The sequence below is a fragment of the Salvia splendens genome, chromosome 6 (assembly GCF_004379255.2).
Source record: "Salvia splendens isolate huo1 chromosome 6, SspV2, whole genome shotgun sequence".
Taxonomy (NCBI): domain Eukaryota; kingdom Viridiplantae; phylum Streptophyta; class Magnoliopsida; order Lamiales; family Lamiaceae; genus Salvia; species Salvia splendens.
Genome location: NC_056037.1, coordinates 27016246 through 27088334, shown reverse-complemented (window position 1 = coordinate 27088334; position 72089 = coordinate 27016246). Strand labels below are relative to the sequence as shown.

Below are 72089 nucleotides of genomic sequence, written 5' to 3'. Positions count from 1 at the left end.
GGGGCATCACAGAAACACAAGGATGGGTTAAACCAGAAGCAGAAGCAAGTCTTACATGATGATTCTACTCAGGATAAAGAGGAAAGCTATCATTTGGGTCCAAAGGATGATATGCATCCTCCCGGACAGTCCTTGGGAATAAATCCGTCGGTGGAAAATGGTAGTGCAGTCCACATAAAGGCTGGTGGAAGGATGTCCGATCAAATTAAGAAGCAGGAACATCTGTTGCCTGATCCACTGCCACTCGTTCGCATGAATCCAAGGTCTGATTGGGCCGATGATGAGCGTGACACGGGGCATGGGTTTGTGGAGCAAGGACGAGATATTGGATATTCAAACAGCGGAAATTATTGGGATAGAGATTTTGACTTGCCAAGGCCCAGCATTTTACCTCACAAGCCAGCTACAAATCAGAACGATAGATGGGGCCAACGAGACAATGAAACTGGGAAAGTTATTTCTAGTGAAGTCTTTAAAATGGACCCGTATAACAAAGATGTGAGGACACCTAGTCGGGAAGGTAAGGAAGTCAACAAATGGAGAACATCTCTTCCTAAAGATGGGGTTAGCGAAATTGGAAATCATAGAGTTGATATTGGTGCAAGAATGGCTGTTAATAATATGGCAAAGGAGAACAAATATGCCCCACCTTATTATGGAGGAGACACTGTTCATGATGGCAGCAAGGATTCTGCATTTGGGAGGAGGACCATGGGACTTGTAGGACAACAGATGCAACGAAATAGTTCAAGTGATTCATATAATAACAGAGGGGCAGATCGTAATTCTCGGGATCGCCATGCCTTTGACCAACCTAATAGGTTTAAAGCTGATATTTTTCAGAATAATGCATTGTCCAGACCCTTTATTGCTTCTAGTGGGAGAAGGCCTCCTATAGCTGACCCCATACAGGAAAAGAAGTTTTCAAATAGTGATAGACCCTACTCAGATGATATTTTCTCGAGAGACTACATTTCTTCAGGATTTGATGAAAGGGATCTCTTTTCAGATGGTCTTGTTGGAGTAGTTAAGAGGAAAAAAGATGCCGCCAAATCTACTCATTTTCATGATCCTATTCGAGAATCTTTTGAGGCAGAACTTGAAAGAGTCCAGAAAATGCAAGAGGTTGAGAGACAGAGGATCGTTGAAGAGCAAGAAAGAGCTTTGGAGCAAACTCGAAGGGAAGAGGAGGAGAGACTGCGAAGAATTAGGGAAGAGGAGGAAAGGCTGCGAAAGCTGGATGAAGAATCCCGTGTAGCTGCATGGAGGGCAGAACAGGAGCAACTTGAGGCTATTCAAAAAGCTGAAGAGCTGAGGATTGCCAGGGAAGAGGAGAAGAAAAGAATTCAGTTAGAAGAAGAGAGGAGGAAACAGGCTGCGAGACAGATGCTTCAAGAATTGGAAGATAAAATGGCCAAAAGGCAGGCTGAAACTGTAAAGGTTGATGCTTCTGTACCTAAAACAACCGTTGATGACAAACTAAGTGCAGCTGTAAAAGTAGATCTTGTATCTAGGAATGAAGACTTGGAAACTTGGGAAGATGGTGAGAGAATGGTGGAAAATGTTATGAATTCAGGTTCATTTAATTCATCAGCTTATGTCAAACCTGCTGAGATCAGCTATCCTCCCAGAGAAAGTTCTTCAAACTTAATTAACCGAGGAAAACCTATTAATTCATGGAAAAGGGATTCTCTGGAATATGATGGCAGCTTCCCTTCATCTCAATCAGATCAAGAAACTGGTCATTACAGTCCTTGGCAGGATGCAGTTGCTGGTGGCAGAACAGGTTCACGAAGAGAGTTCCATGGTGGACCTGGCTTCATGCCTTCTAGGTCTTACGGAGTGCAAGACTCTTACTCAGATGATTTTGGATATCAAAAAGAACAAAGATGGAATCTTTCTGGCAGTGCTGACTCTTATGGGAAACTCAGAGAGATGGATTTCGATTTTCAGGATATTGCAGATCGATATGGAGATGGTGGATGGGGACAGGGATGCACTAGAAGTGTCGCTCGTCCTCCTTACCCAGAACGTTTGTATCCTCATTCTGATGCAACTGAATTTAACTCCTACGGGAGATCTAGGTACTCTGTCAGACAGCCTCGTGTCCCTCCCCCTCCTTCAGTTTCTTCAGCTCAAAAGACTAATCTTAGAGGTGTCAGTGAACACTCTGGTCCTTCAGCGTTTCTAGATGACAGCATTCATCATAATCATGCTTCACTAACTGAATCTGGTAGGGAGTCAGATTATTATGGCACTAATCAAGGAGGTCCTTGGCCATCTGAGATTTTTGGAAGGCCGTTAGAAAGTAATTCCTCTGAATGTCAGAAATTGAACAGTGGATCGAGGTGTGATTCACAATCTTCACTCTCCGTTTCCAGCCCCCCAACTTCTCCACCTCAACTATCCCAGGATGAGTTGGATGCATCTGGAGGTTCTCTTGTAACATCTGCTGTAGCAGAAGGGAACATCAATTTAGTTACAAGGACTGAATCTGATGCTCACAATGGTGACTCTGCACATAATGCAATGATGATTGTGCAGGATTCTGTTTCAACTATTGAGGATGAAGAATGGACTCCTGAAAATGAAGATGTGTTACAGCAGCAAGAAGAATATGACGAGGATGAAGATGGTTTTAGAGAAGAGGAGGAAGTGCGTGATAGGAATGTTGAGAATCTTGAGCTGAACCAGAAGTTTGAGGTTCGGGAACCTGAGCAAAGAGACTCACCTCATGTGATGGACAATGTAGTCTTAGGTTTTGATGAGGGTGTTGAAGTTGAAATACCAAGTGATGATGTTGAGAAAAGTATAGGGCATCAAGAAAAATCATTTGGGATGAATGATGGTTCTGTCAGCATGGTTGAAGAAAGAGTCATCATTGATAGGTTTCCATCTGATGAACAAAATCTTCTGACTGCAGAGGATTGTCGCGGGACAAGTGCTGATAGCTCATCTTGGAAGGTATTGGATACACCAGCTTTGCCAGGTTCTATTGGTAAACTTGTTGGTGCAACCTGTACAGCAGCATCAGCCGATATATTAGATGGTGCTGATTCCTCATGTAGCACCTGTGTAGTTCTCCAGCCAAATGTACTTTCCTCGACAGCTGATGTTACAGCTGTGACAAGTCAGCCTATTGTGTCATCTGTATCTTCTACTGGAAGTCAAGGTGATTTACCAATCAAGCTTCAGTTTGGGCTATTTTCTGGTCCTTCTTCGATTCCTTCTCCAGTGCCTGCTATACAGATTGGTTCCATACAGATGCCCCTTCATATCCATCCTTCTGTTGGTCCATCCATTACTCATATGCATCCATCACAGCCTCCAGTGTTCCAATTTGGTCAGCTGCGATATACTTCTCCTATCTCACAGGGAATTTTGCCAGTACCCCCTCAATCAATGTCTTTTGTTCCGCCTAACATGCTTGGCCATCTTAATCTAAATCAGGATGTTTTAAGCTCTGGAAATCACAAGGATGCTCAAGATGCTTCCACGCAGAACATAAGCAAGGAAGAGACACCATTTGTTTTAGTGAATGGTCAGCCAAGATCTGTTTCTGCATCATCTGCGCAATCTAATGGTGGGCTTCTGTTGAGTGTAGATACAGTTTCAAATGAGAATTCTTCCGTCCATTCATCTACTTCTGGGGCCTCTGGGCCCTGTGATGGAAAATTGATGTCAAACTCAAGCTCACATGCTGAAGAGAAAGGGCAGCTTCGTGCTGCTTCAAGGAGCTATCCACCACCATCGAAGGCACGGGGATCTGACAGACAGTCCCATCATGCACATCCAATAACACAGTCTTTTAATGTTGACAGAAATTATGGCGTAAGAGGGGCAGGTGCATTGTCTAGTGGCAGGGGGAGAAGATTTGCTTATGCAGTTAAAAGTTCCAACACAAGATCATTGGTCCAGGATCATGATATGCTTGCAGATTCAAATGGTTTTCACAGGAGACCTCGAAGATCTGTCCAACGAACTGAATTCCGGATTCGTGAAAACAATGACAGAAGACCAGCACCTGCAGTGGCTTCTTCTAGTGCTTTAACTAGAAGTGGGGCCAAGAGGAGTAGCATGTCTAATAGAACTATGAAGCACACTGAGCCCTTGGCATCTGGAAGGACGATATCTTCGGAGGTTGATTCTGGAGATAGGGAAGCAAAAGTAGTGGGGAAAGATTCTTCGAGTAAGAGCCAGAATATCTCAAACTCTGGTGAAGCAAATCTGAGGAGAAATGCTTTTGAGGAGGATGTAGATGCTCCGTTACAAAGTGGTGTTGTGCATGTTTTTAAACAACCTGGCATTGAAGCCCCTTGTGATGACGACGATTTCATTGAAGTCAGATCCAAAAGGCAAATGCTAAATGATCGGCGTGAACAAAGGGAAAAGGAAATAAAAGCAAAATCATGGACCACCAAGGTAATAATGATTGCAGAAGAAGTTCCTAGCACATGTTTGGCAATTTTGTGTTGGTATCTGTTTCTTCTCCTGAACTTACATTTTTCTTATCTATATGCTAATTACATCTTTTTTTTAATCACATCAGCCACCACGTAAACCACGTCACTCCAGAAAAAAGGATGTAGTCTCAAGAACCAATAATAAACACCCAGTACAATTGGGCAGTGAAGGAACAGTTGATCCTCAATTGGCCTTTTCTGTACCTGAGAGCTCTCACTTTGTAACTGGAGGATCAACTGCATTTTCTTCTGCAGCTTCCCTGCCTCCAATTGGCACTCCTTTTAATTCTGAAGCACATACTATCAAGTACATCTCCTAAGCAAAAACGTCAGTTTTGGTATTTTGTATTAGCAAAATAACTAATATATTCTTCAACTTGTGCATCTATATGCAGGCCTTCACAATCAGATTCTGTATCTGTCGTCTCTAACAGTGGAAAAGAACGTGAACCTGGCCTTTTTGACAGCAAAAATATGGTATATGATCATATTAATCGCTCTAGTAATGTCTTTATTAAAAATAAAATAAAAATTATGACCTGTGCTAGTGATTATTGGCTCTTATACTCCTAACTCCTAAGAGGCAGTCGTATTTCCAGTTCATCTGACAGTCTAAGGGAAAAATCAAAACTAGTTTAACTTTAACCAGAGCCTGATTTTCATCCTTAGGTATGTGCATTTGAGATTTGTGTTGACAATGGTATGCTATAACGTTTAGTGGTTCATATCTTCCTAAAAGGTAGCTATATATCCAATCCCAGAAACAGCTTGGGTTTCAGTGATCACATTCTTTCTGTTAGTTGAATATCAAAATGAAAATTACTTAACAATTTGATTTGAATGGACCTTTCTAAATTTCAGCAAACCCTTGGAACTTTTAGTTTGCTCAGCTATATCTTGTTTTAGTTCTCTTTTATTCAATAAAATGTGTTAATCCATTAATTTTATGATAGGTTATGTCTCTAAGCCAGACACAAATTGACGAGGCTATGAAACCTGCTCGGTATGATTCACAAATTTCTGCTGTTGGAGGTCATTCCAGCCCAGTTAGTGGCCAAGTCTTGCTACCATCATCTATTTTGACAAAGGACAAAACATTTTCTTCTGCTGCAAGTCCAATCAATTCATTGCTTGCTGGAGAGAAAATTCAATTTGGTAAATTTTCTGCCACAATGAACTTGCCATATGCTGAGATATTCCTCTTGAAAAACTTATGATTTTCTTTCCCCCCCTTTTCCTGTTGTCAGGTGCTGTTACATCTTCAACAATTATTCCTCCTAGTAGCCGTGTTGTATCACATGAGATTGGTGCTCCAGGTTCCAATCGACCTGATGTGCAAGTATCCCACAACTTTGGTGTAGCAGAGAGAGAAAATATACTTTTCTTTGAAAAGGAGAAGCCACCGAGTGACTCTTGCATTCCATTACGAGATTGTGAGGCTGAAGCAGAAGCAGAAGCAGAAGCAGCTGCTTCTGCTGCTGCTGCTGCTATTAACAGTGATGAGATAGTTGGGAATGGCTTAAGCTCAGTCAATGACACAGAGACTTTTGGTCGTTCTTCTGTTGACGGCATTACGACAGGTAGCTCTAGTTACAGTAATAAAGAGGGGTGGAGAATATTATGTGGCTTTGCATCGTAGTTTAATTCGTATTCCTTACTTTTGCAGGTGTGCTTGGAGATCAGCAGATGACAAGTCAATCACTAGGTGAGGAGTTGCTAAGTTATTCTCTTCCGGCAGATCTGTCAATTGAGACAACACCAATCTCCTTATGGCCACCATTACCAAGTCCTCAAAGTTCTACTGGCCAGATGCTTTCTCATTTCCCTGTAGGTCCTTCCCACTTCCCCTTTTATGAGGTGAACCCTCTGTTGGGGGGTCCAATTTTTGCATTCAGTCCACATGATGAATCTTCTGGTACACAATCACAACCCCCAAAGACTACAACATCCAGTTCTGCTCCTCTTGGTAACTGGCAGCAATGCCATTCTGGTGTGGACTCGTTCTATGGTACTCCGGCTGGATATCCTGGTCCGTTCATTGGTCCTCCTGGAGGCATACCTGGGGTTCAGGGGCCTCCCCATATGGTTGTCTATAATCATTTTGCTCCTGTTGGACAATATGGGCATGTAGGTTTGAGTTTTATGGGTACCACCTATATCCCATCTGGGAAGCAAGCTGATTGGATAAATAATGGTTCGTCTACTGCAACGCATATTGGTGAGGGAGACATTAATAGTGTGAATATGACTGCTGTGCAGCGAAGTTCTCCCATTACGGCTCCCATTCAGCATCTTGCCCCAGGATCTCCACTCTTGCCTATGCCCCCACCATTGCCCTTGTTTGATGCATCACCATTTCTGGTAAGAGCTTCTTGATTAATTATATCCTTTTCTGAAGTTAAGTTGCTTGACAAAATGTGTTATATCGTGGACAGTTTATTCTTTTCAAAGTTCCTCACTTTTTGTCCTGGTTGGTTTGTTAATTGGTGAATTATTGGATTCGAAATTTGAATGAGATTGTTCTTTATTTCTTCAAGCATATGAAATGCATGTCAAAACTTCCATTATATCGTGAAAAATGTGGTGATTTTAATTTTCAGACTGCCCCTGATTTGCCTGTCCATGCTCGATGGGGGCACATTCCTGCTTCTCCGCTTCACCCAGTCTCTGTTTCTCGACCATTGCAGCCACAAATGGAGGGTGCATTGCCTCCTCAAGCCAGCCACAGAGACTCAATTGACCAATCTTTAACTGCCAATCAGTTCACGGAGTCTTGCACTCCCACATTATCAGATGACACTGGCCCAACTTTCTCTACTGCTGCTGATACAAATGGTGTCCCATTTCGTGCTGAATTAGGAATGGTAGATTCAGTGAGATCCAACACGGCTTCATCAGGGCAGACTGCAGTTCAGAGCATGTCCGCAAGTGCAAATGCTGAATCTGGCAAGATCGATACAATTGAGACTGGGAAACGATACAATAATGCAAGATCTGTGAAGAGTCAATTCTCAAATAAGAGTTTGCCCACCCAACAGGGTAATACCTCTGGTCGTTATTATCAGAGAGGCCACACATCACAAAGGAACAATGCAGTAAATGAATTGCCACACCGTAGGATGGGTTTCCATGGAAGGGGTGGCGCGGATAGAAATTTGCCTGCTGTAAGGATGAAACAGATCTACGTGGCTAAACAGACCACTACTGGGAATCCCTCTACATGAGTCAGGCGGATTGCGAACATTTTCTATGACTGACACCCGATTTTGGGGGTATACGAACCCTGCAGTTTTGGAGCTATATAGAAAACATTTTTTTGATCTCTTGGAGCCTATCTGTTGTGTCGCTGTTTGGCAGAGATCCATTCTAAATCGAGCACTGAAGTTCGTTTCCTCCATCGTGCTGCTGCTAGTAAAGAAATCATGTTTGTGTACCTGCCATTCGACACATTTGAAGTCTCTTTTTTAACTTCTTGAATGATGTATTGGCTTATTCACTTTAGTTAGTATGTGGTTAAAATAGAGTATGATAATTGTCAGGTATGATGATGTGGTTTTGGTATGAAATATTATCATATGTTAGTACATTTTTTTTATCATCAACCTAATTGTCTTTTTTTAGATTATTGTAATGATATTGTTGTTGAACAATGAATGATTGGATCAAAATTTTTAGAGAAGATGTAGAAATAAAAGATTATATGGATTGGCAGAAAGTAAACGTTTATTTCTTGAGAAATGAATGAATTTCTTACTACAGATTGTAGCTACATATATCCATTATACGAGAATTCGACTAACTCTATAACTAAAAAAAGTTAACTGCCACTAGTGGCTAGTTCTTCCTGACTGCTAGCTCCTGTTCCGAGCCATGCAGAACAATCCCCCATAATCCGTCAAATCTCCACCTTGGAAGATTGATCAACATCAGACATAGAACAAATGTTTATCAACCTTAAACTATAGTCAAACTTCTCCTTGCCCAAAGGCTTTATTAAGATATAGGAGGGATTATGAGTTGTATCTATTTTCTCAACCTTCACCAGTCTGTTCTCAATTTCACATTGGATAAAATGCAATCTTACATTAATATATGCTTGCACCGTTCATGGAACATCTGGTTCTTGACAAGGCAGGTTGTTGATCATTCTCAATTTCACATTGGATGAAATGCAATCTTACATTGATATGCTTGCACCATTCATGGAATATTTGGTGCTTGACGAGGCAAATTTCTCCATTGTTATCACAATACACTGCTACAACTCCTTGATCTATTCCAAATCTGTTGTTGAAACACTCAACCATTTGCTTTCCTTAACAGTTGATGTCAGGGCCACGTATTCAGCCTTCGTGGTAGACAATGCTAGTACATTCTAGAGCCTAGACTTCCAAGAAATTGCAGATCCATAAAGAGTTAAAACATAGCCAGTCTGAGATTTTCTTGTATCCACATTCTTAGCATAATCTCAGTCACAGTAGCCAACTAGACAAATCCCTTTCTGCTTGCTCCATATTTGTACAATATCCCAAGGTCTCCAGCTCCTTCAAGATACCTCGAAATCTACTTCAATGCATTCCAATGTTATTCCCATGGTTCTTCATGTATCTGTTCGTAGCAATAATGACATAGGCTAAATCCGTGGAGGAAGATACTACTCCATATTTTAGATTCCCATGGAGGAAGATACTACTCCCTCTGTTCTTCATGTATTTTGGGTGGAGGAAGATACTACTTCCAATATTGGAATGCATTGAAGTAGATTCCCGTGGTAGACAATGCTAGTACATTCTACCTGATGCAAATCATCACATACATCATGTTCCCAACTATGTTTGAGTATCGAATCAACTCATCCCATTTCTTCCTTGTCTGACTTTGGCCCTTGATCACTGGATAGCTTGAAATGTTGAGCCAAAGGAGTTCAGTTGGCTTTGTATTTTCCACACTAAACTACTTTAGAATTTTCTTTTTATAATCAATCTGAAACAACCACAGTTTTTTTTCTTTCATGTTCCTCATTATATCCATGCCAAATATCTTGCTGGCCTTACACAGATGTTTCATCTCAAAGTCAGCATTCAAAGAAATGTAAAGGAAAGTTGGTGAAAAAGATAGTGGAATGTGGGTCCTACTTTTGTATATTAGTTTTATAATAAAATGTGAGTGGAAAAAGATTAGTGGAATGTGGAGCCTATTACCATTTATGGAATATTTCAACCAGGACTCCTAAAGTGGGACACCCAAATATAGTTAACCGGGACTCCTAAAGAGGGACGGATGAAGTACTTATATTTATGGGCCTCACTATCCACTACACAATTTCAACTACTTTTTTCTCATTTTCTCTTATTTTACCAATTACGCATTAAAATCCGTGTCAATCTAAAATGACTTATTTTTCTGGGATGGAGGGAGTAGTATCTTCCTCCACCCAAAATATTGGAAGAAGTAGGTCCCTACAAATCAGAGTGTGCATAATCAAGTGGAAAGGTTGAATTATGTTTACTAGCAGGGAATCATATTTTCATGGCTTTTTCCATTATCAATCTTACAAGGATCCATCTTCTGGCCTGCATATTTTTGATTAGTTGTTTGAAACTAACCTCAGCTGAATGCACCATTCTTAAGTGCCACAAATTTATTTCAGACTTCATTGTTGAATGAATCTCCCCAATTTCTACAGTGGCCTCAAGATAGTACAAGTTTCTTCTCCTCTCAGCCACCAATTTCACCTCAGAACCTTTATGAACCACCATTCTTTCAACCTTATAACTGAATGAATATCCTCTAAGCGATTAGTATACCTAAAGAGATCAAGTTCCTTTTAACTTTAGATATATATCTGACACCAGTAAACAACTCAAGTGATCCATCATGAATCTTCAATTTAATGTTGTCTATCCCCCTTATCATGCAGACTTGATTGTTGCCTAAAAGTACAGATCCCTCAGCCTGCTCTAAATCTTGAAACCAATCTACGTTGGGACACATGTGACATGAGCAACCTAAGTCCATTATCCAAGAGTTGTTTTGATTTAACTCCATCACATTCAAGATCTTAGGGGACCCTTCATCTTCTTAAAAAAAAAGCTTTAGCATGAGATGCCTTCTCAGAAGCCAACTTCTTTTTCAAGACAAAGCAATCTCTTTTGAGGTGACCAGGCTTTTTGCACCAATGACAAGGTCTAGTTTCTTTTACTTGAGCTTTCAGCCTTACACTTCTCAACCTTTTTCTTGAACTTCACGCCTTTAAATACTCTAAAGTTCACACACCCCACCCTGTTGTAACTCCTTCTGAGAGGGTAATAGACTTTTCATAACCATACAACATTGCATCCCTCAACTAATCATATGAATTTGGCAATGCATGCAAAATCAATACGACCATATCTTCATCCTTGATGGTAAAATCAGTGTGTGCGCATACAACATCAGACAAGAGAGCACAAAAAGGAAAACACTAAAAAAAATAAAAATAATAAAACATTTATTATCTAGACTAGTAATCTCAATTTTTATCATAATATTAAGTTAAAATAACAAAAATTGTCCCATGCGACTTATTTTAACATAAACTTGCAAGTGTACGGGACTAGTGTAGCAATTAATTAGCAAACAAGAGTATCGTATCCCACAGTGATAATTTGTACCACCTTAAGTACCACAAACCAACTTTGACTACATCTAGACAATCAAAAGAGATTTTTGTTCTAATTCAACTACTATAGCAATAATGAAAATATAAATTAATAAACTGAACAAATTAACAATGATGAAAAGTGATAATGTGGTGAATTGTATAACTCGAGGATCCGATACACAATTCCAAGCCTTTATCTAATTAATTCTTATTACCTTTAGGTGTCTCTGGGAATATTAGGTCAATCGCTTAGCTACATTAACCCCCTCCCGAGGTCAGATATCAATAGATTAGGTGTTATGGATTAAGTCCCCTTCTTAATAGTAACACCTAACTCTCAAAAGAATTAACAAGATCAAAGACCTCACACAAAACCTCAACTCTCATGAGTTCTATTTAATTAAGGTGTGAATTATTTTTAATTCTAGGTTAATTATTGAATCTTCAGATTAATCTAATTGACCCTAACACATTCAATAGTTAGGTACACAATTAAATGGAAAAGCACAAGTAATAATCAAACAACCACTAGAGATGTTAGAGTTTGTATACTGTAAAGCAATTTTCGAGTGCTTGTATATTGTAGAAACTCTTCGTATATTTACTAAGAAATAAAAAATATAATTTTTGTTACAATGTATTATTACTCTCTCTGTCTCATAAAAATATGGGCATATGACATAGCACGGGAATTAGGACAAAATTGGTAAAGTAAGAGAGATGAAGAAAATGGTAGTTAAAGTAGTGTTAGTGGATAGTGAGACCCACATTATTATTAGTGTTTTGATGGTGGTATACGTTGTAAATAACTTGATATATATGTGTAATAAATTGGGATAACTTTTCATAAATGGAAATGCCCATATTTTAATAGGACGGATGAAAATGGAAAGTGCACATTTTTATGGGATGGGGGAACATGTTTTTACATTTATTGGTTGTTTTACATATTTAAATGTATAAGAAACAAAACAAGTCTAAGCCTTTTGAAGTGTCGCTAGAAAGGAGTGTGTACTGCACTATTGATATATCACAAACCCCTAGGTCCAGAGGATTCGCTAGATCACAGGGTCTAGGAGATCGTGGAACCTTCAGAATTCGGTCGTTGGACACACACTTTTTCACTTCAAAACCTCAACCCACTACACTATTGGCTAGCATAGAGAAGCAAATGATCGATCCCACGAGGACAGATAAGTTAGCATGCATTTGGAGGGTTTTAGGAGGGGTTGGCTGCTGCCACGCAACAAGTGGGTCGAGAATTTTAAACTACTGGGCTGAGGAAATGAAAGCTAACTACTCTATCTGCTGGGTCTACTGGGTCCAGGAAACGGGTACGTATGACACATACATGACTCAAAATGTAAAATCAACTTGAGAGACAAAATCAACGAATTTGAGACTATACTGGCTTTCCTAAAATGACCGAACAGACTAGCACAGAAAGTAGGGACCAAATTTCCCTAATTGATCAGGTTCTGTAAAAGCTGCAGAAAGCACAAAAGACAAGCAGAAAGCACAAACACGAGCAGATCTGATCCTAACTACCAACAAACTTCATCTTCTTCATGAATCAAACGGGAATAACAGAGTAAAACAAAGCATAAATCACCATGAAAACAGAGCAAGTTCCAGATCTAAACTTAAACAAGAATTTAAGACTAAAAGCAACAGATCTAAACTACTGGGCCTAGTAGATACGAGAACAACAGTAAACAGCCATAATCATGCAGAATTCAAACAGCAAACTCCAGTGTTAGGGTTTGTATACTAGAAATCACCTTTCGAGTGATTGAATACTGTAAAACTCTAATAATTATTTTCCAATGAATGCAACAGATTATTTTTGTCATAATGTGGTTATGTTTTACATTTAATGGATGTTTATTGCACATTTAAATGAATAAGCGAACATAACATAAGTCTAAGTCTTTGTTCTAGTAGACCGGTTGTGGGCTGCGCTCAATTTAAGGTACGCGGTCAGTTTTGAACAAAGAAAAATAAGAATTTCACAACCCAGATAGACCTAGACTACCTATCGTGAAAGGTTGCAATGTCAGTCCGATTATTTCTAAGCCTTATTGAAATATGATGACGTTGGTGTGGTATAGCACTGAATGGATCTAACAGCAAGACGAGTCTTTATGCTATCTACTGAAAGACGAGGTCTTGATAATTAATTTCTTAATCAATGTACGTTAGCATTGAACATACGATATTGAGTATCTAATACTTTGACTTACCAAAGGTGCGGGTTTTTCATCACCCAACGATCCAGGTATATTGGGTAGTGGTGATCATTATCTAGCGGTGCTAGGATTGCTATTATGTTGAATCGTGCGCGAAGAGAGTCTCGTTTGATAACATCCACAAGAGGAGCTCGAAACAAGGTTTTATTATTCGGAACCTAGCTATTTGGAGTTTAATTACTCTATGAATAATAAATAAGAGTTTCTTGCTAAGTCCACTCTTGGAGAATAAAATATGTTAATTAATTAAGTCCATAGCAGACATTAATTAATTAATGGATGTTTCTATCTTAAGCGCGGGAAATGAATTAAACAAATAAAAGGAAACTCGGAATACTTGTAATTTCAGATTTGGAAAGGCATTGCAATATTACTTCTGTAGTGGCTGCTTGTAATATTCCAATATAAGCTTATATTAAATTGTGGGTTCAATTTAATTAGTAAAAAGCTAATTGGGCGAGGCTATGTCCAAATTCTTCCTTAGATCCCTAACTGGGCCCAATATGTGACTTTATATAAATAAGAGAATAAAGGAGACAGAAAACACAATTATTAGTGCTAGAATTTTCGTCCCCCTCTAGAAAGAGAGAGAATTCGAAAATTGCTCCCCCCGTGAGTTGAGTTCTGTCTTCATTATTCGAGTCCTAGTATTCTGGTGAGATTTGCTCACACAAATATCAGTATACAGTCAGGGACACCAGTCAGAAGATCAGAGGTCGAGTACTGAAGATCTTCACGTGGAGACGGAGCAAGCTATCATCGATTTTTTATTGAATCAACGAGGTAAATTGGGTAATTTCGTAGTGAGCATGTTTTAGGGATTTTATATTCTAAAACATGATTTAATTCAAGTTATGAGCATGATACATGTGATAATTACGCGAATAGAATTTGTCTAAATAATCTGCTAAATAGATCAAATTTATGTGATCGGATGTTATGCAGGCTTCCGCTGCCAACCCCTTCAATTGGTATCAGAGCCAGTCTTTGGCTCTGATTATTTGGATTTAAATTTCGCGAAATTCATGTATACATGTATTATTTGATTTCGAAACATGTTCTTGGTGTTTTGTTTAATTTATTATGCATGATGAACTCAAAGAACCATCGAATCAAAGAACTTGAATTACTCGATCGTACGAGATGTGCGATCCGTCGGCGCTCGCGCCGAGACCGCAAACCCCAGGCGGCCCCCGCACCAAGGCGGATGTGAAGGCTGGCACGGAGTGGTGGTTCATCCGAGAACCACCGAGACACCAGGTGCCGAGAGCTGGAACCCTAGGAGGAAGGAAGGGTGGTCGGAGCTGGCCGAGAGCGGGCGAGCCGCTGGCGGAGAGCTCGCGCCACCCCGACGGCTCGGATGGCCGAGACGAACGTCGAGACGCTGGCCGAGAGGCACGCGCCGCCACGTGCGCGCTTAGCCGAGAAGCATCGACACCCGACGGATCGACGGGCCGAGACGGGCGGGGCGCACCTGGCCGAGAGGAGCGGCACCGACGTGCGCGCTCATGGCCGAGAGGATGCGACACCCGACGAGCTAGGCGGCCGAGACACTGGCGCACCACCTGCGCGCCACGGCCGAGACGCTTCATGCGTCGTGATCCGACGACGAACTCGTCGAATTTTCATCGTTCATCGTTCGTGCGAATCTCGTGCGATGAGATAACGATGAAGGATTATGTTAATGATTATTTAATTATTTTATTAAAAGATATCATTAAAATATTATTATTTAATGGAAATAAAATCTTTTTGGAAGATTTACCTAGATTTTAGGAATATTTTTATTATTATCTATATCTATGGAAATAAATAATTTTATTTTATTCCTAGATGATATGGATGAGAATAATTTAATAGTTTCCTAATATTTATCTAGATTTTAGGAATATTTTTATTATTATCTATATCTATGGAAATAAATAATATTATTTTATTCCTAGATGATATGGATGAGAATAATTTAATAATTTCCTAATATTTATATATCTAGAATCCTAATTAGGATAGATATGTATGAATGCATTAAATAATAAATCTTCTCTTCCTAATCTTAAACACGAAAATAATTTTAATTTAATTTTTCATATCTTATTAAGAATTAAATAATTTAATTATTTTAGATATATCTTATAGTAGACATGGATAATAATTAAATACTGGAATGAAAGAGTATTTTTATTTCTTGAATAAAAGTATAAATACAATAAAGAACTTCAAGCTAATAAAGTGTAAGTGCTTGAAATGAATATACATCAACTATTTATGAATTCTCATACAAGTTTGAGATGAAAGAAAAGAAAAGGGGGCGTCATGTAGCGATCTTAGCACTATTAGTTCCGGGCCTTTCCACGCGGGTTTCGGCCAGATCTTGTGAGGACCGTTGGGTCGAATAAGGGAGGCTGCAGCCAAAGGAAGCTAGCCTCAGATCCTGCCAGAAATGCATGAGAAAGGGAGTTTAATTGCATGAATACAAGACAACAAAAAAAACCATGCATTAGAAAAGGGAAGATGAATACTTACCTTTCGGAAAGGTGAGACAGAGCTGGGCCGAGAATGGCAAGATCAGCTAGCAAACTCCTCTTCAACAGCTGTCACTACAAGGCTACAGTTAGCAGCTCGTACCACTTTCAATAGGGCCTGCTATGGTCAAAGAAATCAGCCACAAAAGCCATCTCCTAGTGGACCTGCAATAAAAGACGACAGCTTATAAATGCACCAAGTACTAGACCCACACATGAAGCCAAAAACAGTTCAAATACTGCAGAGTGCAGCAGCCACAGCAAATCCATGGGTAAACCCAAAGACCACCAGAATCGGTGGGGAAGGGAGCCAACAATTCAGAGTTTACACTCTGCAAAGCTGCGGGAAGACCAGCTAGCTTGCACAACCTAAGGACCCCTTTTTCCAGCCAGATAACAAACTCTTGTAGCTTTCAGTTACACCCCATCTATAAATGTAGATCATCCTCGGCCTCTTCTCCTTTACTACAACATATCCAACCATCAAGTGTTGAATAAGAGAGTGACGAAGAGACTGAAACGCAAGGAAAATGGGCAAGGCAGTGCAAGGGAGTTCGAACTACCGGGAGCCTAACAACCAACAAGCAAGTGAGGTAATTTCCTCAACACCACACACCATTGCATCACAGTAGCGAAACGATAACATAGTCAATAACATAACATCATGAGAATTTCCGTAAGCTTATCATAGTTTCTGCCTAGACCAAGACCAAGATAAGTCGAACCTAGAATTATAATAGAGCTCTACAATCAAATTCAAACTACAACACAATCGCTTGAACATAGCAAATCGACTGTAAGAACTTAGAGAGAATAGAGACTTAGCTGCGGCGACGAGTGATGGAGCTCTCGACCGGAACCGGAACTCGGGGATGCGATGTTCTGTTTCGTTGAGCGCAGAGATGGCAACCCAAAGAAGGTGGCACTTGAGCATCACTGCAGAGCCGTTTAGGCAGGAGCCTAACGGTAGAAAATGACGGGTGGTGCATCCAGGCAGCCACCATGACGGCAAGGCCCGTAGCAGCACCGCCGCCAGACAGATCCGACACGACGGGCCAGGGGCAGGGGTAACAACCTGCAGCGCCACTCTAATAGCCGACATAGCGACAGCTTCATCGAGTCGAAACGTCTCCGAAGCCGCAGCCATGCAGTGCCGACTAAACGGCGACGAGTCTTCCACCTACCTAGGGTTTTCCAAATTTAGATCCCTAATTGTTGAAAAAGAGACGAGGGGAGATAGGAAATTCGAAGGGGGTAGAGAGGAGACAACGACGGCGATAGGCGGATTGTTACGACTTTTCCTCACAACCTCCCTATCTTAGCTCACAACTTAGCAATTCACCGAGATTCAGCGATAATACGCATTCACGACACACGAATGATCAATAAGAACGATTGAATTAACAATGATAATGATCGAATGTTTTACAATTGGAATGATCAAACAAAGAGGAACTCTAGATCCACGATCTAAGCTCACCAACACTCAACTAACAATATCAATGACAAAAAAGAAAAGAAATAGCAACTCAACTATTTATACTCTTCATCCTAGCTCGCTTCTCTTCTCGCTTGTTAACTAACATCCACGTGCTTCACTCTCATTGGCCAACCACACGTCATAGCCTCGTTCCCATTGGTCACTGCATCTTAACTAACGCCACGTCACAACTGCCACAACTAACTCCATGTATTGCATGCCTTTATAGTACCCATACGTTGCATGCATGTGATGATTCTGTTGTTCTAGTCATGCATGCAACAAGTCCACGAGGAACCAAGGAAATCTTGCCATAATCACATCAGCAAACTCCCAAGAAGCGTCGGCTGGCGATTTCCCTTCTCAATGAATAAGCCATTTTGTTGCCGCATGATTCTGTCTTTTCACCATCTTCCTATCCAAAATAGCTTGAGGGATGGAATCATTGATATGGGATATATCTGGTACATTCATGATAGGACCGGTTGGTGGAGAAGCCGGCTTCAATAAAGACACATGAAACACATTATGAATTGTAGCCGAAGAGGGCAAATTTAACTTGTAGGCAACCGCACCAATCTTGTCCAATATCTGGTAGGGTCCAAAATATTTAGGCTCAAACTTGTGATGCTTTCCTCTTATAGATCCTTGTCTATATTCTCTCAACTTCAGCCAAACCCACTCTCCAATTTCAAATTCCTTATCACTGCGATGTTGATCTGCCTACTTTTTCATTCTATCAGCTGCTTTCTGCACATTTCTCTTGAGTATAGAAAGCATTTCTTCTCTATCTCGCAAAGCAAGATCCACTGCCTTAACATTTGAATCACCAGGCAGGTAGGGAACATGTATAGGAGGTTCAAAACCATACAATGCTTCAAAGGGGGTCATTTGAACGCTCGAGTGATAGGTAGTGTTATACCAATATTCAGCCAATCCTAACCACTGAGACCAAGTATGTGGCTTTTCACCCATAGCACATCGTAGGTAGCATTGCAGACTTCTATTCACAATCTCAGTTTGGCCATCGGTTTCAGGATGATAGGCTGTGGAATATAGCAGTTCAACTCCCAACAAACTCATAAACTCTTTCCAGAAATTTCCCACAAAGATAGCCCCTCTGTCACTCACGATCTTTACTGGCATTCCATGAAGTTTAAAGACTGAATCCAAGAATACCTCAACAACCTTTTTTGCTGTAAAAGGATGGGATAAAGCCATGAAATGTTCATACTTGCTCAGCCTATCCATGGAGAGATCTGTAAAAATTGCAGCAGGAACTGGAAGTGGCTGTAATAATCCAGCTGGAGGAGTATTGCTCGGCTTATATCTTTGACATGATCCTTCCTTAATTTGGGCCAGTATAACAGAGCAGCTATCCTCTTAAAAGTTCCCAATACTCCAGAGTGACCAGCCAAGGCAGATCCATGGAAGATAGATAAAATCTGAGCTTTTAAGATCAAGTCATTTCCCACTACTAATCTCCCTTTCCTCCTTAACTCCCCATTGTTCCAGGTGAACTTTGGATGAAGATCTGCATCATGTTGTTTTTCTGCTATCACTTTTGATACTCCTTAACTCCCAATTGTTCCAGGTAAACTTTGGATGAAGATCTGCATCTTGTTGTTTTTCTGCTATCACTTTTTGTATCAGAGGGTCTTGCTTACATGAATCCTTGATTTTTGTAATTAACTCCAGAGGAATGACAAAAGAAGTCAGTGCATAAGTCATCACCTCAGGAACTCTGGATAAGGCATCAGCTACTGAATTTTCACTGCCCTTCCTATATCTGATTTCATAATCAAATTGCATAAGCTTAGTCATCCAAGCTTGTTGAGTAGGGGTAGTCAATTTTTGCTCTATCAAGTACTTAAGACTCTGATGATCAGTCAAGATAACGAACTTCTTGCTTTGTAGGAAATGATACCATTTCTTTATTGCCATCAAAATAGCCAACAATTCCTTCTCATATACTGATAATTTCTGGTATTTAGGAGATATGAATTTACTGATAAAAGCCAAGGGATGTTTATCTTGCATCAGCACAGCCCCAATACCCACTCCAGAGGCATCAGTCTCTACAACAAACTCCTTTGAAAAATCAGGCAAGACTAAAACTGGAGCTGTAATCATAGCATTTTTAAGCCTCTCAAAAGCTTCTTGTGCCTCCACTGTCCATTTGAAAACATTTCCTTTGATCACCTCTATCAAGGGTCTTGACATCACTCCATAATTATGCACAAACCTCCTATAATATCCAGTCAAACCCAAGAAACTCCTCACATGTTTAACAGTTTTAGGTTGAGGCCAATTTTTAACTGCTTCCACTTTCCCTTCATCCGTTGAAACTCCCTTCTCAGATATAACATGACCAAGGTACTCCACCTTTTTACACCCAAAATTACACTTGCTTCTTTTAGCTAGCAAGTTGTGTTCTTTCATCAACTCCATGACTATCCTAAAATGTTGCTCATGAGCCTCTTGATTAATGCTATATATAAGAATATCATCAAAGAAGACCAATATAAACTTCCTTAAGTAATCTCTGAAAATGGTATTCATCAAATTCTGGAACGTAGCTGGTGCATTGGTCAAGCCGAATGGCATGACTAGAAACTCATAATGTCCTGAGTGAGTTTTGAATGCAGTCTTGTGGAAATCTTCAGGTTTCATCCTTACTTGCCAGTAGCCTGATCTTAAATCAATTTTAGAAAACAAGCTGCTTTACCCAGCTCATCCAACAATTCTTCAATCACAGGAATATGATATTTATCTTTGACAGTTATGGCATTCAAGGCTCTGTAATCCACACACATTCTCCAAGTAGAATCTTTCTTTTTGACTAACACAATAGAGCTTGCAAAAGAGCTCTCACTGTGCCTTATGACTCCAGCTTTGAGCATTTCATCAATCATAGCTTCAATGACATCTTTTTGATGTGCAGCATACTTGTAAGGTCTCATGTTAACTGCATCTGCACCCTCTTTCAAAATGATTTTGTGATCTTGCTTTCTCTGTGGAGGCAGTGTTCTTGGCTCTTCAAACACTGCAGCAAATTCTTTGAGAATCAAGCTAAGGTTTGGCCAAATCTCTTCCACACTAATTTCATAACAACAGCCTGTATCAATCTCAACTGAGGGTATCCACTGATTCAATTTCCTTTCATTCACATCTTCTTCCTCTGGATTCAGTATATGTAGAAAGTTTAATTGTTCAGCCTTTGGTGACCACCTCTCCCCTTGTAGCTTCACTTCTTCACCATTGATATTAAAAACCATGCTGAGATTATTAAAATTCCACTTAATCTCACCCAAAGTGGACAACCATTCCCCACCTAGTATGAGATCATAAGTTTCCAGAGTAATGAGATAAACTTCTCCTTGAAATTTAGATCCCTGCATCTCCCACTCCAATCTGCTACACTTCTGATTACACTGCAGGATCTGTCCATTTGCCACTTCCACAGCCTTTGAGTTAACATGAAGCAGCTTGCAATTAAGTTTCTTTGCCACCTTAGCACTTAAAAAATTATGAGTGCTTCCAGTGTCTATCAAGATCCTTAAGATCTTTTTCTGGCATCTTCCTTTAATTCTCATCACTTGAGGACCATCTTTTCCCCAAACCGCATGTAAGGAAAGCTGCAATTCAGACTTCTCCTCCTCATCCTCTTCATCAGTCTCCCTCTGTTCTTCACTACTTCCTACTTCTCCTACATCCAGTAGCTGCACAACGTATGATTTCCTTTTACTACACTGATGATTTGGAGTAAACTTCTCAGTGCACCAAAAACATTCTTTCCTTGCTCTTTTTTCATCCATTTCTTTAGGAGTCAAGTTTGTGTTGGCTCTAACTCCTTCAATTCTGTTATTCTCTTTGTTTCCTCCACTCCAGTTACTCAGATTTCCCACCTTATTAGTAGCAGTCACTGACATAGGTTTGCTACTCGAGTAATAGCTACTATTAGCTTGCACATTATTCTGGCTTCCCTTAGCTTTAACTCCTAAAGCTCTAACAGTAAGTTCTTGTAGCTTAGCTAAGGAATAAGCTTCAGCTAAAGCCTTAGGTCGAAACATACGCACAGGCATTTGTAATTCATCAATCAATCCAGATAAAAAGAAACTCGAAGCTTGATCTTCTCTAATTCAAGCTCTAGGATATAGTTTATCAAAAGTATCCATATAATCTTGTAGCGTACCTTTTTGTTTGAGGTTTCTGAGATCAGCTAACGGATCTTTGTAAGCATGAGCACCAAAACGCGCGGCTAATGATGAGCTATAACACGGCCAGTCCGCATAAGCCATATCTCCATGTAAGCTCTCAAAACCTCGATGCCACTGCAATGCTCTTCCTTCCAGATGAATTGCAGCTACTCTGACTTTCTCTTCCTTTGGTACTTTAGCTACTTTCTCTTCCTTAGGAAATTCATAACGCGTCGATCTTCCCCATTCTCCATCGCCTTGATTTCCTCTGCTACTACCTTCACCATTCTCCATTGATTTATTTTTTTGATTCTGCAAATTAATCGCAGCAATTGATTGTGTCAATTCCATAATTTTGATCTCATGCTCTTCTCTCATCTCATGCATTCATCTCCATCATTTTCTTCTCCATTTCCGCACCTCGAGTCACCGTTCCTGCGTCCGGAGATCGATTGCTCTGAATACCAATTGTTACGATTTTTCCTCGCAACCTCCCTATCTTAGCTCACAACTTAGCAATTCACCGAGATTCAGCGATAATACGCATTCAAGACACACGAATGATCAATAAGAACGATTGAATTAACAATGATAACGATCAAATGTTTTACAATTGGAATGACCAAACAAAGAGGAACTCTAGATCCACGATCTAAGCTCACCAACACTCAACTAACAATATCAACGACAAAAAAGAAAAGAAAGAGCAACTCAACTATTTATACTCTTCATCCTAGCTCGCTTATCTTCTCGCTTGTTAACTAACATCCACGTGCTTCACTCTCATTGGCCAACCACACGTCATAGCCTCGTTCCCATTGGTCACTGCATCTTAACTAACGCCACGTCACAACTGCCACAACTAACTCCATGTATTGCATGCCTTTATAGTGCCCATACGTTGCATGCGTGTTATGATTCTGTTGTTCTAGTCATGCATGCAACACGGAGGTAGATTTCCGATGAGGAAAAGGGGGAATCGGAGGGGCTTAGGGTTCCCGTTTCTGGTCCTTCTTCAAATTTGGGGGAGGGTTCGAAAATGCGAAAGAGGGGACCGACAGATAGGGGTAAGGAATTGGGTTACTGCCCATTTTCTTTTGATTTGGGTCTCTCCCCATTTTAATTAGTTTAGGGCCATCACACAAAAAAAAGAGAGAAAAAGGAAGAGGGCCGATTTAATTGCAGAATGGCCCAGAGGAATAAAATAGATCAAGCCTTAAAAAAGAAGGCTGGGTCGATTTTTAACTAAGGGATAAGGATTCTGGGCCCGAGGATATTTTTCTTAGGACTATTAGCTTGGTTGAAGCCATTATCCTAGATTAAATTCAAAAGTATAATGGGATTTATTTCCTAAGCCACAGAAGAAAAGAATATTAAGCCGTGTGAGATAGCATTCGAAAAATAATTAAAGCGGACTTTAATTGTCGCAGAAAGTATTTTTAAATACTTAAGATAATGCGGGAAATTTTAATATCCGAACAGTTCGGCCAATTCTGAATAAATTAAATCGCCGATTTAATTAAAGACAATTGTCCCACAACTACTCTGATTCAGTATGATTTGTACCATCAACACATTTCAGACAACGTTTCCCTTGATTTAAGCATCTTATGATGAGTTGAGACAGTTTCAGTAAGTTTTAGTCGCGATATAACTACACTTTCTCCGATTAGGGAGTAGGGTTGTGACAACCACGGTAGCCAAAAATCCCCCCATCTCCAAGTGCGCAGCAACTGAAATGTGTTTCTGAAGTGTGGAGCTAAGTGAGTGAGCTAGGAGCCTCCTAAAAAGTGATCTCCAAAAAGTCTATCCTCTCCTTCTTCTATGTTGAGCTCTTTATATAGGTAAGGCTCTGATCCCTAAGGCATCTTCTTAGTGAATTGACGCTTGTGCCCCTGAATAAGATCTTTTTTTTAAAGTCTGCTCTTGCTCCATTCTGCTCGTGTCGCCAACTTCCTGATTCACCTAGGTCCGAGCGATGACTCCTGATATTTCACTTCAAAATTCATCTCTTTTGTATATGCCAGGTCAATTAGCACAAAGGTCCGACAGATTTATTACGCACCTGAACTTAGAAACATGCATTAGTGCACCGAAAACACAGAGTTTAGATCTAAAACCAATGCATGAAACGAGTCTTATCACCTTTGTTTAAGTAGATTGGTTGTGAGTGTCGTTCACTTTAATGTAACAAGTCAGCTAATAACAAAAGAAAAGGCATATTTCACGACCTAGATGGGCCTTGACTACCTATCGTGAAAGGTTGAAGTGTCAGTATGTATATTTTCCAAGCCTTAACAAAATAAGATGACACTAGTGTGGTATAGCACTGAACAGATCTAACAGAGAGACATGTCTTAATTGATATCTACTGAAAGACCAGGTCTCGATTATGATTATAAACATTTCTTATCAATATATTTAGCCTTGAGCATACGACATTGGTTATGCATTGCTTTGATCTATCCAAATGTGCGGATTTTTCACAATCCAAGAATCCTGATATTTTGGGTAATGGTAATCAGTACCTAGAGGTACTAGAATGATGTGCTCGAGAGGAACTTAAAATTGTTAAGATTGGTATACTGAAAAGCATATTTTGAGCATGTTGTACAGATAGAATTGTTTGTTTACAATACACTATACAATCCACTTTTAACCCAAGGCAAGAAGAAATAATTTAATCGCATTGGTGTTTTCTTATGCATTTATAAGACGTTTCTCAAACATTTAAATGTATAAGAAGCAAACAAGTTTAATTCTTCTACATAGTAGACTGGTCGTGAACGTTGTTCATAGAAGGTGATACAGTCTGTCCTTTGTTGAAGAGAAATAGAATTTCACAACCTAGATAGGCTTTGGCTACCTATCGTGAAAGGTTGCAGTGTCAGTCCGCATGTTTCCTTGCCTTAGGAAATAAACGACACTGGTGTGGTATAGCAATGAAGGATCTAACATTTGAGATAAGCCTTTCTTGCTAATTACTAAAAGACGAGGTCTCGGTGATTGTTATTTCTTAATCAATGTTGACATAACATTGAGCATACGATATTGACTATGCACTAATTTGATTTATCAAATGGTGCGGATTTTTCGCAATCCAAGAATCCCGATATCTTGGGTAGTGGTGATAATGTCTAGAGGTGCTAGTATTGTTATTGCAATGAATCGTGTGATGGGTGAGTCTAGTTTGATAATATCCTCAAGAGGTGTTCGAAAAAAGTTTTATTATTCAAAAACTCAGACGGTTGGAATTTATTCCAGAATAATAAATAAAGATTTCAAACTAGGCAACTCTTGGAAAAAGATATTAATTAATTAAAGTCAAATAGCAGACTTAAATTAATTAATGGATATTTATATCTTAAACACCGAAAATAATAAATTAAAGAGGGATTGGACGGGCAGACAATATTATTTTACTGTAGACTGATAATAATATTCTGTCGGACTTGTATTAAATTGGGGCTCGATTTAATTAGTAATAGTCCAACAGGTTTTGCCTAAGTCCCTCTTAATTTTCGTGACCTATTTTCCCGGTAGTAGGAATTTTCAGTTCTTCACAAATCTGAAGTTATCTTCTTTCTAATCAAGCCCTTTCCGATTCTGACAAGCTTTGCCCACCCAAAGGTCATTGTCTGAGTTCAGGATACGGATTAGAAGATTCGTGGTTGAGTACGAAGATCTTCATGTGGAGAAGGCCCAAACAATCGTCGATTCTTTGGAGAATCAAATCGGTATTTCTAAACCATAGGAAATTTATGAATTAGGGTTTTAATTCCTTTTACATGAATTATTGCGTTCTTGTATGCAGTTTTTTGTTTAACATGTGGTTAATTAATATCATAATCGGTCAAATAGATGTGTAGATCCAATTTATTTGTTTATGCATGACTCCCGCTGTGCAAGGGGCACCAAACCCCAGCAAAAATAACGTTTATTATTCAAAACTTAGCTAGTTGGAATTTTATTCCACGAATAATAAGTAAGAATTTCTTGCTAAGTTCACTCTTAGAGGACAAAAGATATTAATTAATTAAGTCAATAACAGACTTTAATTAATTAATGAACATTTATATCTTTTGCACGATAAATAATTAAGTCAATAAGGAAGCTCGGATTACTTATTATTTCATATTTGGATTGACAGCCATTATTATTATACTGTAGTAGTGGGAAATAATATTCTATTTAGGCCTGGATGAAATTGAGACTCAATTTAGTTGTTTAAAGCCAGATAGGCGTGGCCCGAGTCCGAACCTCCATAGATCTCTGAATGGACCAATACATGACATAGCACTGCTCTGTTCAAAATTTATGCCCCTCTTATATAGTAGGGATCAAAAATTACTTCTCCCACACCTAGTGGAATTCTGTCTCTTCTCTATTCTTGTCCTATATGTTTTTTTTCTGGTTAGTCCTATATATTTTGATAAGCTTAGCCGACTCTAAGATCAAATATAAGTTTGGGATATAGTCAGAAGATTTTTGGTTCAGTATCGAAGATCTTCACGTGGAGAAGTAGCAAGTCATCTTCGATTCTTTGGAGAATCATAAGGTATTAATTCTCTTAGTAATATGCATGATAAGGGTTTCAATTAATCTACAAGCATGTTTATTCACGTTATATGCATATTTCATATGTTAATAGATCATAAACTCTAATTTAGTTGTTTTTGTGCAGCAAACACCATCAAGAGCAAGGTGAATAAGAAATCAATCGGTAAAAGCTATGAAACTAGTGCATCTTCACCAAGAATTCTACAATGGAGGTTTAGCCACTCGTTTTCTTCATAAAAACCAAGTTCAAAAATAGATAATTCAATCAAAAGCATGAATAAATGATACTAAGTAGAAGCTATAATCTTCAAAATAATGTTCAAGAGTGCTCAAAAGGAGCAGAAGCGAGTTTTGGGTAGAGGTGCCCACGATTCGGAACCGCCAGTTGCGATTCCAAAACCGTCGGTTTCAGTTTCGATTCCGAACCGACGGTTTTTCTAGCGGTTTTTTTACAGTTTGTCACGATTCCAAGCCGTCGGTTATCAGTGGTTTTTTGCGGTTCTGACTCAGTTTCACGATTTTTCAGCGTATTTCACGGTTCCAGCCCGGAACCGATGGTTAGGCACGTTTCGGTTCGGAAAATTTTGAACCTGAACCACTGTTCTAATATCGACGATTTCGGTTCAGATATGTTCTCATGGTTCTGGTTTGGAACCATATCCGCCTGTTACGGTTTCGCAGTTATGTAACACCCGATTTTTTTTCCAAAAATGTAACACCCTTGCTCGACTAGCTAAAATCTGAATAACCGATTTCACTTTGTGTTGTGATTATCAAAATTTCAAAATACAAATATTATTAAAGAAAGGATGGCAGAAAACCATAAAACCCTTTTTTTATTTTAAAAAGAACTGATAACTTGCCAACAAGACTTAAACATTATTTTTACATTCAACCTGCCTATAAACGAACAAAAATACACATCAATAACAGGTAAAACCAAAGATTGTAATACCGGTGACTCGATGGGGATGCAGTTGCTTAGAGTAAGAGAGTTTTTACCTACAAAACAAACAATCCGAAAAGTGGTGAGCTTTAAAAGCTCAGTAGTTTAATCACATATTATAAAGTAGACTTCTCAAATAAAAGATATATAAATGACCTGCAATGACGATTAAGATTAATCCGATTCAACAAAAAGAAAACTTAACACGTCATTTAATTTCATGTGTATGTGTATCCACACCTGTGTAACAAGTAGAACTTTACATGATCACATATCGAGCTTCAATTAACTCACTTAGTATTCAAATAGCTCTCATTTAGCATTTCTTCATTAATATAAGATGGAAACCCATAATTGCAAAAGGAAAACTCCAAGATTCTTATAAGATCATAAAGTCACCACACAAAAGTAATATTTTCACATAATATCACTACTTTCTTACACATTCTCATAAACATGTAACATTGGCCAGTAGCTATTAGGCTTCAAACACAATAAATATTTCCAGAAATATATAGTCAAACATTTAATGAGCCTTAAACTCCCACTTTGAGAGTTTTTGAAATTCATAACAAATTATTCAAAGATGGAAGCTAGGACATCCGTATGAGTCGAGATGGAGGCTAGATCAACCATTGAAATATATTTATTTTCCAAATAGATGCAAGACCCTCCATAAGATATTTCGGAATGGAGGCTGGATATTTTCCATGAATATGTACAAAATGGAAGTTAGACCGTCCATATAATAATAACAGAATGGAGGCTAGATAATCCATGTAAGACATGTACAGAATGGAAGCTAGACCCTCCATAAGATAATAACAGAATGGAGGCTAGATCGTCCATAGAAGAAGCTTAATATCTCACGTCCAAGCATCCCTTTTTATTAACATGTTCTATGTTCGGTAATTTCTAAAACTAAAGGGATAAGATCACACTAATCCAAGGATTACACAAAATGTTAGGCTTACTTGAATTATTAAACGCACATGATTTGGTACTCACCATAGCACCATAACATTCAAAACCACAAGATTTACATAGATCACCAAAATGCAAATCACCAGCAACTTTAACACTTGATGAATTATCAAACACCGACCTTGTGAATATCATTATATTGCTCATATCGCCACTTTGTCACAAGTCGAAACCACTCCATCAACCAACAACGATGTAACAACTTAAATAATCGAAATCATCGAACTAGTACCTCACACAAGTAGTAAAGATGAAAATATCAACACACAGTTCTTCTATATGCAGAGTACAAGTCGATTTACTTTATTTTATTATATAACTGTACGAGCAACAATAATCATCTTGATTAAGAGCATTATATTAAACGATGTGGTGAGAAAGACACTACCTTATACGCGACACATTATTATTCTCTTAGGCGGGCTGCACTTAAGTTGGTTACCATAAAGATTGCATCCCGTAACGGCTGAAAAATTGTCAACAAGAGATCATATATCTAAAGCAAAGTGAATCAAGTAAATCAAAATTGTAGTAACCCATTAGCTCAACTTTCGGTCACTTTACATAATTCAAGAAAGGGTTGATTTCAATTTAACTCCCAACTCAAAACATGTTCAATTATTCCAAGAAGCATAGAGCTTTATCCAGATTAAGTAATAATTCACAAAAATTCAAGAATTGAGGACATAGGGTTCACCCCTTTTCAGAAATTCAACCTAAGTTTGGATTTCTTCTATTTAACTCAAAAATTCAACTCCAAAGTGTGATAGAGGCGAGATAAATTAGAATTGGTACCATAATTTCACTAGGTTTAAGCTTAAGCGTGGACTTTGAAGCTCTAAGCTCTAGGACTCTTCTTCAACGGAGGATGAAGGAGGAGAGAAGGCCGAAGCAAAGCAAGTAGGAGAGTACGGAGGCGAGGCAGAGCAGACGCCGTGGAGATGAGCGGCAGCTGAGTTTCGCACTGTTGGTTGGTGACTTGTCGATTTCTAGAGAGATGAAAAGTAGAGGGAGGGAGGGAGGGAGAGAGAGTATTGAGTGTGTGTTAGCCGAGAAAATTAGAAAAAGGGAAGTAACGTGATTGTTTTTTAACGCCCCGACTTTTTCTACCATTTTATTGAGTTCTTGAAAGGACCATCGTTTGTGCACTTGAAAATTTTTTCAACCTTGTTTCTTTTGTCGAGAGAAGAATTTTACTTTTTGAGCCAAACAATTATTCTTTTCTAGCCCAGTTTAAAACTCAATTGTTATGAGCCCAAAACCTTTTAAATTCTTCCTCCTTTGAGCCCAAAATTAGTGTCTTAATTTTAAATCCAAGGATATCTATCACTCTTCAATATCAAATCCACGATAGTTATAAAAAATCTCTCCAACCACCAATTCCATGAATATCTATCAGTTTTGCCTATATACATCCAATCAACTCCACAATTTAAACCATTCTCTCCAAATTCCAAGAAACAAAACGTGAGGGGGAGAGAGAGAGGACAGAAGTTCCAGCAGCAAGGGACAACAAGAAAACGAGGATCATTCCCCGCCACATTCAGCGCAGAGGATTCTAGAATTGGCTGGCAACGCAGTGAGGACGACTGTGTGGTTCAGAACGGGGCGATAGAGATGTGCCGAACAACAACGGACCGTAGCAGCGGCTGTTGCGGCTGCTCATGACGGACAACAGCTATGATGACGGAGAATTAGACGAGGCAGCGGTGACGAGCGCGGTGAGTGTTGAGCATGAAAGTGAAGAAGATAGTAAATAAAACTTTCCGAATATATTATGTCTTCATACATAATAGTATTCTACTCTCGAATGCTTCCGCTGAATATTGTTTCTTTCGCCGAGTATTGTTGAGATAATATTTGTTTCGAGTTGTTGATTGTTAAAATGATACTCTGATTTTATTCGGGCTATTCCTATTTGTTTCGAGCTATGGTCGATTTGTGTTGTTTTCCCATTTCTTCCCCGCTTCTTTAATCCTCTCCTAGTCGCGATCAACCGTATTTTCTATCCTTAGAAAATGCGGGCGTGACAGAGTGGTATTAGAGCAATTTTTCTTTCCACTCTGGACCCGAGAGTCTTTTTCAATCTTAGTCTACACTTGTTCCGCTAGACTAAAATAATAAATAATATAAAATAAAAGAAGATAAAATAATAATTGTGTATTGAAGGCTCAACATCCCGCTTCACCACGCTCAATCAAGAAAGAGGTATTATTTTTATGAATTTTTTTTATGAGAAAGTTTTCAGGAAAGGAGATGAGAAGCTATGGTTATGAAAACAAAGTATGTTTTATAATGGGATAGAAGAGCTATGGTTATGAAAACAAAGTATGTTTTACAATGAGATAGAGAAGCTATGGTTATAAAAATATATGTATATATATATATGTATGTGTGTTTTGCGATATGTTATGCAATGAGGTGACTTATCTTTTATGAAAAGATTTGATCAATGGAAAATGTTGTGTTTATGAATTGTTCAAAACTTTTTGAGTTTAGAGAAAAACAGTTTTAACTTTTTCGTTTGGAAAATTGAGCTATGGAAGTGTGATGATATTTATGTTATGAGGTGCAAAGTATGATGCGTTATTCTATGGACTGTTTTATATGAAGGATGAAAGTTGATGCGAAAGTACGTTTTAGTTTTGAGTCAAAACTTTTACTTTAAAAGTGAGATGTGGAAACTTTTTAGGAAAAGGGCGAGAGTTTGAAGAAAGTTTTTGTGTCAAAATTTTATGAATGTAAATGTGAAGTACGAAAGTGTTTTGCTATGGGATGTGAAAATGTTGTGTGTTTATCTTGAGGTATGAACGACGTTAATTGTGGTAGATGTTGATCTAGGAGATGACGAAATGAGTTGTGAACTTAGAGTACCTAAAATATAAGCCTAGTTGACCGCGTGAATCGTAGTTTTAAGTTAAAATAATCTATCACTTTCCCGAGTGATGAAAACGAACGAGAATCTGAAAGTTTGGGGTGAACCTCTAATTTGTCAAGGCACGACGAGGCAAAGAGATTGAGAGTGCGAATGGAGGCCGGTGGACCATGAAACTTTTTCTTAGAATTACGTGAAACTTTGGAGCAAACTAGGTGCTAACCATTCGAAGGACGTAAGCAAATTTCGGGACGAAATATTTGTTAATATGGGTAGATTGTAACACCCCGACTTTTTCTATCCTTTTATTGTGTTCTTGAAAGGGCCGTCGTTTGTGCACTTGAAAATTTTTTCGACCTTGTTTCTTTTGTCGAGAGAAGAATTTTACTTTTTTAGCCAAACAATTATTCTTTTCTAGCTCAATTTGAAACCCAATTGTTATGAGCCCAAAACCTTTTAAATTCTTCCTCCTTTGAGCCCAAAATTAGTCTCTTAATTTTAAATCTAATGATATCTATCACTCTTCAATATCAAATCCACGATAGTTATCTAAAATCTCTCCAACCACCAAATCCATCAATATCTATCAGTTTTGCCTATATAAATTCAATCAATTCCACAATTTAAACCATTCTCTCAAAATTCCAAGAAACAAAACGTGAGGGGGAGAGAGAGACGACAGAAGTTCCAGCAGCGAGGGACAATGAAGTGAGGTCTCACTCGACTCTAATGTCGAATGACTAGACTCAGGAGTAAGCGAGTGTGCACATATGAGAATTAATGCAAAGCTCGGTCCAGACACAACGCTCCTTAAATCCACTGGATCACTGGGTCCAGGAACTCTAGAGAACTACAGTGTTTTTGTCGTTGGACACACTCGACTCCCCTTCAAAAATAAATTCCTCAACCCGAATACTATGAATTAGTATAGGGAAGTGGGGTCGATCCCACAGAGATGGATTCGCAAAGTAGTGCTAAGAGACTATGGAAACAAACGGCTGCTGCCACACAAAGGGGTTGAGATTTAAACTACCACTAGATCTAGGCAAGAAATGTAAACGCTAGACCTAGGACACAGAAAACTTACTGGATTCAGACATCAATACCGAAAGACACAATTACTCCCTAGACTAAGCAAACGACTACCTAATCTAGCTAAACAGTAAGCAAATAACAGTGGGGACCATATTTCCAGAAATAGCAAGTACGGTAAAAAGCTGCAGATAACCAACCCATGCTCCAACTAACTACGACATGTACCTTCGCAACTAAACTAAACTCGCAGATGGAGAAAACAGAGCACACTCCTAGATTCAAACAGAATATAAATATTTGGATGCCGGAAACTTGCTATGAATCGGAAATACATCAGATCTACATAAACTAGGCGAAATGAAATGAAAACACGTAAGCTAGGCATAAAATTAAAACACTCCTGCTCAGAATCACTTCAGACGCTTAATCCACTCCGGATCCAAGCCATCCGAACTCAACAACCAACAAAATCAATCCATATCTCCGATTCTCACAGATCTGCTCCGATCAACTCCAAATTCCAACAATCACAAACAACTCCACAACATCAGCAAAACAAAACCCCGATTCATCCACAAACAAACTCCATTCTTCCAGATCTCACCATTAACCTGCAATAATCCAGAAAATAACCACGAAAACAACCAACTCCAACAATCCAACTCCAGAATTCAAGTAAACACAATCAATCGACAGAAATCATCACGATCGACGTAAGTGAAAACGAAACTTGCATAAAAGTAGAGAAATATCCAGAAACAAAAGAGGACCGAGCTTCGAACAGCGAAGCTCGGCGAATTCAGTAGAAACAAAAAACAGAAATAAATTGTTTCTTTGCCCCAAAGAAGGACGGTGTTACAACCCACAAAAACTATCGGAAAGCTAAATGTGAACCCCAGCGCGAACCCGAGATCCTCCGCGAATTAGAACCATGTATGTGAAAAGTGAACTGAGCAGCAGGCTGTTCGTGAGGCCTCCACCGAGAAGGTCCCTCCAGCTTGCATGCTTCTTCCTTTTATAGATGCAGACATAGCCTTCTAGAGTCTTCGTAGAAATCCCTATTCTACCCTTCAACTCCGAGGCTTCCTCCGTCAAGCAATTTCTTTCATAATGTCCGCTCTTTCGCCAGTTTCCTAGGACTATGCAAGCGTCCTCTTCTTTTCCTGGATCTAGCGAAAACCTTCACACATCTGGCTTAAAACATGCGTTAGACCCAGTAATTTCACGAAATAAAAACCCCTAGACCGATGCATGAAATTAGCCTTATCAAACTGCTCACACTTAAACCATGCTTGTCCTCAAGTATGAAAGACAAGAGAAAGAAATAAGGCGAATTTCAATGCACGGTCCCCAATAACGACTCTACAAACAAAAACAAAAACAGACTCCTGGACCTAGACAATCTGGCAAAATAAAAAAAATAGACTTATAAAAGAAAACAACACAAAGAATCAAAACACAAACAAGCATGAACTAGGTTCGACTTTTAGGCAACCGTCCCCACAAACTTAAGTTCAATCTGATCGTCTACAGTCTTCAAATCTTCCCCCTTCCATCTTCTACCTAAACGGTCCGTCAGTTCGTCAAGATAGCCTATTGACACCCCAGCTGTTAGGTTAGCTCGATCACTCATTCCTCACCAGGTATGTTAGGATCAAAACGCTCCCCAGTTAAAGTTATGCCACTGATGCGTTGGGTTATGAAAGTTTTACCCTTCTTACTTCTCTTTTTTTTCCCATTGATTTTCCTGGGTCAGGTTGAAATTGCTTCCTGCCCTTGAGGATACTAATATTATATTTATTTATTTTTTTATTTTTTCCTGTATTATATCCCCTTTTCCCCTGGACTTCGTCCAGCTTATTCCACCTTTTCCTGGACTTCGTCCAGCTTATACATCCGAAACCCATTTTTTTCTCCTTCATACTCTACTCCCTAAGCATCAAGTGGCAGCCCAATTTACATGTTAGCACAAAAAAGTGTTTAGGCTTATAACTCGCTCTTATAGTAGGGCTGCACAGCTGGGTTATCTAAGGCTTTTTCCATCGTCCCAACTTCATTCAGACCGCCTTTGGTTTATTAAGGAAGAAGGTGTCAAAGTTGACATGCATTCTCTCTTCAATCGCTCTCACTAAGGGAAACCTGCCTTATTATCTCACTAGCTCATGCGAAACACACATCCTAAAGACTCTTAAAACAGAAAGAACACAAACACCATACTTACTCCCCCCCATCCCACTTCACTCAAGCTTGTCCCCAAGCTATCCTAGTGCAGGGGGGAAAAGGAAGTAAGAACAGCAGACAACAGACACAAACGCAAACAAAGCACAAAAACAAAACAAACTTCTCACACTTAGACCGAACATCGGGCTAAGTGGGAGAAAGCGCAACATACAAAACTAAAACAAAACAACCCCTTCTCACACTTAGACCAAAAATTGGGCTAAGTGTAGGAAGGTATAACACATATATACAGAACGATGCATGCTGGCACATAAAAACACAAGCGAAAGAAAAACGAAAAGTAAAAGACAGAAAAGTAAAAGTTACTTGGTTCTGGGGGAAATTCAATTCGGGTTCTGGCCCCCGCGGGAGCCAGACTTGGGTGGCACTGTCTGTTGGGTCACTTTAACTTTCTTTCTTGTCGGTGACTCCGGCGTCTCCTTCTGATCTTCTGTGGGTCAGGGTACGGTTTTCTTCAAAAGCAAGGGCCTGGAGGAAGACGGGGTGGTCTGAGGCCTTTGGGCTTGTGGCGGCTTCTGCACAGCTAGACTCCCTTGACCCGGCGTCTTGGAACCGCCGCTAGGTTCAGGAAGTCCCTTCGGTGTCTCGGGGAACTTCGCTTGAAGCCACTTCGTCATCTTCATCATCAGTGCGACGGCCTCCGCCATCTTGTCGGAACGCCTTGACGATTCTGCCACTAGGTCGGTGATACGCCCCTTCAGGGCTACGACCTCCTCTCTACTTCTCCCCATTTCCCTCCGTATCTCCGTCACTTCTTTTCGTACACCGATTACCTCCTTCCTCACATTCTCTACTTCGTTTCTCACTTCCTCAACTAACTTTCTGACTTCTGCATCCTCAGCACTGTCCCTTCCTTTACCCCGTAGGGCCACAATCCCCTCCAAAACCATTTTCATCTCTGACCTCATCTATCCAACCTCTTTCCTTACTTCTTTTACTTCTATCCTGGCTCCGGCTTCCATGTCAGCAGTATCCTTCGCCTCCACCATCTCAGGCTCCTGCTTCGTCTGCGCCTCCGACTGACCGACCTCATAAAAGCACACGTCCCTTCCCTGTGTAATGAGCAGCCCCTTATTGAAAAAGTAGTCCACGCTGAACACCTCCGGGGGTAGACACATCTTCACTTCTCTGCAGGACTTGTGGATTTTCATAATAACGTTGCGTTGCAGGTAAGCCCCTAGAAGGTGGCATGTGTAAAGATGTCGGAAAGGGTTGGCTGTCACTTGATGGCAGGCTTGGGCTAACCAATAGCCCAAGTGAACACGTACTCCCTTGGCCATGCACCAAGTGAAGTACAAGTCGGGGGTCGTCAGAGCGTTGTTGGCTGTGCCCATCAGGTTGTAGCTAATGAAGGTCTGGGCGAATCGCATGACCCTGTTCTCAATATGGTGGGCCTTCGACCAGCTGGTTTTGAACTGACCTACCCTAGGGTGAGCCACAAACTCCCATGCGTTCTGCGTCTTGAATCCCGACGTCAGCTTCGGCGGACCAATCATTCTCTCGCTCCACAAACCCTCATCATCCTCTGTGCGCGTAAGCAGTCCCATCCGTAGAGTCCATTCACGGATGCTCATCACATGCTCTTCATTGAAGAGCCGGAATTTGATGGAGTCAGCATTCAGATCGGTGGTGGACTTAAATCGGAAGGTGGAGAAGAATTCCCTTGCCAGGTCGATTGGAACTTCGGCGGTGCTGTGCTTGAGCAACCAATCAAAGCCGATTGCGTCGATATAAGTTCGGAATTCATCATTGCAAGCGATCTGCTTGAGCTCCGATGAGCTGTACATTTTTCCAGACTTAGCGTACTTGCCCTGGGCACTCTTCTCCTTGTGGATGGTTGAGCATTTCGGGTCGTCAAACTTTCTCATCTCGTCCAGGAGCTCTCTTGTAATCCAGATCTCAGTTGGCTCAAAGTTGAGCTCCTCTTCTTGTTCTTCTTCAGAGTCACTAGACCCAGCAGAATCCTCGGGCTCTGCAGCGTATGGTACCTTGGCAGGTCGAGGAAGTGGGGATTCAGTGGATTTCCCTTTCGCCTTCTTGGTCTTGGAAGGAGCAATTTGTTTCCCCTTCCTTTTCTTCTCGGCCGCGTGGCGGCCTTCCTCTGCATCACTCTCCCCTCTGCTCGGTCTGGGAGATTCTGTCTGCTCAGGTGCTGTGGCTTCTGGACCCAGCATTTCTTCCTCCGTCTGCTGGACGGTTTCATCTATCTCATCAAGCAGGCTCCGACGAGCCTGTCTCCGTGCTTCCCTTGCGTTAACCGGTGAATCGGTCCCTTCGGGGACATCAGTCAGATCCACTATCAAATCCAACCCGACATCGACGGGTTCTTGGACATTCTCAGCACCGAGGGCTTCTCCTTCCTCGTTCAACAATGGGGTTGCCCCTGAAAAATAAACAGGGGTCTCTATCCCCTCCAAACCTTCTCCAACATGGGTTGCTGTACCCGCAGACTTCTCAGGGGTTTCCCCCTCTCTGACATCTTCCTCAGTAATTAGGGCTTCGTCGCCCCCAACCACTTCTGGGGTTTCCCCCTCCACATTTCTTTCAGCATCTAGGGCTTCGTTGCCTTCTGGAATTTCAACTCCATCAACAGGGGTTTCCCCCTCAACAAACTCCTCCAAAACAGGGGTTTCCCCCTCAACACGGCTATCAGTAACAGGGGTTTCCCCCTCAGAAACACCAACCACTCTATCCTCTAAAACAGGGGTTTCCCCCTCAGTGGCAGATCCTAACCTGGGTGCACTTACGGCCAACAACTCCAACCCCGCGGCCAGATCTGCTTCGTCTTCGCGAGTTTCTGCAGCGGTTGGTTCTGAAACGGCGGCAGTGGGTTCTGCGACGGCCTCCGGCTCAGCGGTGGTTTCTTGAACGGTCTCTGGTGGTGGTGCGGAGGATGTTGAGGCGGTTGGTACGGATTTCCCCATTACAGCCGCGAACATGGCAAACGCCTCCATCGCCTTTTCTGGTCCCCCAAATTTTTGTAGCACGTCTGCCATAAACGCCGCCGCACTTGAATCGGCGGATCCTGAGGTGTTCCCGGCACTTTGCTTGTTATCCATGGAGAATTCTGCAGAAATTTTTTTTTTTTTGACAAAGACTTGGACGGAAACTTCTTTGATTAGGGTTAGAAAAGAAAACCTAGAGAGAATTTGGGATGTAGAGAGAGAGAGTAAGTAAGTAAAAATAAAAGAACACGGTTATTATCCGATAAGTATGGGCGAGGACGGCTTTTGCAGGCGGGTTGCAGGCATGACGCCAGCGACTGTATGCCTCCCATAAAGGTGTCTTTTGAAATCCGAGCCGGTGCCAACTCCCTCCAAAATTTTACTTCTCAATTCCCTGCCCAAGTAACTTCCTTCTGCAAAATCACACTTAGAGAAAAACATTAAACTAAAAAAATGAAACGCCAGACTCCCCGGGTCTAGGGTATGACAGTATCAAAAACATTCCTTAAGGAGTCTAGTATTTCGAAAATATTTTTGGAAGATTATTTTTTTTCTGATTTGTTTGGGTTTTTCTTGATTTTAAAGAAAGCGATTAAATATTTACATTTTATGTTCAAGTGTTCTCAAGATTCCCTAGGTCAGGACATGTTAAAACTTCTTGGATGCTGGACCTAGGAAATTCTCTAAGAACATTCACTTCCCAGACCGATTAGGCGATATCAGGGAGTGCGCGTAGTGGCATTTCGTCCACTACACACATCTCCGAATTATCCCTAAATACCTTCACCCTATGGCCATTGACAAGAAATGGAGTAGAGTTTGGAGCACTTCCCTGGATCTCTACTGCTCCATTTGCACGAAGACTCACAACAGTGTATGGTCCGACCCATTTGGACTTCAGCTTACCAGGCATCAACTTGAGCCGGGATTGATATAGGAGAACTTTCTACCCAACTTGCAATTCCTTGACTCGAAGGTTCTTGTCATGCCAAAGTCTTGTTTTCTCTTTGTACCACATTGCCGAATCATATGACTCCAGCCTTAGCTCCTCCAACTCCTGCAGCTGCAATTTCCTCTCTTCCTCGCAAGATTCGGGTCTCATGTTTATCTCCTTGACCGCCCAATATGCTCGGTGTTCTACTCCCACGGGCAAGTGACACATTTTGCCGAACACAAGCCTATATGGTGACATCCCAATAGGCGTCTTGTATGCCGTCCGGTAAGCCCATAGTGCGTCTCCAAGCCTCTTACTCCAGTCTTTTCTAGACGGATTAACCGTCTTTTCCAGTATCGCCTTTATCTCTCTGTTGGATATTTCCGCCTGGCCGTTAGATTGAGGATGATAAGGTGTAGACAGTCTGTGGTGGACGCCATACTTTCTCATCAAAGCTTCAATAGTCCGGTTGCGGAAATGCGTCCCATTGTCAGATATTATAGCTCTGGGCACTCCGTACCGATTGAAGATATTAGCTCTAAGAAACTTCGATACCTCCTTAGCTTCACAAGATGTGGTCGCCTTGGCTTCTATTCATTACCAAACATCAAAAATTTCACAAACGATCACCGGGACTTGCGGCATTTCATCTCTTCTGGAGATTCCCCCAGTCTGTTGACACCTCTCACAATTCTGACAAAACTCGAACGCATCCTTATGCAATGTAGGCCAGTAAAAACCACTATCTAACACCTTCCTTGCGGTCTTCCTAGGTCCAAAGTGACCTCCACAAGCTAGGGCATGGCAATGATTCAGCACATCCCTCTGTTCCCACTCCGGAATACACCTCCGGATTACTTGGTCGGCTCCCATTCGCCACAAATACGGGTCATCCCAGAAATAGTTCTTGGCCTCGCTTTTCAATTTCATCTTCTGGGCCCGGGAAATTACTTACGAACTGGGCACCTCTCCAGTGACTAAGTAATTTGCCAGGTCTGCGAACCATGGCTCAGCGTTTTGATGACATTTCCCTTTTTCGGCATCCCCTGGACCTGTTAACACCATAATCTCTTCCCAGCTGATAGGTCGAGGAATTTTTTTTACGTAGTACAAATGTTCCTCTGGGAATGCATCCGGTATTGCTTCCTCGGTCTCCCCTTGAAATATCCTGCTCAGATGATCGGCTACTTTATTTTCTGTTCTCTTTTTGTCTCTGACTTCCCAATCGAATTCCTGCAAAAGCAACACCCATCGGATTAATCTCGGCTTGGATTCTTTCTTTGCCAACAGGTACTTTATAGCCGCGTGGTCGGTGAAGACTATCACCCTCGACCCAAGCAAGTACGGGCGAAATTTTTCAAATGAGTATACTACCGCCAGCATTTCTTTTTCAGTAGTGTCATAATTTCTCTGAGCTTGATTCAGCGTTTTTGAAGCATAAAAGATCACATAGCTTTTCCCATCAACTCTTTGACCTAGCACCGCTCCCACGGCATAATCGCTTGCGTCACACATAATCTCAAAGGGTAGATTCCAGTCGGGCGCTCTAATAATAGGCGCAGATACTAGCCTGTCTCTTAACAACTGAAAAGCCTTTTTGCATTCCTCACCAAAGACAAAATCAACATCATTATGCAACAAGTGGGTGAGTGGCTGATCAATTTTTGCAAAATCTTTTATGAACCTCCTATAGAATCCTGCATGCCCTAGGAATCCTCTCACCTCCTTCTGATTCGTCGGGTAAGGCAGTTTTGAGATCACTTCAATCTTTGCCTGGTCTACCTGTATACCTCTTTCCGAGACTACGTGCCCTAGGACAATTCCCTCAGGGACCATAAAGTGGCATTTCTCGAAGTTCAAAACCAAATGTTTTTCCTGGCACCTTCTCAATACTATATCCAAACTAGCCAAACATGAGTCAAATGAATTCCCGTACACAGTGAAGTCGTCCATAAAAATCTCGACGCAGTCCTCCAAAAGATCCGAGAAGATACTCATCATACACCGCTGAAAAGTGCCTGGCGCATTGCACAGGCCAAACGGCATCCTCCTGTAAGCGTACGTGCCGAAAGGGCACGTGAAAGTTGTCTTCTCCTGGTCCTCGGGATCCACATAGATTTGAAAATACCCACTATACCCGTCTAGGAAACAGAAGTATTGCTTGCCTGCTAGCCTCTCCAGCATCTGGTCAATGAAAGGTAGAGGGAAATGGTCTTTCTTGATCGCTTCATTTAACTTCCTATAATCGATGCACATCCTCCACCCAGTAACTAGTCTGGTGGGCACCAATTCATTCTTGTCGTTCTTGACCACCTGTATTCCTGACTTCTTGGGTAGCATATGGACTGGACTCACCCATTCACTGTCTGGTATGGAATAAATGATTCCTAGGGAGAGTAGTTTCAATACTTCTTTCAGCACTTCCTCCCTCATGTTAGGATTCAATTTGCGTTGAGGATCTCTGCAGGCTTTTGCTCCTTCCTCCAAGCGGATGTGATGCATGCACAAATCTAGACTAATTCCTACCAAGTCAGAGAGTGTCCACCCAATAGCCTTCTTGTTTCTTCGGATTACCTTCAGCAGTCCCTCTTCTTGTTCATCGGTCAAGCTGCTGTTGATAATCACAGGGAAAGTTTCGTTCTCCTCTAGATACGCATACTTTAGGCCTGGTGGAAGTGTTTTCAACTCTCTCTTGGGAACATCTTTTTCCTGGGGCGAGGGATTTTCCTCTGTTACTTCCGTTGTCATTCCCTTCCTCGACCCAGCAGAACCTTCCACACTCGCCACATAAGGTGTATTCCTTGACCTAGCTAGCTCCGGATTTGCACAGAATTTTAGAATTGCTTCAGCTAGCTCCTCATCTGATAACTCGCTTGTGTTCATTGCTTGACACCAACTGGCCACTTCTCTATCAATGGCATGACTCATCTCGGAGTTCTCAATCTGTTCCTGCATTAATTCCGTCTCAAGGTATTCTTGGACCAAAGGGTTAATAACATCTATAGCATGCAAATTTTCAACGTCAAGAGGTTTCTTCATTGCCTCATCAATGCTGAATGTGTATTTCTCCCCATTATAATCAAGGCAAATTGTTCCATCAAAAATATCAATGATAGTCTTAGCGGTACGTAGGAAGGGTCTCCCTAAAAGTACTCCGCCCGACTCTGCAGACTCATTATCACTCATCATAATCACATGGAAATCAGCAGGGTACAAGAAGTCATGTACCTTGACTATCACATTCTCAAGCACCCCTTCAGGACAGATGCATGACCTGTCCGCCAGTTGAATCACAACCCTCGTGTCTACCATGCCTACCCCCACTAATTTCTTGTATATGGAAAGTGGTAACACATTTATCGACGCACCCAAATCACACATAGCGTGCTCGATTCTCACATCACCAATAGAGATGGGCAAGGTGAACATACCTGGGTCATTGCATTTTGAAGGCATCTACCCCCACTAACGAGGTCGTGCACCATATCATCGATACTTTTTGGTGGTTTTGGTGGCTGACTGGGTCCTGGGCTGATACTTAGGGTCGGTCCACTTGCTTGATTCTGACGAGCGTTTCCTTGACCGCCTGAAGAGTTATTGTATTGATTTCCTTGGCCCTGGTAATTGTTCTGAAAATTCCTTTGGTGTGGGGGTACATAAGAGTTCCCTTGACTGCTCTGATTCCTGTTTCCCCAGCTCGAGTAGTCTCCTTGGTTCCGATTAATCCAGTTGCCCTGCCCATCTTGATTCCTTCCTGACCAATTACCTTGTCTTTCGGGCTGAGGTGCAAACTGCTGACTTTGTTACGGCGCCGGCTGATTCTGTTCATTGTCAGTCCATCTGAAATTTGGATGGTTTCTCCAGGGCGCATCTCTCTGTCTCCCTGGATTCCAGCTCCCATCGGGATTCCAACTTCCCATTGCATTGACCTGGGCCTGATAATCTCCTTCATGGGTCCCGTAATATTGTTGAATTTGATTATCTCCTGGACCAGGAGATTTCTCCTTCCCTTGTGAAGCCAGTGGAATCGCCTTTTCAATCGCGTTCAAAAGAGCCTTCTCGAGCCTATCAATCCTTGCTTCGACTTTGTCATCTTCTTGTTCTCTCACAGCATGCACCGATCCTCTTCTCACTGCAATCCTAGGGTTATCGTACGCCTTCTTAGCGTCAATCAACTTCCCTAGGATCTCTCTTGCCTCACTTCCCCTTTTTCTTGTGAAATTTCCCCCACTCGAGGAGTTCATTAAGTCCTTTGACTCGGGAGTGGCTCCTTCGTAAAACAGAGAGTAGGTCTCTGCCTCTATCATTAGGTGATTCGGGCATGCATCCAACAACCCCTTAAATCTCGACCAATACTGACTCAACGATTCATCGTAATCTTGCTTAAGTGCATTCATCTTGTTGGATGGGAAGAAATAATCTAAGAATTCTAACTTGAAGTCCCTCCACGTGCGGATAGAATCCGGAGGCAACCTCTATAGCCACGTATTAGCTTCCCCCTTCAAGGTAAACGGAATCGCTCGTAGGCGATAATCCTCCTCTGTTGCATCATTCGGCCTCTTCTGAATACCACATAACTTACTGAATTCATTTAAGAACTCATACGGACACTCATTTCTACTCCCAGAGAACGTCGGCAAGATGCCGAGTACGTTTGTCTTGATCTCGATAGTCCTTAGCTTGAGCTGGTTCTCCATCTAAATGGGCAGTGAGAGAGCCGATTTCTGGATCCGGGTCTACCACCTGCGCCATGACTACTTCCTCTGCTTCCCCTGTTTCTGACTCTGTTTCTGATTCGGGTGGTGATTCTGGATCTTCGGGTCCTGATGACGTCCAAGATTCGTCGCTAGTAAATTCACTCGGAAACGGACCTCCCGTGGTGAACCCTGATCTGGTGGTCACTGTAGAGACTGTACCCTTAACCCGCCAATCAAACTGGCCGTGTTTCCACCCAGATGAGTTGCTCCAGTAGGTAGATCTTGAGCCTCTGCTCATAAACTGCCAACAAAAAGAGAAAGAAAACAAATCAAAACTATTTACATACAGACTCTGAACACTAACACTAAGCACGCCATCCATCCCCGGCAATGGCGCCATTTGAAGTGAGGTCTCACTCGACTCTAATGTCGAATGACTAGACTCAGGAGTAAGCGAGTGTGCACATATGAGAATTAATGCAAAGCTCGGTCCAGACACAACGCTCCTTAAATCCACTGGATCACTGGGTCCAGGAACTCTAGAGAACTACAGTGTTTTTGTCGTTGGACACACTCGACTCCTCTTCAAAAATAAATCCCTCAACCCGAATACTATGAATTAGTATAGGGAAGTGGGGTCGATCCCACAGAGATGGATTCGCAAAGTAGTGCTAAGAGACTATGGAAACAAACGGCTGCTGCCACACAAAGGGGTTGAGATTTAAACTACCACTAGATCTAGGCAAGAAATGTAAACGCTAGACCTAGGACACAGAAAACTTACTGGATTCAGACATCAATACCGAAAGACACAATTACTCCCTAGACTAAGCAAACGACTACCTAATCTAGCTAAACAGTAAGCAAATAACAGTGGGGACCATATTTCCAGAAATAGCAAGTACGGTAAAAAGCTGCAGATAACCAACCCATGCTCCAACTAACTACGACATGTACCTTCGCAACTAAACTAAACTCGCAGATGGAGAAAACAGAGCACACTCCTAGATTCAAACAGAATATAAAGATTTGGACGCCGGAAACTTGCTATGAATCGGAAATACATCAGATCTACATAAACTAGGCGAAATGAAATGAAAACACGTAAGCTAGGCATAAAATTAAAACACTCCTGCTCAGAATCACTTCAGACGCTTAATCCACTCCGGATCCAAGCCATCCGAACTCAACAACCAACAAAATCAACTCCATAACTCCGATTCTCACAGATCTGCTCCGATCAACTCCAAATTCCAACAATCACAAACAACTCCACAACATCAGCAAAACAAAACCCCGATTCATCCACAAACAAACTCCATTCTTCCAGATCTCACCATTAACCTGCAATAATCCAGAAAATAACCACGAAAACAACCAACTCCAACAATCCAACTCCAGAATTCAAGTAAACACAATCAATCGACAGAAATCATCACGATCGACGTAAACGAAAACGAAACTTGCATAAAAGTAGAGAAATATCCAGAAACAAAAGAGGACCGAGCTTCGAACAGCGAAGCTCGGCGAATTCAGCAGAAACAAAAAACAGAAATAAATTGTTTCTTTGCCCCAAAGAAGGACGGTGTTACAACCCACAAACACTATCGGAAAGCTAAATGTGAACCTCAGCGCGAACCCGAGATCCTCCGCGAATTAGAACCAAGTATTTGAAAAGTGAACTGAGCAACAGGCTGTTCGTGAGGCCTCCACCGAGAAGGTCCCTCCAGCTTGCATGCTTCTTCCTTTTATAGATGCGGACATAGCCTTCTAGAGTCTTCGTAGAAATCCCTATTCTACCCTTCAACTCCGAGGCTTCCTCCGTCAAGCAATTTCTTTCATAATGTCCGCTCTTTCGCCAGTTTCCTAGGACTATGCAAGCGTCCTCTTCTTTTCCTGGATCTAGCGAAAACCTTCACACACCTGGCTTAAAACATGCGTTAGACCCAGTAATTTCACGAAATAAAAACCCCTAGACCGATGCATGAAATTAGCCTTATCAGACAACAAGAGAACGAGGATCATTCCCCGCCACATTCAGCGCAGAGGATTCTGGAGTTGGCTGGCAATGCAACGAGGACGACGGTGTGGTTCAGAACGGGGCGATAGAGATGTGCCGAACAGCGGCGGACCGTAGCAGCGGCTGTTGCGGCTGCTCATGACGGACAGCAGCTATGATGACGGAGAATTATACGAGGCAGCGGTGACGAGCGCGGTGGGTGTTGAGCATGAAAGTGAAGAAGATAATAAATAAAACTTTCTGAATATATTATGTCTTCATACATAATAGTATTCTACTCTCGAATGCTTCCGCTGAATATTGTTTCTTTCGCCGAGTATTGTTGAGATAATATTTGTTTCGAGTTGTTGATTGTTGAAATGATACTCTGATTTTATTCGGGCTATTCCTATTTGTTTCGAGCTATGGTCTATTTGTGTTGTTTTTCCCTTTCTTCCCAGCTTCTTTAATCATCCCCTAGTCGCGATCAACCGTGTTTTCTATCCTTTGAAAATGCGGGCGTGACAGTTTTCATTCATCATTGGGCTATATAAGCTTAAGGTGGACTTCTATATAATTCTTTATTGAATCTAAAGCCCAACATAAGAATACATTGATAGCCAAATAAAAAACAAATAATTATGGATATCTCAAAACTTTACCTCAAGGTTTTTAACTATTCACTGATTAACAATTAACACACATTGACAAATAAATTACTCCATAATACATAACCATAAATTAAATTCATGAACTTTAAAACTTTAACTTTAGCTATTCTAAATCAACAATTACCAATCGGTATTACTTACAATCTCAAAAAGTCATCAGATGACCAGGAACTAGTGGTATTCTTTTCAGAATATTACTTTTCGTTCAAGTCCACTTTTGGGGCATTACAGGTTAATCGCCAGAACCGTAAACCTTTGGCACCTCTAGTTCTGGGCGGTTGAGAGTTGAAGAAAATCGTGCCCTAGGTAGTATATATACTAGGGCCAGATTTGGAAAGAAATCTGTAACGGCAACGTCGACTCGGGTCAAGTGGAATTTGGTCCAACAGTGACTTGACCGAGTGAGGGTATTCTGAGCTAAATGTACATAGCTACTCGAACCGAATTTTACCTATGAGGATGTTAGAGTTTTGTATACTAGAAATCACCTTTCGAGTGATTGAATACTGTAAAAACTCTTATTTTATTTTCCAAGGAATAAAACAGATTATTTTTATCATAATGATGTTATGTTTTACATTTAATGGTTGTTTACATATTTAAATGTTATAAGAAACGTAACAAGTCAAAGTCTTTATTTTAGTAAACTGGTTGTGAGCGACGTCCACTTTAAGGTAACACGGTCAGTTATGAACAAAGAAAAACAGAATTTCACAACCTAGATAGGCCTTGACTACCTATCGTGAAAGGTTGTAATGTCAGTCCACATATTTCTAAGTCTTACTGATATAAGATGACATTGGTGTGGTATATCACAGAACGGATCTAACAGCTTGACATGTCCTTATGCTATCTACTAAAAGACGAGGTCTTGATAAATAATTATTTTTAATCAATATATTTTAGCATTGAGCATACGATATTGATTTTGCATTACTTTGATTTATCAAATGGTGTGGGTTTTTCGTAACCCAATAATCCTGATATCTTGGGTAGTGTCGATTGATATCTAGCGGTGCTAGGATTGCTATTATATTGTAACGCGCGCCTGGTGAGTCTCGTTTGATAATATCCTCAGGAGGAGCTCGAAACAAAGTGTTATTATTCGGAAGCTGACTAGTTGGAATTTAATTATTCTATGAATAATAAATAAGTGTTTCTTGCTAAGTCCACTCTTTAAATTAATAAGATGTTAATTAATTACGTCTATAGCAGATAATAATTAATTAATAAAATGGGCAGTGCAATATTATTACTGTAGTGACTTATAATAATATTCCAATATAAGCTTGTATTAAATTGTGGGTTCAACTTAATTAGAAGAGCTAATTGGGGGAGGTCACATCCAAGCCTCCATAGATCTCTGACTGGGCCCAATATGTAACTTAATATAAATAGGAGAATAAAGGAGACACAGAAACACACTTAGTTTTTGTGAAATTTTCGTCCACTCCCAAATAGAGTAGGGGAAGAAATTTTCTTTGTTTCCTACTCGGTGAGGAACTTCTGTCTTCTTTATTTAAGTCCTAGTGTTCTGATAAGATCAGCCCACACTGATAGTGGAATACAGTTCGGGAACCAGTCAGAAGATTCGTGGTCGAGTATTGAAGATCGTCACGTGGAGAAGTAGCCAGCCATCTGCGATTCTTTGGAGAATGAAGAAGCCATAACTTATATTCCATAGAAAAGCATGTTTTATGTTTCAATTAATCAAAAGCATGTTTTAATTCAAGTTATGATCATGATACATGTGATAATTGCTCGAATAGAATTTATCTAAATAATATGCTAAATAAATCTAATTCTCTGATTTATTTGTACTTCCGCTGCAAACACCATAGAGGAACCAACTCGGTCGAGTGAAAGTCTCTGTCTCCGACGAAATCAAATCCACTCGAGACGAGTGTGTTCGGTGGTGGAAGCGACTCGGCTCGTGTGGAAGTTTCTGTAATGGATTCTAGTTGGCCACTCGGACCGAGTGGATATTTTAAGAAGAACTCCACTCGGCCGAGTGGAACTCTCTGGAATGGAACCATCTTCATGCAATTTACTCGAACCGAGTAGATAATTAACCCCCACACACTCAGTTCGAGTGAGATTTCCTGAATCTCACCCAATGTTCGTTTTCTTATCTTTCTATGCCCGTTTTACCTGTTTTTTAACACATTCTAAAAAACTCATTAAACTCCCGAAAGTCATATAATTGATCAAAAACTATAGAATGAGATGAGTATTCTCCACATTATACACACTTTATGACCAATTGAACCTATGAAAATATGAGTTTATCAAGAGACGGTTGACAATCCACTCTCTCACCGTCACTTCATATCTCTCTTCTCCCTGAATTACCCTCCCTTCCAGAACCCTAACCGCTACTAAAATCATCTTGAAAACATAATTCGCAGCCGATTGACGCTGCAAAGACGATGAGAGTTCTACATTATTCCAACGTCAGAGTACTTCTCATCATTAGACGAACAATTTCTGTGACGGGGAGAATCGGTCGACAGTAGTGTGACAGTGGCATAAATCAGGTATTTTTTTCGAACTAAATTGTTTGGTGTTGTTGAATACTGCACAGCTCAGGGACTAAATTTGTAATTCTCTATATTTTTAAATAAACAATATAGTTTGTAAATTAAAGTTGTAGTCACTATATGATACATTGCAAATAATTAATACTATTAAAAACACCCTAATTAATGCTTGTGAGAAGTAAATTTTGTGAATAATAATTTTGAGTAGTTGGTTGCTTCATGATAGAATATGCGTTTCTTACTTTCGTTAGTTTTCTTTTTTCCTCGGCCATAGTCCGCTTATGTTACCAAAGAGAGTGGAATGGAAATGGAAATGGAAAAGCTGTATAAAAATAAGGCATTATTAGTTACTTAATAGGAAAGAGCTAGTCTAAAAGAAGTGAGAAAGAAAAGATCTAGAAGCAAAAATAAGACACATTTTGGCTACGCCACGCAGCGAATTCAAACTGGATATACGTATATGATGAGTATCTACTTAAATTACAAACTGCCACTAGGTCTCAGCCGACTTCATCAATGTTTAGACTCTCTCTAGTGATACTCCAAAACCCAAAATAGAGTAAGAAAATAGGCTCTAAGGGTATTTTGAAACCAATCTTATTTTGGGATTTTAACAAATAAACATCTATTTATGAATTTACACTATAGTATATAGGGGAGTGATCAATTGCTAACTCACTATCTAGTTGCTAACTGCAACTAATTTAAGACCATAGGATTTTAGAAATCTAGTAGTCTAAAATTAGCCATGTGTAATTTTCATTTTTAATAATTAAATTAAAAAGATAAAAAAAAAACTATCAAATTAGGATTTTGGATGAAAATGTCAATATAGTGCTTTGAAAATATCAACATGATTCCTTGAATATGTCAACACAATTTTGACATTGTATATATATTATATTGACATTTTTTTATACTTACATCTACATTTCAATGTTACGTAAAAATTACGAAAATTTAAATTTTGACATCGGAACATAGGCAAGTGAGATCTCGTTAGAATCCTTATAAAATTATCTTTAATTTGATATATTTTATGTAAACAATTATATAAATTGAGATAGTTATAATCAATTAAAGTTTTGGATATTTGTTATAAGTTGGTTATAACTAACTTTTTGTTAATTGACATTAAAACCCTTAATTGACATTTTTTATGCATCGTATTGATATTCGATGATGAATGATCTTGGACATTTATTTAATGATCTAATACCTATAATTTAGTTGTAGTTAGCAATTTAAGAGGGAGTTAGCAATATAACACACCCCATAATATATATAAATCTTGTTTTAGTTTTTTGAATATAAATAGTAAGTGGATGTAGAATATCCTTCTAAGTTTGAGTATAGTATAAATAGTTCGAAAAAAAACTATTTGATGTGACAGTAAATGTGTTCGCATTTAGTATAAATTGTTAGATATGTTCTTGTTAGATATGCTCTTTAATAGGAGGAATCAATTCATACAACATGGGACTTTGAGCCAAATATACTCGAGAAACTTTAAAAAGGTTGTTTCGCAAGCTCAACTAACATTGGCCTCTTTGTTGGGAAATTTGTCTATGCATTGGCAACACATTTTTGAGTGAGAAAAATCATTGATGATCACATCTCGTAAAATCTAGATTCTATATGGTTAGTAGTCTGTTTTATAGTGGTTATGCTAGTTGGTTTCTCCTAGCAACAAAATTTGAACAGTAATTTACTTTTTTCTTTAACAGTAAATAGTGTAAAAAACAATCTACCTATCAAGTTTGCATGGTAAAATGCTGAAGATAAAAAATGTACTAATATATGATAATATCTCTTACTAAAACCACAGCTTCATACCTGACAATTATCATAGTACTTTAACCATATACTAACTAAAGAGAATAAGCCAATACATCATTCAAGAAGTTAAAAAAGAGACTTAAAATGTGTCGAATGGCAGGTCCACAAACATGATTTCTTTACTAGCAGCAGCACGATGGAGGAAACGAACTTCAGTGCTCGATTTAGAATGGATCTCTGCCAAACAGCGACACAACAGATAGGCTCCAAGAGATCAAAAAAATGTTTTCTATATAGCTCCAAAACTGCAGGGTTCGTATACCCCCAAAATCGGGTGTCAGTCATAGAAAATGTTCGCAATCCGCCTGACTCATGTAGAGGGATTCCCAGTAGTGGTCTGTTTAGCCACGTAGATCTGTTTCATCCTTACAGCAGGCAAATTTCTATCCGCGCCACCCCTTCCATGGAAACCCATCCTACGGTGTGGCAATTCATTTACTGCATTGTTCCTTTGTGATGTGTGGCCTCTCTGATAATAACGACCAGAGGTATTACCCTGTTGGGTGGGCAAACTCTTATTTGAGAATTGACTCTTCACAGATCTTGCATTATTGTATCGTTTCCCAGTCTCAATTGTATCGATCTTGCCAGATTCAGCATTTGCACTTGCGGACATGCTCTGAACTGCAGTCTGCCCTGATGAAGCCGTGTTGGATCTCACTGAATCTACCATTCCTAATTCAGCACGAAATGGGACACCATTTGTATCAGCAGCAGTAGAGAAAGTTGGGCCAGTGTCATCTGATAATGTGGGAGTGCAAGACTCCGTGAACTGATTGGCAGTTAAAGATTGGTCAATTGAGTCTCTGTGGCTGGCTTGAGGAGGCAATGCACCCTCCATTTGTGGCTGCAATGGTCGAGAAACAGAGACTGGGTGAAGCGGAGAAGCAGGAATGTGCCCCCATCGAGCATGGACAGGCAAATCAGGGGCAGTCTGAAAATTAAAATCACCACATTTTTCACGATATAATGGAAGTTTTGACATGCATTTCATATGCTTGAAGAAATAAAGAACAATCTCATTCAAATTTCGAATCCAATAATTCACCAATTAACAAACCAACCAGGACAAAAAGTGAGGAACTTTGAAAAGAATAAACTGTCCACGATATAACACATTTTGTCAAGCAACTTAACTTCAGAAAAGGATATAATTAATCAAGAAGCTCTTACCAGAAATGGTGATGCATCAAACAAGGGCAATGGTGGGGGCATAGGCAAGAGTGGAGATCCTGGGGCAAGATGCTGAATGGGAGTCGTAATGGGAGAACTTCGCTGCACAGCAGTCATATTCACACTATTAATGTCTCCCTCACCAATATGCGTTGCAGTAGACGAACCATTATTTATCCAATCAGCTTGCTTCCCAGATGGGATATAGGTGGTACCCATAAAACTCAAACCTGCATGCCCATATTGTCCAACAGGAGCAAAATGATTATAGACAACCATATGGGGAGGCCCCTGAACCCCAGGTATGCCTCCAGGAGGACCAATGAACGGACCAGGATATCCAGCCGGAGTACCATAGAACGAGTCCACACCAGAATGGCATTGCTGCCAGTTACCAAGAGGAGCAGAACTGGATGTTGTAGTCTTTGGGGGTTGTGATTGTGTACCAGAAGATTCATCATGTGGACTGAATGCAAAAATTGGACCCCCCAACAGAGGGTTCACCTCATAAAAGGGGAAGTGGGAAGGACCTACAGGGAAATGAGAAAGCATCTGGCCAGTAGAACTTTGAGGACTTGGTAATGGTGGCCATAAGGAGATTGGTGTTGTCTCAATTGACAGATCTGCCGGAAGAGAATAACTTACCAACTCCTCACCTAGTGATTGACTTGTCATCTGCTGATCTCCAAGCACACCTGCAAAAGGAAGGAATACGAATTAAACTACGATGCAAAGCCACATAATATTCTCCACCCCTCTTTATTACTGTAACTAGAGCTACCTGTCGTAATGCCGTCAACAGAAGCACGACCAAAAGTCTTTGTGTCATTGACTGAGCTTAAGCCATTCCCAACTATCTCATCACTGTTAATAGCAGCAGCAGCAGCAGCAGAAGCAGCTGCTTCTGCTTCAGCCTCACAATCTCGTAATGGAATGCAAGAGTCACTCGGGTGCTTCTCCTTTTCAAAGAAAAGTACATTTTCTTTCTCTGCTACATGAAAGTTGTGGGATACTTGCACATCAGGTCGATTGGAACCTGGAGCACCAATCTCATGTGATACAACACGGCTACTAGGAGGAATAATTGTTGGAGATGTAACAGCACCTGACAACAGGAAAAGGGGGGGAAAGAAAATCATAAGTTTTTCAAGAGGAATATCTCAGCATATGGCAAGTTCATTGTGGCAGAAAATTTACCAAATTGAATTTTCTCTCCAGCAAGCAATGAATTGATTGGACTTGCAGCAGAAGAAAATGTTTTGTCCTTTGTCAAAATAGATGATGGTAGCAAGACTTGGCCACTAACTGGGCTGGAATGACCTCCAACAGCAGAAATTTGTGAATCATACCGAGCAGGTTTCATAGCCTCGTCAATTTGTGTCTGGCTTAGAGACATAACCTATCATAAAATTAATGGATTAACACATTTAATTGAATAAAAGAGAGAACTAAAACAAGATATAGCTGAACAAACTAAAAGTTCCAAGGGTTTGCTGAAATTTAGAAAGGTCCAACAAGATATAGCTGAACAAACTAAAAGTTCCAAGGGTTTGCTGAAATTTAGAAAGGTCCATTCAAATCAAATTGTTAAGTAATTTTCATTTTGATTTTCAACTAACAGAAAGAATGCGATCACTGAAACCCAAGCTGTTTCTGGGATTGGATATATAGCTACCTTTTAGGAAGATATGAACCACTAAACGTTATAGCATACCATTGTCAACACAAATCTCAAATGCACATAACTAAGGATGAAAATCAGTCTCTGGTTAAAGTTAAACTAGTTTTGATTTTTCCCTTAGACTGTCAGATGAACTGGAAATACGACTGCCTCTTAGGAGTTAGGAGTATAAGAGCCAATAATCACTAGCACAGGTCATAATTTTTATTTTATTTTTAATAAAGACATTACTAGAGCGATTCAATATGATCATATACCATATTTTTGCTGTCAAAAAGGCCAGGTTCACGTTCTTTTCCACTGTTAGAGACGACAGATACAGAATCTGATTGTGAAGGCCTGCATATAGACGCACAAGTTCAAGAATATATTAGTTATTTTACTAATACAAAATACCAAAACTGACGTTTTTGCTTAGGAGATGTACTTGATAGTATGTGCTTCAGAATTAAAAGGATGAGTGCCAATTGGAGGCAGGGAAGCTGCAGAAGAAAATGCGGTTGATCCTCCAGTTCCAAAGTGAGAGCTCTCAGGTACAGAAAAGGCCAATTGAGGATCAACTGTTCCTTCACTGCCCAATGGTACTGGGTGTTTATTATTGCTTCTTGAGACTACATCCTTTTGTCTGGAGTGACGTGGTTTACGTGGTGGCTGATGTGATTAAAAAAAGATGTAATTAGCATATAGAAGAGAAAAATGTAAGTTCAGGAGAAGAAACAGATACCAACACAAAATTGCCAAACATGTGCTAGGAGCTTCTTCTGCAATCATTATTACCTTGGTGGTCCATGATTTTGCTTTTATTTCCTTTTCCCTATGTTCACGCCGATCATTTAGCATTTGCCTTTTGGATCTGACTTCAATGAAATCGTCCTCATCACTAGGGGCTTCAATGCCAGGTTGTTTAAAAACATGCACAACACCACTTTGTAACGGAGCATCTACATCCTCCTCAAAAGCATTTCTCCTCAGATTTGCTTCACCAGAGTTTGAGATATTCTGGCTCTTACTCGAAGAATCTTTACCCACTACTTTTGCTTCCCTATCTCCAGAATCAACCTCCGAAGATAGCGTCCTTCCAGATGCCAATGGCTCAGTGTGCTTCATAGTTCTATTAGACATGCTACTCCTCTTGGCCCCACTTCCAGTTAAAGCACTAGAAGAAGCCACTGCAGGTGTTGGTCTTCTTCCATTGTTTTCACGAATCCGGAATTCAGTTCGTTGGACAGATCTTCGAGGTCTCCTGTGAAAACCATTTGAATCTGCAAGCATATCATGATCCTGGACCAATGATCTTGTGTTAGAACTTTTAACTGCATAAGCAAATCTTCTCCCCCTGCCACTAGACAATGCACCTGCCCCTCTTCCGCCATAATTTCTGTCAACATTAACAGACTGTGTCATTGGATGTGCATGATGGGACTGTCTGTCAGATCCCCTTGCCTTCGATTGTGGTGGATAGTTCCTTGAAGCAGCACGAAGCTTCCCTTTCTCTTCAGCATGTGAGCTCGAGTTTGACATCAATTTTCCATCACAGGACCCAGAGGCCACAGAAATAGATGAATGGACGGCAGAATTCTCATTTGAAACTGTATCTACACTCAACAGAAGCCCACCATTAGATTGCACAGATGATGTAGAAACAGATCTTGGCTGACCATTCACTAAAACAGATGGTGTCTCGTCCTTGCTTATGTTCTGCGTGGAAGCATCTTGAGCATCCTTGTGATTTCCAGAGCTTAAAACATCCTGATTTTGATTAAGATGGCCCAGCATGTTATGCGGAACAAAAGACATTGATTGAGGGGGTATTGGTAAAATTCCCTGCGAGATAGGAGAAGTATATCGCAGCTGACCAAATTGGAACACCGGAGGCTGTGATGGATGCATATGAGTAATGGATGGACCAACAGAAGGATGGATATGAAGGGGCATCTGTATGGAACCAATCTGTATAGCAGGCACTGGAGAAGGAATCAAAGAAGGGCCAGAAAATAGCCCAAAGTGAAGCTTGATTGGTAAATCACCCTGACTTCCAGTAGAAGATACAGATGACACGATAGGCTGACTTGTCACAGCTGTAACATCAACTGTTGAGGAAAGTACAGTTGGCTGGGGAGCTAGACAGGTGCTACCTGAGGAATCAGCACCATCTAAGATATCGGCTGCTGCTGCTGTACAGGTTGCAACAACATTTTGACCAATAGAACCTGGCAAAGCTGGTGTGCCCAGTACCTTCCAAGACGAGCTATCAGCACTTGTCCCAGGACAATCCTCTGCAGTCAGAAGATTTTGTTCATCAGATGGAAACCTATCAATGATGACTCTTTCTTCAGCCATGCTGACAGAACCATCTTTCATCCCAAATGATTTTTCTTGATGCCCTATACTTTTCTCAACATCATCACTTGGTATTTCAACTTCAACACCTTCATCAAAACCTAAGACTACATTGTCCATCACATGAGGTACGTCTCTTTGCTCAAGTTCCCGTACCTCAAACTTCTGGTTCAGCTCAAGATTCTCAACATTCCTATCACGAACTTCCACCTCTTCTCTAAAACCAACTTCATCCTCGTCATATTCCTCTTGCTGTTGCATTACATCTTCATTTTCAGAAGCCCATTCTTCATCCTCAATAGTTGAAACAGAATCTTGCACAATCATCATTGCATTATGTCCAGAGTCACCATTGTGGGCATCAGATTCAGTCCTTGTAACTAAATTGATGTCCCCTTCTGCTACAGCAGATGTTACAAGAGAATCTCCAGATGCATCCAACTCATCCTGGGATAGTTGAGGTGGAGAAGTTGGGGGGCTGGAAACGGAGAGTGAAAATTGCGAATCACACCTCGATCCACAGTTCAATTTCTGACATTCAGAGGAATTACTTTCTAACGGCCTTCCAAAAATCTCAGATGGCCGAGGACCTCCTTGATTAGTGCCATAATAATCTGACTCCCTACCAGATTCAGTTAGTGAAGCATGATTATGATGAATGCTGTCATCTAGAAACGCTGAAGGACAAGAGTGTTCACTGACTCCCCTAAGATTAGTCTTTTGAACTGAAGAAACTGAAGGAGGGGGAGGGACACGAGGCAGTCTGACAGAGTACCTAGATCTCCCGTAGGAATTAAATTCAGTTGCATCAGAATGAGGATACAAACGTTCTGGGTAAGGAGGACGAGCACCACTTCTAGTGCGTCCCTGTCCCCATCCACCATCTCCATATCGATCTGCAATATCCTGAAAATCGAAATCCATCTCTCTGAGTTTCCCATAAGAGTCAGAACTGCCAGAAAGATTCCATCTTTGTTCTTTTTGATATCCAAAATCATCTGAGTAAGAGTCTTGCACTCCGTAAGACCTACAAGGCATGAAGCCAGGTCCACCATGGAACTCTCTTCGTGAACCTGTTCTGCCACCAGCAACTGCATCCTGCCAAGGACTGTAATGACCAGTTTCTTGATCTGATTGAGATGAAGGGAAGCTGCCATCATATTCCAGAGAATCCCTTTTCCATGAATTAATAGGTTTTCCTTGGTTAATCAAGTTTGAAGAACTTTCTCTGGGAGGATAGCTGATCTCAGCAGGTTTGACATAAGCTGATGAATTAAATGAACCTGAATTCGTAACATTTTCCACCATTCTCTCACCATCTTCCCAGGTTTCCAAGTCTTCATTCCTAGATACAAGATCTTCTTTTACAGCTGCATTTAGTTTCTCGTTAACGGTGGTTTTAGGTAAAGAAGCATCAACCTTTACAGTTTCAGCCTGCCTTTTGGCCATCTTATCTTCCAATTCTTGAAGCATCTGTCTCGCAGCCTGTTTCCTCCTCTCTTCTTCTAACTGAATTCTTTTCCTCTCTTCTTCCCTGGCAATCCTCAGCTCTTCAGCTTTTTGAACAGCTTCAAGTTGCTCCTGTTCTGCCCTCCATGCAGCTACACGGGATTCTTCATCCAGCTTTCGCAGCCTTTCCTCCTCTTCCCTAATTCTTCGCAGTCTCTCCTCCTCTTCCCTTCGAGTTTGCTCCAAAGCTCTTTCTTGCTCTTCAACGATCCTCTGTCTCTCAACCTCTTGCATTTTCTGGACTCTTTCAAGTTCTGCCTCAAAAGATTCTCGAATAGGATCATGAAAATGAGTAGATTTGGCGGCATCTTTTTTCCTCTTAACTACTCCAACAAGACCATCTGAAAAGAGATCCCTTTCATCAAATCCTGAAGAAATGTAGTCTCTCGAGAAAATATCATCTGAGTAGGGTCTATCACTATTTGAAAACTTCTTTTCCTGTATGGGGTCAGCTATAGGAGGCCTTCTCCCACTAGAAGCAATAAAGGGTCTGGACAATGCATTATTCTGAAAAATATCAGCTTTAAACCTATTAGGTTGGTCAAAGGCATGGCGATCCCGAGAATTACGATCTGCCCCTCTGTTATTATATGAATCACTTGAACTATTTCGTTGCATCTGTTGTCCTACAAGTCCCATGGTCCTCCTCCCAAATGCAGAATCCTTGCTGCCATCATGAACAGTGTCTCCTCCATAATAAGGTGGGGCATATTTGTTCTCCTTTGCCATATTATTAACAGCCATTCTTGCACCAATATCAACTCTATGATTTCCAATTTCGCTAACCCCATCTTTAGGAAGAGATGTTCTCCATTTGTTGACTTCCTTACCTTCCCGACTAGGTGTCCTCACATCTTTGTTATACGGGTCCATTTTAAAGACTTCACTAGAAATAACTTTCCCAGTTTCATTGTCTCGTTGGCCCCATCTATCGTTCTGATTTGTAGCTGGCTTGTGAGGTAAAATGCTGGGCCTTGGCAAGTCAAAATCTCTATCCCAATAATTTCCGCTGTTTGAATATCCAATATCTCGTCCTTGCTCCACAAACCCATGCCCCGTGTCACGCTCATCATCGGCCCAATCAGACCTTGGATTCATGCGAACGAGTGGCAGTGGATCAGGCAACAGATGTTCCTGCTTCTTAATTTGATCGGACATCCTTCCACCAGCCTTTATGTGGACTGCACTACCATTTTCCACCGACGGATTTATTCCCAAGGACTGTCCGGGAGGATGCATATCATCCTTTGGACCCAAATGATAGCTTTCCTCTTTATCCTGAGTAGAATCATCATGTAAGACTTGCTTCTGCTTCTGGTTTAACCCATCCTTGTGTTTCTGTGATGCCCCGGATGAGACAGGCCTTGCAGCCTGCAGAGATGGGAAATCCTCACCTTTCAAAAGAATAGCTCTCTCTGCAGACGGTAAGAATTCTCGAGATACAGAAGCAGCAGGCCCCGTAGAACGAACAGACGGTGGCATATAAGAACCAACTCTACTTGCCCCAGCTGCATCACCCACTCCGTTAACCCTGTTTTCAATCTTCTCGGCCAATGCAGTGGCAGATGCGACAGGTTTGTTCCAGCCAACCCCGGACGAAGGTCTGGATCCAGTCCCAGTACCAGCAGTAGCCCCCGCCCCACCGGGTCCGGAGGTATCAAATTTCTCATGTTCTTTCCTCAATGATGGCAAATTCAAAGGGGGCGGAACAGATAATTTAGGAACAACCTTGGGGGCAGCTCCTCGGTTCCTAGATAGAACCAACATCCCTCCACCCCCGGCCCGCCCCCGACCAGCAGTCGCGGGGCCGCTACCCCCATTAAAATGATGGTGCCCGTAGGACTTATTCAGATTGACGGATACAAACTTGGAGCCATGATTGGCCATATCCGAGCACAGGATCTCCCAAACCACACCAACGCATCAAAACCCTAACTCTGAGAAACTCTCACTCAAACTCACTCTGTGTCTCCCCTGATTAGATCTCGCTGCAGCAACAAGTGAATGAAAATAAAAACCCTAGGGACTGAATGAAAGCGATAACAGTAATCTATTGATTATAGTTCACATAAAATTGTTACTAATATTTCAAACAGAAGAATTAAACAATACGAATTGATTACCGAGTGTTGTCGATGGATAATCGATTAATTGGGGATCATACACGAAATGGCGTAGGATAAAAAAGGGCGCAGGTTAGTTATAAACGTGCGCCTTACTGAGAGAGGAGGGCGAGAGAGAGAAGAAGCCCTACTGCAATTCGTACTTTTAGTCTGAGGGGGAGACTCTGCACATTTACATAGATTTTGTATTTGCTTTTGTTTTCGTTTTCTTCTTTCTTTTATTTTTTATATTTTCTAATGCTTTTTCTATTTCCATCAATAATTAACTCCAGCGGGAGTAAGATCCTACTGTTTCAATAAACTCAGCAAATCATATACATGTCTCATAATTTGGATTTTTTTAGGAATTAACTAAAAATTCCAAAAATTATATAATTTCAATCTTTTAAAAATGGTTAATTTCAAAGTTTAAATAAAAAATATTATTGATAAAGTTTAGTTTCATGGAGTATAAAATCAATACTAATAAAGAGATTTATTAGGAATAAAAGTTTAGGAATTTTTTTTATTGTGTTTCAAAGTACATGAAAAATATATTAAGGGGGCGGGTGGTAGTTCCTACAACAATTATGCGCATTTCTTGAGTTGTTGGATAGAGTTATGGGTTGTTTGGTTCAGCCCAACAAACTACTATAACCCAATTTGTGTGAGTTTGGTTGAATTCGAGTATGGCCGAAGATAATTTGACCATGACTAAACTGTCCCTCTTCGGCTTCTAATCTATAAACCGTTCCTCATCCCCAAATCGCTTAATATTATTGCGGTAAATGCAGATTAACTTCCCGCTCAACAATTCTATCCACACCTATGAATCAGATACTTAAAACAAACCCGAGACTCAGATTTCGGATAATGGAACGACCATGCTCTGAAGTTAGGGTCGAAAAGGGAAGACCCGCCCGTCGGCCGTCGAAGTATCAGTCACAAAAATTGAGCCAGATAGAGGGCGAAATATGCTTCGATTGGTGAAATCGGGGGGTAAAATTGGACACACAGACATCCGTTTCAGCCGAATCGCGAAAACCCCTCTCATTATACCTGCTCAACACCGTGATTGTGTTGACATGAAAACGCCAATAGTAGCAAGTGTAGTGTGGAAACCCGAAGCCTCTGTGCCGGGTCGCTAGATTTATGTGTCGCCTACCAAACGCTGTGAAAGGGGGTTGCACAGTGCTGTTTCGGGCGTTTTTCCGGAGTACCACCCGAACGAAATGGTATAGTTGTGATATCAAAGCACCACAACAATGTGTATTGTATTATGGTGGAAGGATTCCACTTATACTTATAATCATACGGTAGATGATAAGAGGATTCCACCTAGAGTTATTATTATACGGATAGCAAAAGTCATTATGAAATGATTGTTTTGATATTTATATATGTTAACCTTATTTCAGTTCATTCCTGTGTTATGCCATGATTAACAATATATGGTGGTTAAATCATAGGCTTGATAATTATTTCATTCATCAGCGGGTTCTACCATGATTAACGGCTCATAGTGATTAGGGATGTCAATCGGGCCAACCCGTTCGGGTTGTCGGGCCATTCGGGTACGGGCTATTCGGGTTACGATTTTTTCGGGTTATAAAAGTTCGACCCTAACCCTTCGGGTTTCGGGCTAACCCACCGGGTTATTCGGGCCAATGCGTATTTTTAATTCTTTTAATATTTTCAAAAAATAATACGTATTTTAAATTTTCTTTATATATATACATATTTTTAATTAATCATTCAACAATGAAATACATATTTTTAATTTTCTTTAATATTTTTAAAAAAGATTAAGTTATTTAAATTTAAATAACTTATTCATTACATAATTATTTACAAAATATCTATCAATAGTATGTTTATGTTTATGTATTTAAAACATAAATCAACACTTTGTTTCAAAATTCAAACATAAATCAATTCGTAGAAAATTAAACAAAATTTTCATAATGTGAGAGGTGCATCGTAGATGTAACAAAAATATTTTGAATTGTTAAAGAGTGAATTATCAAGATGCTAGCTAACTGGAGTAACTCTAAGTTTTCTTGAATTATGATTGGTCAAATTTAATTTATTGCAGCTGTAAATAAGTCAAATAATAATTTATCTTTGTTTTAAGAATCATCAAAGTACGCATAATTCAATGACGAAGCGGCGTCAAAACACTTTGCACTATTATATTGGAAATATACTAAAAGAAAGCTTTTATATACGAGTATTTATGAATCCATGAACCACATGGTGATTTTTTTCGTGATCTTATATAGTGGGTTGGCGTATTTGGATTTTGCATGGTTTTAGAGGGTTGTCTTGGATGATTTTGATTATATTTCTATATTTTGGTATGTTTACATGTTTGTTGAGAAATGATAGAAAATTGATTAGAAAATGTACACAAAATATGTGGATGTGCAGCAGCCTTGTTTGAGTCAATGTTTCTCGCGATTTTGAAGTCTGATAAACCTCTAATACATATCATTCTCTTCGTCTTCGAAAGAGCTTCGCGTGGATATATTGCACGCCTCAATCGGAGCTTTGTAGAGAAAGTTATGACCGTTACAAAAACTGCTAGCTGTGCAGAAGCCTTCAACCCGACGGGCCGACCCGTAACCCGAACGGGTCAGCCCGCCTAACCCGACAACCCGAACGGGTCAGTCCGAATGGCCCGATTTTAAATTCGGGCTGCGAAATTACAACCCTAACCCTGTATTTTTATCGGGTTATTCGGGCCGGCCCGCGGGTTCGGGTTACATTGACATCCCTAATAGTGATTAATCATATGGCAATTGTAATGTTGTTTGTAAACATTTTACTTGTAATTAAGCTACAATATAAAGTGATTTTCCGTTGGAACTCAATAAAAATGACTTAAACATATCAAAAACAGACACTTCACCCATATATAAAAAAATGTTTTACGTTCATATAAAAACAATAAAGTGATCATAAATATGACATAAAATGGTTATTCGTCAAATCTCAACCAGTTGCATGCTAGTACTTTTATACTCCCTTTGTCCCTGAAAATTTGTCACCTATTTCCTTTTTCATCCGTCCCTAAAAATTTGTCACCTTTCACTTTTACCATTTTTTGGTAGTGGACCCTACATTCCACTAACTCATTCACACTCACATTTCACTATAAAATTAATATATAAAAGTAGGACACACCTTCCACCAACTTTTTCAACCCACTTTATATTACATTTCTTAAAACTCGTGTCGGGTCAAATGGTGATGAATTATTAGGGACGGAGGGAGTAATTAACTTCACCGTTTTAAGAAATAAACCGAATATACTGCCCCCATCCATTTTATATAGAAGTTAAGTCTATTATTAGGTTGATTCTTAATCTTCCTCTGAATCCATGACTTAGCATAAAAAATATAATCCCTATAACTTAATATAGGTGAATGATGAATATTACGCCCTCCGCTCCCTAAATTTTGTCACAGTTTGATTGGGCACGAGTTTTAAGAAATGTAATAGAAAATGAGTTGAAAAAGTTGGTAGGATGTAGGTCCTACTTTTAAAGTATTAGTTTTATAATAAAATGTGAGTGAGAATAATTTAGTTGAATGTGGGGGGGGGTCTATTATCAAAAATGGTAAAAGGTGAAATGTGACAAACTTTGTGGGACGGACGGAAATGGAAAAATGTGACAAAATTTCAAGGACGGATGGAGTATAAGGTTTAAATGAGTGAAAATTTTTATCTTTATTATGGTGCGTGTTCTTTTGATTTTTGCTCTCCACCATAACTATCAATGGATGGTTAGATACTACCTACACGAAAAGGTGCATGAAGGAAAAAATATGACGTTGAGCCAGATAGAGGGCGAAATATGCTTCGATTGGTGAAATCGGGGGGTAAAATTGGACACACAGACATCCGTTTCAGCCGAATCGCGAAAACCCCTCTCCTTATACCTGCTCAACACCGTGATTGTGTTGACATGAAAACGCCAATAGTAGCAAGTGTAGTGTGGAAACCCGAAGCCTCTGTACCGGGTCGCTGGATTTATGTGTCACCTACCAAACGCTGTGAAAGGGGGTTGCACAGTGCTATTTCGGGCATGATGTATGTGATGAGCTAATTCGATACTCAAACATAGTTGGGAGCATGATGTATGTGATGATTTGCATCAGGTGTGACTTAGCCTATGTCATTATTGATGAGGGACATCAAATATGAACACTAAAGTCTTAAACCAATTATATTACTCAAGAAAAGAAAGAAAAAGCCAAAATCAATTTTGCTACTACAAAGAAGAGAAAGTCAAATTGAACTTTGCTACTAGGTGTCACTTAGTTGTCAAGTTTATCCTTTATACACTTCTAGAAGCCTTAGTTATTAAGGATGTGTGTTGATTATGAGTTGTCAAGTATAGGTTGTTTATTAGTTGTCAACTAGTTGCTATGTAATAGTTGTCATTGAGTTGTCAATGCTTTTGTATCCTATAAATATAGGCATTGCCTCAACATATGGAACTCACTTTTGAATATCAAATATAATTAGGACTTTGTTCTCTTCTAAGATCTTGGATTAGATCTTGTCTTTTGAGGGCTTTGGATTAAGCTCTTGTTATCCGTAGATTCGGATTATTTTATCTCACGACACGTTGAAGTTGTTCCTTCAACAAATTGTGTTGTTTCATTTTCGTTAGCACATCAGAGAGGTTCCTCTAATACTTGTGCTACATCAGTTTGGTATCACGAGCCAGATCTATCGACTCTAGTCGTTATATCTCGGAGGAATTATGCAACAAGCTATGGATGATCTTACAACACGGGTGAACAACTTAGAAGAAAGATTGGATCAACGAATCGATGCCCTTCATCAAGATCTCACTAGAAGGTTTGAAGAACTTATTATATTAGTGAGATCTAATCAAGGTGTTGGTGCTGGGTACTAGAGAGACAACATCAACCAAGGGGGAAATCCGAGGCGACAACGAGTCCAACAACATATGGAAGAGGAAGATGATGCAGAGGAGGATAATCATTACCGGCAACCAAGAAGACGAGAATATGCAAATGGTGGAGATATGTACAAAATTAAAGCAGAAATTCCTACTTTCAACGGCAATGCAAATATTGAAGGATTTCTTGATTGGATCTATGAGGTGGAGACATTCTTTGAAATAATGAACATCCCGCCTGATCGACGAGTACCATTGGTGGCATATAAATTGAAGGGAGGTGCTGGAGCTTGGTGGAATCGTCATCAAGAGGAGCTACGTTTAAAGGGTGAGAATCGTGTGAGGGATTGGACACAGATGAAAGCACTTTTAAAGGTAAGATTCATGCCGGCAGATTATGAACAACTGTTATACCTCCAATTTCATAATTGTGTTCAAGGTGGCCAATCTGTTTCTGAATATACTGAGGAGTTCTTATGGTTACAAGTAAGGTGCAATCTATTTGAAAATGAAGACCAACAAGTTGCAAGGTATGTCAACGGTCTCAATGATTCTATTCAAGAACGCTTAGGCATACAACAAATTTGGTCTATATATCAAGCTCAAACTCTTGCCTTGAAAGCAGAGAGATACATAAAGACCAAGAAATCTTATAAAGCCATGTCTTATTCTGCCCGAAAAATATATCTAGAAATTCTCCACGTCGCGAGGAGGTAAGGCATATTCCATTTAAGGGAAAGAAAGTTGATAAAGGACCATCTTCTAGCAACATTTATGAAAAGCAACAATCTAACCCTATCAAGTGTTATAAATGCCGTGAAGAAGGACACATATCAAGTAACTGTCCACGAAGGAAGTTTGTCAACACCACTCGCCGTGATGAAAGTGATGAAGACGTAGATGAACCTGAAAACGGAAAAGAAGCTGAATTATGTGAAGAAGATGGGGAAGAAATAGTATGTGTGGTCAAACGTCTTCTATGCTCAACTATACAACCTGAAGAAACGCGAAGAAAGAAGATATTTGAAAGCAAGTGTACGGTGAATGGAATGGTATGCAAATTGGTCATTGATAGTTGTAGTAGTGAGAATTTAGTTTCTGAAAGAATGGTCAAACACTTGAATCTTGAGACTCGAGATCACCCGAATCCACATACTATTAGTTGGCTCAAGAAAGGAGTGAAAATCAAGATCACTGATAAGTCGTATTCTAGGCCTTGGTTACTGTTTGTTTTCTGTTTGATTGCGTTGAAGATAGTTAGCGAGTTTGTTTTATGTTTGATTGCGTTGAAGATAGTTAGCGAGTTTGTTTTCTGTTTGATTGCGTTGAAGATAGTTTCATGCAAGGTTCAGTTGATTGTTTCATATCATCGTTCATGTTGACCAGTAGGCAGAGTTTCGATTTCGGTGTTTGATTTTTGAGTTGGAATCTTTGATTGTGGATCTGAGTTCATGAGTTATTGATCTGTGTTTTAATGGTGCTGAATCTGGTTTGTTTTCTGATTTTAGTTTGTGTTCGTTGAAGAAGATGATGTCCATATCAAATGTTGGGACCACTTGCTTTTTAAATGCTTTTTGCTTTTCGTCCTTCACTTTTAATTATACCCTACAGACCTGTCAGCCTAGTCACCACAACTACCACTACCTTCTGATATTCTGTTTAGCCCAAAATAGAAACCCAGTACTTTTCGAATATTTCCGTTTCACCATGTCCACGTACACCGTTGCATATCAGAATCTTTTCACACCCCTAGCCAGTAGGATACCACTTTCAATTTCTTGTCTAGGTAGAGACTCAACCCAAGCGTGGTAGCTAACCAAACCCTCCAGAATATCACCACAATCACTCCAACCGTCACCATCTCTGTGGGATTCGACCCCTACCTTCACTATACTACCCAGTAGAAGAGGGTTGAGGAATTATTGATACCAGGTTTTAGGCTTAGTAGGGGATTGTTTCATCCTGATCAGTAGGATACATCCTTGTTTAAACGACACCTACGCAAACCTGCTCTTTCAATCACCAAACAATGTTGGTTACCACTTTCCTTGGGTAAGCATTATCGTTCAAATGTTTTATGTGATGTGATTGATATGGATGCATGTCATGTTCTTCTTGGAAGACCTTGGCAATATGATGTAAACACCACACACCAAGGAAGAGACAATTGGTATTCTTTCATTTGGAATAAACGGAAGATCATCATACTTCCGGATAAAATTCCTAATATTGCTTCTGAAGTAGAGGAGAAGAGTATGCTGACCATCACTCAAAATTCTAAAGAATTTGATCAAGACTTGAAGGAATCAAAGCTATGTGATGTATTAGTTGTAAAAGGAGAAGAGCAACTCGTGAAAGAAATTCTAACGGAGATTCAAAGTCTATTATCTGAATATGAAAGCATACTTGGAGAGCCTCAACATCTACCTCCTATGAGAGATATCCAACATAGAATCGACTTTGTTCCAAGTGCTAGCCTTCCCAACCTACCACACTACAGAATGAGATCGGGATGCTGAACGCACATACCGAGGGAGAACCACCTCAAGCCATAGTTGTGACGCCAGGGCAAACTGCCTGTGATGTGAAGCCTCATGTGATCGTAATTCTGCCTACGTACTGCGGGAAGAGTTACGAAGGGCCTTACGAGTTCCTTCATGAGTTTTGTAAGATTTGTAGGGCGTAGAGGAGGCCAGCAGGGGCGACCGAGGATGATTATAGATTGAAGGCTTTGCCGTTAGTTTTGAAAGGGGAGGCAAACACCTGGTTCATGCGCCTGCCTGTCACGACCGCCCTTTAGGGTTAATAAATATGGGCGATCGTGATTAAGAGAAATTAATAAAAAGACGAAAAGGACTAGGGTTTTAATAACGAGCTTGACCAACAATTAATATTCAAATAAAACGACCAAGAATTTGACATAAATTAGTAAAATCCCAAATATTCAATATCCACATAATTTAGGTTGCAAGCCCAATAAACGATAAGTGAAAGAAAAGTCACAGCGGAAACGACCAAGAGTAAAAGTGACGTCATGTGTGAAGACACAACGACACCCATAATACCAAAAACAAATCAAATCTCAACTAAATCACGTTTAAAAAAAAGAAGAGGAATTCGAAATTTCATCCCCTAATCCCACGATGAAACCGCTCCCTCTATCCCACGAATCTCTCCCATATCCCCAACCCCCTTTTCACTATATTAAATCCTGCATCAGTTATTTCTCCCTCACCAAACGTTCTCTGCAGCCAATCTACCTTCTTCAACATCTATCCAAGGTAAACTATGATTTATCATTTGTATCTAAATTTTCACCGGCTTCAGAATCTAACATCAAATTGTTGCTTCCGGCAGTAACCAAAATCCTCCAGCTTCAAGAACCATTTTTTTTTCTTCCTCAACATCCGTCTGCAATTGAAGGTAACCACCTCTCCCATCCAAATATCAATTTCAATTTCTTACTGTTGCATCAACACATCCTACACTACCGATTAACTCAATCTAAAATTCAATCTTTAAATCGCATAAATCAAAGCAAACCGAATTAAAGAATCAGACTTTAATTCATGAAATCAAATTAACAACTTACGTCGGGGCTGTTTCGGGGCTGTTCGGGTTAGTTTCGGGGCGTTTCGAGGTGGTGACTACCCGAAGGTAGGGTCCCCTGATTTCGTCGTGACGGCGGAGGATCGACGGAGAGACAGCAGCAGCGGCAGCCTCTTCCTGACAGAGAGACAGCAGCGCCGCGATGCTAAATTCAAAGAGAAATAATTGCGGGGATTTAGTTACGAGCTCAAATAAATATTGGGGTTAATTTCTACATTTTAAAGGAAGTTACGAGGAGCCATCAGAATGATTAAGGGTGTAAGCAGCCGCCGAATAACCGAAAACCGAAATAAATAACTTCGCTTAGGATGCATGCATTTTATTTATTTAAATGGAAGGTATGTTGATATATGTATTATTTAAATTCTAAAGGTGAGACTTCGCAAGGGAATCGAGATACCAAAGGGAAGGAAGTGTAGAGAATTAATCAATTGAGGTGGGCTTTCTTTTAAATAAGGACAACGTCCTAAATATTTTATCGATGGAAATGAAAAAGTATTTATCATGCTATGATTTGATTTTTACGTGCCTATCTGATGTGGCTTTATGCCATTATTATATAAATCGAATTCGGGTCCTTGTAGGGCCGCAAACCCTACTTGGGCTAGTGTACACCTATGGTAGATCGTGTGCTAGCGTACGGGCTGGCCGGTCTAGTGGCTTGGTTTGTGGCCACATTCCAAGTCATGTATTGGCAGATATGGTAAACGTCTATGGGAAAATGACTGATCAGTCGATGTTTGAAATGGAAATAATTTTGAGTGCCTCGGGCATTTCTAAAGCTAAACCCCGATGGTTACTTGTGAATGGCATGATAAATTACTCTTTATAGAAATTGTTTTCGGCATGAGCCCATTGAGTATTTTTATAGTACTCAGCTCTGCATGTGTTTTCCTTATGTGCAGGTTGAGCGGCGATGAGAGTACGGTGGTGTTGAGCAAGTAAATTGGTAAATGAACTGTTGTTTTTGAATTATGGGTGTCGTTGTGTCTTCACACATGACGTCACTCTTACTCTTGGTCGTTTCCGCTGTGACTTTTCTTTCACTTATCGTTTATTGGGCTTGCAACCTAAATTATGTGGATATTGAATATTTGGGATTTTACTAATTTATGTCAAATTCTTGGTCGTTTTATTTGAATATTAATTGTTGGTCAAGCTTGTTATTAAAACCCTAGTCCTTTTCGTCATTTTATTAATTTTTCTTAATCACGATCGCCCATATTTATTAACCCTAAAGGGCGGTCGTGACAGTTTGGTGAAGCCGGAGAAAATTTAGATACAAATGATAAATCATAGTTTACCTTGGATAGAAGTTGAAGAAGGTAGATTGGCTGCAGAGAACGTTTGGTGAGGGATAAATAACTGATGCAGGATTTAATATAGTGAAAAGGGGGTTGGGGATATGGGAGAGATTCGTGGGATTAGGGGATGAAATTTCGAATTCCTCTTCTTTTTTTTTAAACGTGATTTAGTTGAGATTTGATTTGTTTTTGGTATTTTATTTGCAGCTTACGGAGGATGAATATCTCATCACGGAGGAGGATAATCTCCGTAGAATATTTAATTAAAGATTAGAACTAAAGATATCTTATTTTAATTAGTTTAACCCTACTTGGACTAGTGTACACCTATGGCAGATCGTGTGCTAGCGTACGAGCTGGCCGGTCTAGTGGCTTGGTGTGTGGCCACATTCCAAGTCATGTATTGGCAGATATGGTAAACGTCTATGAGAAAATGACTGATCAGTCGACTTTTACAATGGGAAATGATTTTGAGTGCCTCGGGCCTTTCTAAAGCTAAACCCCGATGGTTACTTATGTATGGCATGATAAATGATATTTTTATTGAAAATGTTTTCGGCAAGAGCCCACTGAGTATATTTTATAGTACTCAGCCCTGCATGTGTTTTCTCTATGTGCAGGTTGAGCGGCGAGAGCAATTGGTGGTGTTGAGCAATTTAAACTTTGAAGCATGGTTTGGTTAGTTGTGAACTACGAGTGTCGTTGTGTCTCCACACATGACGTCACTCTTTCTCTTGAACGCTTCCGCTGAGACATTGTTTTTTTTTCATCATTCATTTAGCTTTGAACCTAATTATTTAGATAATGTCAACCTCTTGGCCACTTTTTTTATTAAATATTAATTGTTGGTCAAACTCTCTATTGAAACCCCAGTTTCCTTCGTCTGTTTATTAATTCCTTTTAATCACGATCGCCCGTATTTATTAACCCTAAAGGGCGGTCGTGACACTGCCCCCCGACTCCATTGAGAGTTGGGCCGATTTCAAGTCAGTATTCCTAGGCGAGTTGTTCCCGTCATCCAAGACAAGCGCGCTGAAGAGGGAAATAACTAGTGTGAAGCAAGGGTACGATGAACCCTTGAGCGATTATTGGGCGAGGTATATGGGCCTTTTAGATGCAATTCCCAATCATCGCATGGCGGACATTGAGATACATCATACCTTCTATGAGGGGATGAACATAACAACCAAGGACCTGGCCAATTCGTCGTCGGGAGGAAGCTTCACGCAGCTACGGGTCAGCGAAGCAAAGAGGGTCCTAAGGAAGCTACTGAGTGCGAAGAAGGAGTATGACCATTCAAGGGATGGATACAACCGAGAAAGGGTTGCAAGTGCCTCGTCTACTGACCAAGAGCAGAAGCTTGAACAAAAGATGGATTTGAAGATGGATGAGCTGAAGAAGTCACTCCTGAATGCAATCGAGAAGAATACACCGCTGACTTCCTCAGTTGGGAACTACAAGGGTGCAGAACAGGGAAACCAAGGACCGAGCTATGATCAGCCAAACGACTTGGTCAGTATGGAGCAAGTCAATGTTGTCGGGTACTACAATTCTAGTGGGCACTGGATCCAAGGGAGACAACGGGATGCACCATGGAGGGATCACCCAAATTTTCGATGGGGAGATGGGAACCAAAATCAAAACCAAGGTCACGGTCAGAACCAATATAACCCCCACCCGAACCAAAACCCCAACCGTGGATCAGCAAACCCGGACCACCAATTCAACTAGTCAGGAAGGAACCAACAATCCCAAAACCAACAACCACAAAACCAGAACCAAAACCCTGTTTATGTACCACCCCACCGGAGAAACTTCCAAAATTACCAAAATCAGCCGAATCAAGCACCCCAACACCATCAGAACCAAAATCAGTTCCAAAACCAAAATCAGAATCAATATCACCAAGATCAGTATAACCTCCTGGCCAGTATAACCAATACCCACCTAACCAGTACCAACAAAACTTCCAAAACCTCCAGCCCAACCAAAGTTCCCAGTATAACCAGCACCAAGGCCTAAATCAGTCACAATATCCCAACAGGTCAAGGAGGTCCATGGAGGACATGATGGGAGAATTGCTCGCGTCGCAGCAAGGTATCAAGGGCGAGTTGCAATCTCACAACGAAGTAGTGCAGGGGATGCAAAATGCCCAGAAGGAACATAAAGCGAACATGGATATGATGAATAGGCAGTTGGCCCAACTGGCCATTTCGATGGGTGAAATAAGAGGAAATGCAGGGAAACTCCCGTCTACAGTCCAAATACCCGAAAAGGCGAATGTGAGTAAGGTTGCATTGAGGTCAGGAACTACTTATGATGGACCTCGACCGAAACAACCAAGTGGAGAGCCGAGTGGAACGAAGATAGGGGTGACACCATCTCAGTGGAAGGGCTTAAGAGATACATGCCTCTGATGCAGGACCCATTTTTCTTGGGAGAGACGCCATGTGGAGGAGGTGAACCCGAGAACGTACTAGTCAGGAAGGAACCCCATCAAGAGGTAGAATCCAGAACGGAGGCTCAGACCCAGAATTTGCCCAAGGAAGATTCCAAGAAGGTTGCTGAGGAACCGGTAGAGGAGAAAAATTGGGAGAAACCATGTCGGGTTACAAACCTATCCCACATCGGATGAGGGAGGGAAGTTGGAAGGTGTATATAATTCCTGTCCAACCCCAATTAGTTTGAGGCCTTTTGGGAGTGACCCAAAAACAAATCCGTGCGGGCTTGACCCAAAGCGGACAATATCAAACTAATGTTACAGTCGACGATCCTAACAAGTGGTATCAGAGCCCAGGTGGCTATGGGTTGTGCCTGGATGAGCCCCGGTTAGGGTCGGGCCCTGAAGGACTCAAAGTTAGAGTCGGGCCCAGGATGACCCAGGGGCCAGGGCTTGAACGACCCATGTTCGTGTCAACTGCGTTCCCGATGTGATCTCGGTTTGAGGGGAGGTTTGTTGGGGTACATAAGATGGATGTAAAGACGGCATCCCTTCATGGTGATTTGGAGGATGAGTTGTACATGACACAGCCTGAAGGATTCATAGTAAAAGGAATGGAAAACCTTGTATGCAAGTTGAAGAAGAGCTTGTATGGTTTAAAGCAAGCTCCAAAGCAGTGGTACAAGAAGTTTGACGGATTCATGATGGAGATTGGCTATAAAAGATGCTACGCTGACCATTGTTGTTACTACAAGAGGTTTGACAAGAGTTATCTTATTCTGTTATTATATGTTGATGATATGTTGATCGCAGGAGGTGATCAAAAGGAGATGGATAAGTTGAAAAGGCAATTATCTGAACGATTCTCCATGAAAGATCTTGGAGAGGCTAATCAAATTTTGGGCATGAGAATCGAGCGTGACAAGGCGGCAGGAAAATTGTATCTTTCGCAAGCTGCTTACAATGGTAAGGTTTTGGAAAGATTCAACATGGATAATTCGAAGCCAGTAAGTGTGCCTTTGGGCAGTCACTTTAAGCTGTCGAAGAAGGAGTCGCCGAGTACAAAAGAAGAACGTGCTGAAATGAAGAAAATTCCTTATGCTTCAGCAATTGGCAGTATTATGTATGCAATGGTGTGTACGAGGCCTGATATTGCACAAGCAGTGGGAGTA

General features: G+C 40.5%; 3 protein-coding genes and 1 long non-coding RNA gene across 9 annotated transcripts in view; 2 read left to right on the top strand and 2 right to left on the bottom strand.

The window, feature by feature from the left end:
- LOC121808419 overlaps positions 1 to 8065 on the top strand; it is an 8996-nt gene extending 931 nt beyond the window's left edge. Inside the window, exons 2-8 of one of the 2 annotated variants that reach the window (XM_042208903.1) lie at positions 1 to 4422; positions 4550 to 4770; positions 4859 to 4940; positions 5417 to 5618; positions 5711 to 6043; positions 6130 to 6824; positions 7151 to 8065. The exon at positions 1 to 4422 is cut by the window's left edge and continues 638 nt beyond it. In XM_042208903.1, the coding sequence (XP_042064837.1) occupies positions 1 to 4422; positions 4550 to 4770; positions 4859 to 4940; positions 5417 to 5618; positions 5711 to 6043; positions 6130 to 6824; positions 7151 to 7687 (6492 nt within the window). In that variant the 3' untranslated portion in view covers positions 7688 to 8065. Of the gene's footprint in view, positions 4423 to 4549; positions 4771 to 4858; positions 4941 to 5416; positions 5619 to 5710; positions 6044 to 6129; positions 6825 to 7063 lie in introns of both variants that reach the window. The other variant, XM_042208902.1, reaches the window with a different exon arrangement.
- Positions 8066 to 26931: 18866 nt separating this feature from the next.
- Positions 26932 to 29113, bottom strand: LOC121809373. Its single transcript, XR_006052256.1, has 3 exons — positions 28842 to 29113; positions 28435 to 28512; positions 26932 to 27118 (listed from the first exon to the last, which is right to left on the bottom strand). It is a non-coding gene; the product is annotated as an uncharacterized LOC121809373 (long non-coding RNA).
- Positions 29114 to 49756: 20643 nt separating this feature from the next.
- Positions 49757 to 58807, bottom strand: LOC121808371. 5 transcript variants are annotated; one of them, XM_042208816.1, is made up of 9 exons: positions 58649 to 58805; positions 53454 to 58513; positions 53104 to 53327; positions 52934 to 53015; positions 52193 to 52394; positions 51777 to 52100; positions 51652 to 51690; positions 50996 to 51525; positions 49757 to 50756 (listed from the first exon to the last, which is right to left on the bottom strand). In XM_042208816.1, exons 2-9 carry the CDS (start codon positions 58410 to 58412, stop codon positions 50133 to 50135), a joined length of 6984 nt encoding a protein of 2327 aa, XP_042064750.1. In that variant the 5' UTR covers positions 58413 to 58513; positions 58649 to 58805; the 3' UTR covers positions 49757 to 50132. The 5 variants fall into 5 exon arrangements, with proteins under 5 accessions (XP_042064750.1, XP_042064747.1, XP_042064749.1 ...); XM_042208813.1 differs by having other exon boundaries at positions 50996 to 51690; XM_042208815.1 differs by having other exon boundaries at positions 49757 to 50669; positions 50996 to 51690.
- Positions 58808 to 63158: 4351 nt separating this feature from the next.
- On the top strand, positions 63159 to 65046 carry LOC121807230. The gene is made up of 2 exons (XM_042207447.1): positions 63159 to 64094; positions 64190 to 65046. The coding sequence occupies exons 1-2, from the start codon at positions 63613 to 63615 to the stop codon at positions 64218 to 64220; spliced, it is 513 nt and encodes a 170-aa protein (XP_042063381.1). The 5' UTR covers positions 63159 to 63612; the 3' UTR covers positions 64221 to 65046.
- The last annotated feature ends 7043 nt before the right edge of the window (positions 65047 to 72089 follow it).

What these genes read in the sequence shown, in the direction of transcription:
- LOC121808371 (XM_042208813.1), bottom strand. Translation starts at nt 58,412, where the DNA reads ATGGCCAATCATGGCTCCAAGTTTGTATCCGTCAATCTGAATAAGTCC. An exon ending in CAAAATCATGGACCACCAAG is followed by an intron (nt 53,328 to 53,453) that starts GTAATAATGATT and finishes TAATCACATCAG; the next exon opens with CCACCACGTAAACCACGTCA. An exon ending in TGTTGACGGCATTACGACAG is followed by an intron (nt 51,691 to 51,776) that starts GTAGCTCTAGTT and finishes TTCCTTTTGCAG; the next exon opens with GTGTGCTTGGAGATCAGCAG.
- LOC121807230 (XM_042207447.1), top strand. Translation starts at nt 63,613, where the DNA reads ATGGAAGAGGAAGATGATGCAGAGGAGGATAATCATTACCGGCAACCA. An exon ending in GAAGACCAACAAGTTGCAAG is followed by an intron (nt 64,095 to 64,189) that starts GTATGTCAACGG and finishes CCTTGAAAGCAG; the next exon opens with AGAGATACATAAAGACCAAG.